The 72,089-nt window shown below is 37.3% G+C and overlaps 1 long non-coding RNA gene across 1 annotated transcript; it reads left to right on the plus strand.

Moving 5' to 3' along the window:
* Positions 1–5,573: 5,573 nt before the first annotated feature.
* On the plus strand, positions 5,574–19,877 carry LOC134484576 (uncharacterized). Its single transcript, XR_010062051.1, has 3 exons — positions 5,574–6,348; positions 9,771–9,967; positions 10,920–19,877. It is a non-coding gene; the product is annotated as an uncharacterized LOC134484576 (long non-coding RNA).
* Positions 19,878–72,089: the final 52,212 nt, after the last annotated feature.

Consider the following 72,089-nt stretch of genomic DNA (forward strand, 5'->3'; position numbering starts at 1 on the left):
ATATAAGACAAGATGTAGTATAGCCGGTTCTTTAGGAAGAATATTCCCCATTTTATCAGAATCCACTGGATAGATATGGAAAGCATTATAAGTATTTGCTCTTCCCCCAGCAAAAGTAATTTGTATCCTGATATTTATCTGCTTCCTCAAAGGAGGTTTCCCCCCGACTGGCCCTCTGTCATGGACTTAGGAGATGGCATATGAACCTTCTTCCCATTATAACCGGTCAGTAAATGCTAGAGCCTATTACTGAGAGCCAGAGGGGAAAGTTGGTACTGGAGGTTTGGCTGCGGGGTTAGGTAGAGAGGCAGAAGAGGGTAAGAGGGAAAGGCAGAGGACTGAAGAAAAAGAGGAGGAAGTAATGATGGAAAGAATCCATATGTCCTTGAGAAAGCACATGTAGCAACGTGTTTTCTGGTTGGGGAATACATTATGATAGCGTTAGATCTGCCCAATACACATGTATAGATTGTAATTATAATAACCAGATTGTGTGTTTTCTTATGGGTTCATTGGGTTCAGAAATTCCAACAAGCTTTCCTCAACAGTATTTCTGGATTAAATTTTCTGTTAATAGAGATCTCCCCTTGTAGGGTCTCTAACCATTGCTCCATAGTCCAGTAGACAAAGTTGTTCCTTCTTCGGTCATGTCTCTTGTAATTTCTATGGAATTCTGTGTCTTCAGTGACCCAGGCCCAGTGTTCCCTTTTCTCGAGGTCTTCAATGATCTCACTCAGAGGTTTCAGGTTTCTCAACTCGTTCCATCTAGTTGACTGCAGCTTCACAATGTCCTTATTTTTCACAGCTGCATAGTATACCATTTCAAATATTTCCTGATAATAGTGAACCGTAGCAAGCAGCTAAAATTTCCCAAGAAAACATTAAACATTCAGTATCTAAATCTAGATCTCCTCATCCAATGATGCTTGGGCTGATTGAATGGTGTGGCATGAGCAGTTTGTTCTTACAGACGCCAAATCCATTTCCTTCTCCAGTAGTGGCTGCCATCCTCTGTTAGAGATTTTTACCCTGGTTATTTTCGGTGACTTATGTGATTTAGAAATTGTGATACCATCTGCATGTTAGAAAGCTAGAGATGTTTCAGGTTGACCCTGCCTCCACAGCCAATGAGGTAACATGTGCTCATTGGGCAACCATGTCACACCCAAATAGCAAGATGTCGTCTTTGACTCCACACATGACTGCAAGATTGCGTCTTGTCGTGCATGCACTTTGGCAACCATGTCACACCTGACAGTGAGATAGCAACTTTGTATCTTCACCCAAAAGTAAGATGGCCTCTTTGAATCTCTTAATCCTACCTGTCCATGAGCATGGGAGGTCTTTTTGTCTTCTGCTACCTTCCTCAGTTTCTCTCTTCAGAGACTTGGAGTTCACACCAGACATGTTTCTGATGTGCTAGGTTAGAGTTATTTTATATTTCATATATATATATATATATATATATATATATATATATGTATGTATATATGTATATATATATATACATATGCCCATTGTGAATGGCATTGCTTCCCTAATTTCTTCTCAGCCTCTCTGTTATTTGCATGACAGATTATTTTCATTTTATTTTTCATCCGTCCACTCGGCTGAAGGTGTTATTCATATGTAGGTCATTTCTGGTAAATCTTTGGGATCACATATGTTCACTATTATATGATGTGTGAATGGTGATACACTGAGTTCTGATTTTCCAATATCATCCCCTCGACTTCCTTTGGTTGTCTTATTGCTCTAGCTGGGAATTTAAGGATTTTTCTGAAAGGATGCTGCGAAATGAGCAGTCTGTTCTCATTCTCCAATTTAGTCGAATTGCCTTTTGTTTCCCCCCCATATTTGGTATTAACTGGTGGACTGCTTTATTTCATTTTATGTAATATTTTTGTATTTATTTTAGTATTTTATTGCATTATGTATGTGCCTGTCATCCCTGGTCTCCCTGAGACCAAAAATAGCGAAGGACGATTTATTCTGTCAAAGGCTTTTTCAGCATCTAAAGAGATAGTCTTGCATTTTTTTCTTTGTTTCTTCAATTCTGCTCCTTCACACCATTGTGTAATAGTGCATATTAAAAATTCATATTAAATATATTAATAATTAATATATTAATTTTGAAATATTAATGTAATATTTCATTTAATTTATTATATCACTATTTATTAATTTAATATTGTAACATAACATATCAATATTAATTATATTTACCATATTAATATAATTTAATGTATAATACAAAATGTTAATATTAATATAATACATTAATATTAGTTATATATTATAATATTAAGATATAACAATTTAATATGTTACTATATATATATATATATATATATATATATTGCATGATATGCAACTACCAAAAAGTAAAATCAAAGAAGAGCTCCCACGTTAATGGAAAGTGCTGAGGGCAGAATTTTTTTTTCAGTTCAGTTTGTTAATATGGTGGATTTCTTTGATAAGTTTTCATCGATTGATCTACTCCTGCATCCTCAGGAGCAAGCCTACTAAATGTCGCTGGATGGCGGATTGAAATGTCCTTGGATTTTGTTTTCAAGCATTTTACCTAGTCTTTTTTCCACCAATGTTCGTCAGGGAATTCGTCTGAAATTCTTTCTTTGTTGAGTTGATTTGTGATTTTGGTGTCAGGGCGACAATGCTGTCATGGAATCAGTTTGGCTATTTTCCTTCTGTTTCTGTGTTTAGGTGTAGGTTGAGATATCTTTGAAAATCTGGTAGAAGTCTGTGCTCAATCAATCTGGCCCTGGGAATTTTACAGTGGGCAAACTTTTAATTACTGTTTAAAGGTTAAATTACTCTTTAAGTGTTGTAGAGCTATTCACATAGTTTATCTGACCTCAGTTTACCTGTGGTCAGTGTTATCCTTCGATACAATCATCCATTTAATTCAGAGATTCTAATTTTGCAGACAGCAGGTTTTTGACACCTAATGATTCTGTGACTTTCATCAGTGTCCATCTATGCGGCTCCCTATTCATTTCTGATTTTGTTATTTGGATGCTGTCTTACCTCCTATTACATTATTTGTTTAGGGCTTTGTATGTCTGCTTGATTTTCCCAAGGAACTAGCTCTACTTTTTGTTAATTTTTGTATTCACTTTGTTTCTGATGGATCACTCTCACCCCGAGTTTGATCATTTCTTTCTGTCCCCTACTTTAATATGTATTTGCTTATTTTTATTTTAGAGATTTAGGGTATGCTGGGAAGTTGCTAGTGTGCGGTCACTCTGATTTCTTTATGAAAGCTCCCTGTGCTGCATATGCATGTTCCCCTTAACACTGCTTTCCTTACGTCCCTTAAGTTTGGGGAAGCTGTGCCTTCATTTTCATTAAATTCTAGGAATGCTTTTTCTTTTTCTTGTCTTCTCTGAACTTGTGGTTCTTCAGTTTGGAGCTATTGAATTTCAATGAATATATATATATATATATATATATATATATTTTTTTTTTTTTTCCGGAGCTGGGGATCAAACCCAGGGCCTTGCACTTGCTAAGCAAGCGCTCTACCACTGAGCTAAATCCCCAACCCCTATATATTTTTTCTTATTGTTGAAGTCCAGTTTTAATCCCTGGCGATCTGAGAAGATCCAATGCTTAGCATAGTCTTTCTGTATCCGTTGTGGCTTGTTTATAGTGGGAGAACAAGGTCAGTTTAGGATAAGGTTCCATGAGGTACTGAAAAGAGAGTGTATACTTTTGTGTTCATGTGAACTATTCTGTAGATATCAGTGTGGTCAATTTAATTGAACCCCGTGTTAGGGACATCATTTATTTATTTATTTATTTTTTTAGTTTCTGTTTCAATGGTCTGCCCTTAGTGAGAGTGGGACATTGATGGACCCCACTATTAATGTTGAGCTTCGATGTGATATTTAAACTTCAGCAATATTTCTCTCACCAATATTGCTGATTTTGTCTTTGTCTTATAGACATCCAGAATTGAGATGCCATTTTGGTGGATATTTCCTCTGATGCATAATAAGTGTCCTTCCCAGTCTCTATTCATTACCTTTGGTAGAAAGTCTGATTTGCTGGATGTTAGAATGGTTACACCATCTTGTTTCTTGTGTCCATTTGCTTGGAAAAACTTTTCCAACCCCTTGGTCTGAGGTGTGTCTAGCTCGGTACCTGGATTGTGTTTCTTGGGAGCAACAGAAGGATGTTTCCTCTTTTTAAATCCATTGTGTTATCCTGTGTCCTTTTACTGTTGAGTAGAGGACATTAATGCTTAAAGGTATTAATGAGATGTTGCGGAAGCATGGTTTTTTTGCTTGCATGTTTTTTGGTTTTTGTGTTTTCGATTGGGATGTTTGAGAAGGTATGTGAGTATTACTTCTTTTCAGTGGGGTGCATGTTTTTTTGTTTGTACTTTTTGTTTTTGTTTTCTGGGGAGCTATTGGAGTATGCATGTAAATGTGAGATACTTTCTGTAGTTTATGCTGTGTAATTATTAATTTCTAGTGGGAGGCAGGGATGGTTCAATTTCTGAAAATCCATCAATATATTTCACTATAAAGTGAAACTGAAAGAGAAAAACCACATGATAATCTCATTATATGCTGAAAAAGCTTGCAAAAATATTCCAACCCCCATTCATGTTAAAAGCATGAGACCAATCAGGGATATGATTCCTATGCAGAAACATAATAGAGGCAATGGACAGCAGGCCGGTACCCAACATCAATCTAAAGGGAAAGAAACATAAAGCAATTCCATTAAATCAAGGGCAATGTAAGGCTGCCCACTATCCCTATTCTTTATAGTATTTGAAATTCTATCCAGGGTAAAAGCATAGTTCAAAATTGATTCTGACATGGAGTATGGCCAAGGCCTGTGAAGGAGGCTTTACAAACAGCTTTAGAACTCCTGGGGTATGGCCCACTCTTCAGCACAGTCTCCTTGGACCTTGGTGAGTCATGAACCCCACGAGAACTTCACACAGAGTGTCACTCAGTTATTGCAATCACTCTCTCTTAATCTAAGAAGAGCATGAAAATCCTCATGGAGCTTCCCACCACTCAGAGGGCAGAGCCATTGGCATTTGCAATAACCGTGGTCCAGGTCTTTTAGCAATTGCCCCTGGGGTAGATCAGTGCTTCTATCGTTGACCAAGGAAATGTAGAATTGTCACAACCCTTAAAAAGGACCACAACCCTTAAAAAGCATTTGGAAAAATAAAATTGATTGTGAAGCTGCCTAAGATCTTTTCCGTACTGACTCTGTTATAAAAAACAATGTATGGAACAATTGGTAGTTCAGAAAGGCTGGGATCTTTTAAGGTCAGGGATCAAGAAAAATGGCGGCACAGACTTATGGTGTGACTGTAACAAAGGCTGGAATGTTGATGACTGATTTCTGAACCAGTTTTACCCTCTGCTTCCTGATAGGATTTAATAATGATTCCCAATCACAGATGTGCACTCTGATAATTTGAAGCAGATGACATTTTTATACAGATGTTTATATTACTGTTTTTTTAAAGATTCTTATAAGAGTATTTTTGAAGATAAATAATACAATACTTAACCATTTCTCTGTAAAATCAAATTGCTTACTAATGAAGTTATGTTGGCTTTGGGAATAATTTGTTTTCTTTAGGTTACTATGTAATATTTGTTCTAATACTGTATTGGGTATCACTTTTTCAACACTATGCAAGAGAAGAAAACTAAAACATGATCACATTTTTTGTAATACAATATTCAATAAATTAATGGTCTATAGGGAAATACTGCCCATTGGGAAACAGAGAAAACCTAGAAAATTTAACTGTATGTCACTGGAATGAACCTGGGAATAAAAATGTTATGTAGAAGAATCTCCTATACTTTATGTTCCTAAGTGATTTCTACCCATGTCAAGTCCCTGACTAACTATCTTCATTCAGAGCATGTAACCACTAATGAGGCCAAGAGAAATCTATAGATTTAGAGAGATGTAGTATGTAATGGTTTCAACTGTTTCGCAAGAGACTCTTCTGGAAAAGGCACTCTTGAACCTGGTCAATGTAAGGAAATCTGTTCAGCAGGTAGGCCATAGCAAGTCTCAGTGACATCATCATTAGGCCCTCCATTAAAAATCTCTTGTATCCTGGAGAGCCCTAGTTTCTTCTGTGATGTCACAAGTGTTGTGACATCATCTGCCTCTTAGATATTCCATCAGTACCTCTAGAGTTTACTAATTGATCTGTAATTCAGAATAAACAGCCATTTGAGAGAGAAAAAAAAAAGAGGATGAAGAGATCAGAGATGGGGAGAAGGAACCTGGCCTTCTGTCTTGGTATAAAAAAGAAGAAATGTGTGGTCCATGGTAAAGTTACGTGAGACCTTTGTAGGGGTTGAGTGGGTTCTCTTAAGAGACAGCCTTGACCTGAGCCTTCCACATATGGGAATCAAGAGCTGGGAAACTCTCAGAAGCATCTGGACTTCCCTGAATATTATGGTTCCTTGAACTCAGAGAGTTTCTATCATTACTTTATTTCAAAAGTGTTGGGAAGGGCACAGTTTTCTTTCTGAGAGCTCATGGCTATTATTCTTTTTGACAAGAAGAAAAAGGACCTAAGGAAGAAGGGAAGAACAAGTATTTTGTCCCTAGCTCAAAGTAAACTCCTCCATGCTATTTATATCTATTGTTTAGTTTGTGTCTGACACTGATATCGGGAAAGAGAAGTGTTTCTAGTTGAGACTTCACCATCTCAGTCTTTCCAGTATTATTTCTCTGACTACCATTCCCTGAAAGTGACCCATTAGATTTCTGTGTCAATAGCTGTGTTTAGCTGTCAGTTTTCTTTTCTTTTATATCTTATTTTTTTTAATTTTTACAAATTTATTTGTCTTTTTAAATGTTTATTTCTCTATTTACAATTATAATATTATTCCCTTTAAGAGTTTCCTCCCATTAGATCCCTAACCGGTCCTTCTCAACTTCTTCTATAACCCCCCCTTACTGTCCCTTCAAATTCTCTTTAACTGTGAATCAAACCAGGAGAGTACCAAGGGCTTCTTCTTCCACTGTTGCCCAACAAGGCCATTCTCTGGAGTTGGAGACATAGGTCTGTTCACGTAGAGTCTTTCAATATTAGTCTCGTACCAGAAAACTTTGTTTCATTAGCATTGTTGTTCTTATGGGGTTGAAGGTTCCTTCAGCTCATGTTAGCCTTTCTCAAATTCTACCAAAATGAGGTCCATTTTCAGTTCATTGGTTTGCCACTAGCATTCACTTCTTTATTTGACATGCTGTAGTTGTGTCTCTCAAAACATATCTAAATCCGTTTTCTGGCAGAATGCACTTCTTAGCTTCATAAATCTTATCTATTACTGGTGACTGATATACACACACATACACACGCACACACACACACACACACGCACACACACACACTTTTGGTGCCTCCTCCAGCTATTTGGTTAGGTGGAATGTTAACATGGATTCTGCACAACTAGGTCAAGAATGTACCATTTACAAATGACAATGTTATATAGACTCTTTCCTGTACTTGAAGTTGAGGTTTCACTGTTCCTCTAGCTTTCTTCACCCTGCCATCTTCCTGTTTCTTATATTGGCCTTAAGAAAGAATCATGGTAAAATATAGTCCATGTGGTCCTTTGCTTTATTGATGTCTGGTAATATTAGGATCAAATAAGGATTTGGGAGTTGATCATTTGACGTAGGTACACAACATTTCCACTGTTTAGTCACTCTATAGTTGGGCCAAGTTTGTTATCGAATTCATTGCAAAAAAAATGGAATTGTAAAAATGAAATTTTTGAGTACACATGCAGGAATATATATGTCTCCTGTCAATTAATGTACAATCAGAAAATGTAAAACAATATTCACTTGATTAAAGTTCTGTGGGGAAAATACTGGCATATGGAAAACTGACGAAACCTAGGGAATTGAACTATATGTCAAAAGATTGGACCTGGGGAAATAATTAATCTCCAGAAGAATCTCCTTCACTCCTTGTTCCTAGATCTTTTCTACCCATGCCAAGCCCCTAACAAACTATCTCTATTCAGAGCATGTACCCACTAATGAAGCAGAGAGACGTCTCTAGTTTTAGAGAGATGAATATGTAAAGGTTTCTACTGTGTCACAGGAGACACTTTTGGAAATGGCACCTCCAAATCTGGTCAATGTAAGGAAATCATTTAGCAGGTAGGCTATGGCAATTCTCAGTGACATCATCATTAAGCCCTCCATGTAAAATCTCTTGTATCCTGGAGAGCCCTAACTTCTTCTGTGATGTCACAAGTGTTGTGCTGACAGCAACAGACTCTTGGATATTCCTTCAGTACCTCCAGGGTTTCATAATTGGCCTTCAATTCAGAATAAAGAACCAATTGGGAGTGTATTTGTATAAAAAAAAATACTTGGCCCAGAGGAAAGCTCAGTGAGCCCTGTTTATGGGTTGACTTGGTTTGCTGAAGAGATAGCCTTTATCTGAATCTTATCATAAGGGAACCAGGAACGAGGGCTTCCCAGAAGCGTCTGGACATCCCTTCTTGTTATGTTTCCTTGATGTCAGAGAGTTTATATCATTCATTTCTTTATTCCAAAATCCAGGTGTTGGAAAGGGCCCAGTTGTTCTGTGAGAGCTCATGGCTTTTATAATTTTTCCCAGAAGAGAAAGGTCCTAAGGAAGAAGGGAAAGACAAGTATTGTGTCCTCAGCTCAGAGTACAGTCCTCCTTGCTTTGGATTCCTATAGTGAAGTTTGGGTCTGACACTGATAACTGGGAGAGAGAAGTGCTTCTATTTGAGATTTCTTCATCTCAGTCTTTCCACTAGTATTACTCTGACTACCATTCCCTGACAGTTACCATTTAGATTTCTGAGTCAATAGGTATGATTAGCTGGCAGTTAACTTTTCTTTTTTTCTGTCATATTTTTTTTATTTTTTAAGCAATTTTTATTACTTTTCCTAATTGGATATTTTTATATTTACATTTCAAATGTTATTTTTATCCCAGTTTCCTGTCCATGAGATCCCTAAACAGTCCCACTAACCTTCTTCTATAACCCCCCTTACTGTACCTTGACATTTCCTTGAATTGGGAGGCAAACCTAGGGAGGAGCAAGGGCTTCTCCTTCCATTGGGGCTCAACAAGACCATACTCTGATACCTATGCAGTTGGAGCCATAGTCTGTCTATGCCCAGTCTTTGAATATTGGTTTAGTACCAGAAATCTCTACTTAGTTGAATTGTTGTTCTTATGGGTTTGAAAGTCCATTCAGTTGTAATCCTTTCTTATCATCTTAAAACAAGAGGTCCATTTTCAGTTCTCTGGTTTGCCACTAACATTCACTTCTGTATTTGACATGCTCTAGCTGGTTCTCTCATGAATGATCTATATCCAGTTCCTGGCAGTATGATCTTCTTAGCTTCAATCATCCTATCTAGTTTTGGTGCCTGGTATATCTATATATCTATATCTATCTATATCTATCTATCTCTATCTCTATCTCTATCTCTATATCTTTATCTATATCTATATCATCTATATCTATACCTAAAATATATATCTATATCATCTATAACTATATCTATATCATCTATATCTATAACTATATCTATACCTATTTCTATATCTATCTATACCTATATCTATATCTATCTATCTATCATATATATATACTTTATATATACTTTTAAACTTATATATACTTTTGGTGGCTCCTACAACTACGATTTTTGATGGAATATTTACATGGATTGTGCCTAACTAGGTCAAGAATATATGATCCACAAATGACAATGCCAAATAGACTCCCTCCTGTTCTCATAACCTACTGAAGTTGAGGTTTCACTGGACCTCAAGCCATTCCTCTTGCTGCCCATCACCCAGAAACTAATGTTTGGCCTGAAGGAAGAATCATGGTAAAACATCCAAAATCATCAAGTCTTTCCCTGGACAAACAGGAAGGTTGGTATTAGAGAAAAGATATATAATAGAACTACAGAACCAAATTCTATAGTCCATGCTGTCCTTTGCTTAACTGATGTCTGGTAATTTATAGATAAAATAAGGATTGGGGAGTTGATCATTTGAAGTAGGTACACTATATTTCCACTCTTATATTCACTCTATAAGTGGGCCCCATTAGTTGACAAATTCATTGCAAAATGGAATTGGAAAAATGAAATTTTTGAATACACATGCAGGAACATAAATGATGCCCCCGGTCCATGAATTTCCAGTCACAAAATGTAGCACAATATTCATTCAATTAAAGGTATGTAGGGAAAATAGTGGCAACTAGGAAACAGATTAAATCTAGGGAATTGAAATTTATGTCAGAAGGTTGGAAAGTGGAGTAAATTAAATCTCGAGTAGAATCTCCTTCCTTCCTTGTTCCTAGATCTTTTCTACCCATGACAAATCCCTGAATAACTTTCTTCATTCAGAGCATGTGATCACTAATGAAGAAGAGAGAAGTCTCCAGCTTTAGAGAGATGTAGCATGTAAAGATTTCTACTGTGTCACAGGAAACACTCCTGGAGAGGGCACCTCCAAATCTGGTCAATGTAAGGAAAGCTGTTCAGCAGGTAGGCCATGGCACTTCTCAGTGACATCATCATTAGACCCTCCATGAAAAATCTCTTGCTTCCTGGAGAACACTAGCTTCCTCTGTGACATCACAAGGTTTATCTTGACAGCAACTACCTCTCAGATATTCCTTCTATATATCTATGGTTTACTATTTGGCCTCTAATTCGAAGTAAAGAGGCATTTGGAAGGGAGAACAGATAGGATGAAGAGATCAGAGATGGGGAGAAGGAAGCTGGCCTTCTGTCTTGATATAAAATAAAAGAAGAAATATGTGGTTCTAGGGAAAATACCCTGGGAAGATGACTATAGTTATTTTGTTCTCTAGGTGCACCGAGCTCTTGGAGAAGTTGCTGAACATCCTAAAGACTTTTGGGCAGATGGTAAAGTTTCTAGATACCCCTTTTTAGATTTCAATTGTCCTGGGGATTGTATGGCTGGTGGTCAATGTATTCCAGGAAGAGTATTAGAGCCAGATTGATTTTTAGATGCATGGGCTAATGGCATAAGGTCCAAATGATTTTTTTTTGATGTGGACATTCCGTCAGACCTTTGGAAATATAAAAGGGTTTTGTATTTTTGAAGTCTAATTTGCACAATAACAAATCACTTTGAGCATCTTTGGAAGACATGAGATGTCCAGCATTCCCTTGAAAGGATTGGTAACTTTCCACATTTCCTTCGTCATTTTTTGAAAATTCCACGGCCCTTTGGACAGATGGAGAATGTGTGGGACTCACCTGAGGAGTAGTTGTAGCTTTTGGTGTCTCTTTTGCAGAAGAAGATAGCACAAGATTTCTTTTGGCAGAAGGGGGAAGGTTGAAACTGTCTTCCTTAGAGGAGAAATTTTTCAAGACTCCATCAGAAGGAACAAACCTTAAACCACTGTTTCTAGAAACTGGATGCCTGTGGTCCATTTTGGAAGAGGGAGAATATCGAGTATTTCTGTCCAGAGTGGACATGTGAAAGAAATCTATTTGGGTAGATGGGGATAGTTGTAAAGCATGCTGTTCAGATGCAGTAGATCCTAAGACATCCTTCTCAGATGAGGAAGGTCTTAATGTACCTTGTACATGTTTAGAAATCCTGACTGACATCAAAATGGGGTGTAGGTATTAGAGCTACCTCTGAAGATGAGACCTCTCCTACAGCATCATGGGCATATGTGAGAGGGCTGAGAGCCTCATGAGCAGATAAGGATGTTTCTACATATTGTTGACTAATTGAGGAAGTTCCAAGAAATATTTCTTTTGCTAGAGAAGAGGAAACAGACTTTCGTATAGAAGAGTCAGTTTCCCTAGCCTGCTTGACAGGCAAAACAGGTTCCAAGGCCCCTTCAGAAGGTAAGGAAAAGTGCAGAGCCATTGAAGTATTTTACAAATGTTCTGGGTCCGCTTGTGGGTATAAAGAAGGACAGGCAACCCTTTCTGCATATTTGGAAGAGTGTGTAGCATCTTCTGTAGTTGGGGAAGATGGCTAATCTTGAGGAGATAAGGAAGTTCTATAGACTCCTGTGAAGTTTGCGGAGGTCATATGCATTCTTTTGCACTAATGGAATCCAAGGAATCCCTTTCCTCAGATTTCGGGGATGCTACAGACACTGGTGTTTGCATATCATGTTCCCCTACTCCTGGTTCACATATGATTCGACCCATAACCTTCTCTACAGATGGAATATGTCCTAGAACATCTTTTGCACATGTGTCCAATCCACAAGCCAATCCTAAAGATGTGGCTGTGGGTAGAACTCTTTTGTAGATGTTTCTTGTCTCACAGAATCTTTATGAGATAGAGTACTACTCAGAGAATACTGCTCAGTTTTGGAAATTCTAGCATCTCTGATTTATATGTGGAAAATTTTGGAACCTCTCCGTTCAGGACAAAATGACCTAGAGTCCCCTGAGGATGTAGGAGATGTTTTATCTTCTCTGCACATTGTATAAATATGGAGCCTGCATGGCTCATTGACTGTGTGTTGTGATAAACCTGGCTCTTTTGAGCCTAATGACAAGTCACGTGGGTCCTTTTCAGTGGTAGAAGATATTTGAATAATTCTCTGTTGTATAGGGACATTTGCAGTACAAGGGGAAATGGTGAGGGTGCTAGAACATATTTTTTTATGTTCGGAAGGCGTAAGAGTTCCTTGGGTGGACTCAGAATTTTCTAACACATCTTACATGTGTTTGGAATTCTCAAGAGCCCCTTCTGAAACTGGCAGTGGTCCTTGAACTAATGGTGTAAATGCAGAAAATTTTGTCTCTGCTTGGGCTGGTATGTGTGTTATGAGGTTCACTTGGGGATTTTGTCCCCCTTGGACCATAAGTGATTATTTAAGCCCATTCTTAATAGTATAGGACATTGAAGGTCCTCTTGGTTTAATAGGGTACTTCTGAAATTCCCTTTGTCAGCAGAATCAGGTTTCAAACTCATTTTACCCGAATCAGATTGCATAAGGCACTTTGGTGGAGATGGGAGGCATCTTTGTCTGTCTTTGTGAGTGGACATGGCTCTGATCCCTGCTTTGGCAGCTGGCCAAGGTAGTAAAGTCTCATGGGGAGACAGGGCAGGATTTAATCCATTTGTGGAATATGAGAAAACACATAGATAACCTTTAAGACAAGAACTTTTGCAGCCCTCTTTGTCTGATGGGATTTGTTGTACTCCCCTTGAACAGAAGGGTCTTTTCCAATACACTTTGGAGGAGAATTGGAAAGACTGGAGACCTGTAGGATAGGGAATTAACATTTGAATCTCCTTTGGAAACTCTGTGGGACAGAAAACTGATCACCCAGAAGAGTGGGCAATACTGAGACCACAGGGAAGGAGAGATTGCCACTTCTGATCACCGGTGCACACATTCCTAGCCCAAGAGGAAACTGCAGAGTGCCTCTGGACACATGAATATAGGAGTAGTCAAGCTTCAGGAGCCCTGCAGTACAAACTGCTCCTGGATCTGAACTGGTCCTAACATTATTCTACACCCTAATCTCATGTGGGTTGAGGAAGTCTTAGATTGTCAGAGGGGCAGAAACCCCTGAGAACTCTGCTCACAGTCCTGACTCAAGAAAAAAACACCTAGCTCCATCTGGGCCTCCTGTTAATAGGGACCTAGGGGCAGTAGGGGCAGAACAATTTTGGTTACAGCCTTCATGGAAATCTGCAAGTCAGCCCAACGAGTGACTTCAGGCCTGAGACAAGAGGTGAATCAAACTTTTCTGCTTGAAGTGAGCTGAGTGGTGGTCTCAGGACACACAAAGGCAGAACTGCCCTGGGACCAGTCAGTTCCAGTTTCTTGCAGGCTCCTGAACTTCTGTGGTCCTGGCCCAGAGCTCCCTGATTCTAGTTGCTGTGGGAGAGAGAGCTGATCACCCAGGAGTGTGGGCAATACCAAGCGTACAAGGAACAGAGACTGCCACTTCTGCCCACCATTGCCCACACCTCTAGCCCAAGACAAAACTGCCTAGTGCTTCTGGACACAGGAATATAGGAGGAGTAAATCTAAAGGAGCACCATGTTCCAGACTGTGCCTGGATCTGAACTGAACTGGTCAAACAGCTCCTTGTACCAAAATCCTGAGTGTGGGGGAACTAGACCTTCAGAGAAGCAGACACTCCTGGGAAACCAGAGAGGACTACACTCTGCCAAGATTCCTGACTCAAGAGGAAAACATTTTGTGCCATCAGTGTCCCCACCCTACAGTGGGACCTAGGAGAAGTATGGGAATTTCCTTCTCGTTCCCGCCCACAGGGAAAGATGAAAGGGAGTGGACAGGAGCAACTACATGCCTGAGAACAGAATACTTTGTTCCCATAACTGGGTAAAACAAAACAGGAAAACAGGTCTACAGCAATCCTGACACACAAGCCTACTGGGCGGTCAACCACCGACAGAAAGACCAAGAGAAGCTAGCTACAGAGACAACCTGATGGCTAGTCAGGAACACAAGCAACAGAAATCAAGACTACTTAGGCACAACAGAACCCAATTCTCCCATCAAAACAAACAGTGTATATCTAAACAAAAGCAAGATCTAGATTTAAATTCACATTTTATCATGACGGGGGAGTGTGTTAAGAAGGTCATAAATAACTCCTTTAAGAATACAAAGGACAATAGAAAATACAGAAGTAAACAAGTAGAATCCCTGAAAGAGTGAACTCAAAAGTACCTTAAAGAACTACTGGAAAAACTGCAAAACAGGAGAAGGAAATATACAAAACCACCCTGGATTAAAAATAGAAATAGACACAATAAAGAAAGCACAAGGAAGACAACTCTGAAAATGGAAAACCTAGGAAAGAGACCAGGAGTCACATGTGCGAGAATCGCCAACAGGATAAAAGAGATTGAAGACATAATCTAAGGAGCACAAGATTCCATAGAAATCATTGACACAACTGTCAAAGATAATTTAAATGGAAAAGCAGCTAGCCCAAAACATAAAGGATATGCGGGGCACAATGTGTAGATCAAACCTAAGCTTAACAGGTTTTAGAAGAGAGTGAAGACTGTCAACATCAAGGGACAGTAATATGTTCAACAAAATTATAGAAAGAAACTTCCCTAATCTAAAGAAAGAGATGCCCATAAACATACACAAAGCCGACAGAACTCCAAATAGATTGGACCAGAAAAGGAAATCGTCCCATCACATAATACTCAAAACACCAAAATCGAAAAACAAATAAAAATATTAAGAGCAGTAATGGAAGAGGTCAAGTAACATATAAAGACAGACCTATCAGAATTAAAACAGAATTCTCAGCAGATACTACGAAAGCCAGAAGATCCTGGACAGATGTCATACAGACACTAAGAGAACAAAAACACCATCCCAGGATACTGTATCCAGCAAAACTCCTAATTAACATAGATGGAGAAACCAAAATATTCCATGACAAAACCAAATTACAGAATATCTTTCTACATATCCAGTCCTGCAAAGGACCCTAACTGGCAAGCCCCAAAACAAGGAGGCAAGTAACATCATAGACAAAGCAAGAAATTAATCTTTTCACAACAAATCGAAGAGAAGCACACAATCATTTTCTAACCTGCAATTATGAAAATAACAGAAAGCGACCATCACTATTCTTTAATATCTCTCATCATCAATGGACTCAATTACCCACTAAAAATACACAGATTGACACACTGGATATGTATTGAGGACACAGCATGTTGCACTACAGGAAACACACTTCAGAGACAAAGACAGACACTACATCAGAGGAAAAGACTGGAAAAATCTTTCCAAAGAAATGGTCTGAAGAAGCAAGCTGGAGTATCCATTCTAATATCATACAAAATCAACTTTCAACCGAAAGTCCTTCAAAAGCATAACGAAGGACACTTCATATTTATCAAAGGAAAAATCCACCGAGATGTACTCGAAATCATAAATATCTATGCTGCAAATACAAGGGCACTTATATACAAAGAAGAAACCTTACTAAAGTCAAAGAACATATGGCACCGCAAATAATAAGAGTATGAGATTTCAACACCCCATTCTCACCACTGGACAGATCACGGAAAGAGAAATTAAACAGATACATAGAGAGACTAACAGAAGGTATAAACCAAATGGACTTAACAGATATTTAGAGAACATTCTATCCAAAACAAAAGGAAATACATTATTCTCACCACCTCATGGCCCTTTCTCCAACACTGATCATATAATCAGTCAAAAAGCAGGCCTCAAAGGATACAGAAATATAGCAATAATTCCATGCACTCTACCAGACTTCCATGGGCTAAGGCTGTTCTTCAAAAACAATCAGGAAAGAACACCAACATATACATGGAAGTTGAATAATGCACTACTCAATGATAACGTGGTCAAGGAAACATTAAAAGAAGAAATTAAAGACTTCTTCTAATTCAATGAAAATGAAGGTACAATACACCCAAACTCTTGGGACACAATGAAAGCTGTTCTAAGAGGAAAACCCATAGCTCTGAGTGCCTACAGAAAGAAACAGGAGAGAGGATACATCAGCAGCTTGACAGCACACCTAAAACCTCTAGATTAAAAAGGAGCAAATACACCCAGGATGAGTAGAAGTCAGGAAATAATCAAACACAGAGCTGATATCAACCAAGTAGAAAAAAAGGGACTATACAAAGAATCAACAGAACCAATACCTGGCTCTCTGAGAAAATCAACAGTATATATTAACCCACAGCCAGACTAAACAGAGGATACAGAGAGTGTCCAAAATAACAAAATCAAATATTAAAAAGGGAGACTTAACAGCAGTATAAGAGGAAATTTAAAAAAAAATCAATCTACTACAAAAGCCTATGTTCAACAAAACTTGAAAATCTGGAGAAAAAGAACAATTTCCTAGACAAATACTAGGTACCAAAGCTAAATCAGGAAAAGATAAACCATTTGAACAACTCATAACTCCCAAAGGAATACAAGCAATCATCAAAACTCTCCCAACCAAAAAGAGTCCAGGATCAGATAGGTTTAATGCAAAAATCCATCCAAAATTCACTGAAATTTTCATAACAATACTGTCCAAAGTATTCCATAAAATTGAAAAGATGTAGTACTACCGAATTGCTTTCATGAAGCCACAATTGCTGTAATAACTAAAACACAGAAAGACCCAACAAAGAAAGAGAACTTCAGACTAATTTCTCTTACCAATATCGACACAAAAATACTCAAAGAAATTCTTGCAAACCTAATCCGACATCACATTAAACAATAATACACTATGATTAAGAAGGATTCATTCCAGACTTGCAGGGATGTTTTAATACAGAAAACCAACAATCTAATCCATTGCATAAAGAAACTCAAATATGAAAATCTTTCATTAGATGCTGAGAAAGATTTTGACAAAATTCAACATCCCTTGATGATAAAAGTCCTGGAAAGGACAGATATTTAAGGCCCATACCTAAATATATACAGCAAATACATAGCTAACATTAAACTAAGTGGAGAGAAATTTAAAGCAATCACACTGAAATCAGGGACTAGACAAGGCTGCCCACTCTCTCACAACTTATTCAATACAGTTCTAGACGTCTTAGCCAGAGCAAGCAGACACTAAAGTAGGTCAAAGGGATAAAGTTTGGAAAGGAAGAAGTCAAAATAGCACTCTTTGCAGATGATATGATAGTATACTTAGTGACCTCAAAAGTTCCACAAGAGAATTACTAAGCCTGATAAACAATTTCAGCAAAGGGCCTGGGGATAAAAATAACTCTGTACAAAAGCTAAACAAGCGGAGAAAGAAACTAGGGATATGACACCCTTCAAAATAGCCTCAAATAATATAAAATATCTCAGGGTGACTTTATCCAAGCAAGTAAAAGATATAAGCACATGAGCAGAACATCATGTCTCCGAAGAAAGTGAAAAAGATTTAAGAAAATGGAAAGATCTCCAATGCTCATGGACTGGCAGGATTAATATAGTAAAAATGGCAATTATACCAAAAGCAACCTACAGATTCATTCCAATCCCCATCAAAATTTCAGTCCAATTCTTCATGGAGTTAGACAGAACAATTCATAAATTCTTCTGGAAAAAAAACCCAGGATAGCTAAAACTGTCCTCAACAATAAAAGGACTTCCCTGGGAATCACTATCCCTGAACTCAAGGAGTATTACAGAGCAATAGTGATAAAAACCATATGGCTTTAAGTCAGAGTCAGGCATATAAACCAGTGGAATAGAATTGAAGACCCAGAAATGAACCCATGGTCACTTAACTTTTGAGAATGGAGCCAAATCCATCCAATGGAAAAAAAGATAGCATTTTCTGCAAATGGTGTTGGTTCAACTGGAGGTCAGCATGTAGAAGAAGGCAAATTGATCCATACTTACTGCCCTGTAGAAACCTTTAGTCCAATTAGATCAAGGACCTCCACATCAAACCAGATACACTCAAACTAAGGGAAGAAAATTGGGTAAGTATCTCAAACACATGGGCACTGGAGAAAATTTCCTGAATAAAACAAAAATGGCTCATGCTCTAAGATCAAGAATTGACAAATGTGATCACATAAAATTGCAAAGCTTCTGTACGGCATAGGACATTGTTGTTAGGACAAAATGGCAACCAACAGATTGGAAAAAGATCTTTACTAATCCTATAACAGATAGAGAGTGTATATCCAAAATATTCAAAGAACACATGAAGTTAGCCGGCAGGGATACAAAGAACCCTATTGAAAAATGGGGTTCAGAGCAAAACAAAGAATTCACATCTGAAGAATATCGATTGGCAGGGAAATACCTAAAGAAATGTTCAACATCTTTAGTCATAAGGTAAATGCAAATCAAAACAACCCTGATATTTCACCTCGCACCAGTCAGAATGGCTTAGATCAAAAACTCAGCTGATAGCAAATCCTGGCGAGGATGTGGAAAAAAAGGAACACCCCCCATTTTTGGTGGGATTGGAGACTGGAACAACAATTCTGGAAATCAGTCTGGAGGTCCCTCAGAAAATTGGACATTGATTTATCTGAAGACCCAACTACACCTCTCTTTGGCATATATCCAAAGATGCCCCAACATGTATCAAAGACACGTGCTCCACTATGTTCATAGCAGCCTTATTTATAATAGGAGAAGCTGGAAAGAACCTAGATGCTTATCAACAGAAGAATGGATACAGAAAATATGGCACATGTTCACAATGGAGTGTCATTAAGAGATACCAACTAAATAACGATGGAGAAACTTTACTGGCTCTTTATCTGATGTATGGATCATATCTATAAGACACAAAATACCTTATTCATCAGAAATAAAGTAATGCAATTAAATATGCAATATGGTTGATTAAATGCTTAAAATAATGGCACAGTAATTATCAAAAATTATATGAAAATTACTAAACCCACAAATCGTTGATGAAGTACAAATACAAATGACAGTGTTTGAATAGTGTTGCTGGAACAAAGGACCCTGGTATATGTTTGTTGGATCTAAAATTCAATATAGCTACTAAAGAAATTAATATAAAACTGAAAACTGAAATTATTTGTGATTCAATAGTAACACTGAAGGAATATGTACCTTGAGGAATATGTCTATTCCAGGTATAACTCCATGACTGTATTTACCTTCTCACTGTTCAAAATATCCATGTTACAAAATTGGAAAAATAATTTATATAGGCACCAGACCTTTTTTTTTAACCATCAAAAGAGCAAAATTATATCATTGGCATGGATATTGATGAAACTAGATATCATTGTGCCAGTTGAAAATCCAGAAATATGAAGACTATTATATAAATTTTATGAAAATGGCCAACTGCTGTTTGTTTGACTTGAAGCCTCTACTATAGAAGGAAAGTCAGATGTCATGTTGTAAACACGGTCACATTTTCCCCATGGCTCACATGGCCATAGAGAGGATCCTACTATTCCTGTTTTGCTAAATGGCCATGTTGTTAAACTGCCTTCCAATACTAACTGTTTTTATCCATACATTACTACTTTTATGATCTGTGGTCAGAGAAATGTATAGGTGTACTGTGCAGTAATTACTGTTGATCTGTGTAACTTATATAAGTGCTAAGACCATGAGAAGAAGAAAGCTGAGCATAAGGATGGGGAAACAGCAGAAAAGGAGAAGGCCAAATTGGGGAGTGAGAGGATCCAACCGTGACATCTAGAGATGAAACAGTTGTCGGACCAATGGACTCACTGCATCTACAGTCGTATGCACAAGTCCTGTACACAGTTAAGACAATGAATTAGGGAAGATCCCAACAGGCAGTAATCAGTGAACCAATAGATTATAAAGAAAATAAAACAGGAAAATATAAAGAACATGAAGCTGGAAATGGAATGAATCCAGAGAGAGTAGAACCAAGTTAAGGATCGGTGTGATCAAGGTACATTGTATTCGTGTGTGAAGAATAAATAAAATTCTAAAATAAGGAAAAAGTTCTGAAAATATATTAAGGATTTTTATATCCTATGGAAGTCATTTTTTCCCAAAAATAGAATGGAGAATCCTAACTTTTTGTAAGTTGCAGAAAATTCAGTGAAAATATGTAGTTACATTAGGTCAGTGCATGCTGTCTGCATTATGGAAATATCAAACTGAGACTCATTAATCTGTACAGTTAACTTATATCACTTCTTCAAATAAAATAAAATAAAACACTGTGTAATGATCCACCAAAACCAAACTGCACAATAGAGATTGAAATGCAAACCTAAAAATGCCCAGTTCTTAACCTCAACAATTTTACTCTTTGAAACTCCAAATACTTATGAATATAAAAGTTCTAACCTGATAATCAGCATATCTTATGGTGTCTCTGTGACTTATATAGTAAGACTTTTAGAGTTGCACATTGCCATCAATTATGTCATTCACTTTTAAAATCCTAGGACAACAAGATCTAAAATTCATGGGCTTTGGTCCTGACAGCCAGGGAGTGCACTCTGTACATGATCACTTTATATTAATTAGCTAAACTCTGAAAGGCAATTTGCTGCCTCACATAATTAAATTGATTCATTGCTATGGTTATGGTAAGGGTTTCATGTGAGTATATATATATATATATATATATATATATATATATATATATATATATATATTTCTCAGGACAAATTTGCTTTCTCTTGTAATGGATAGTGGGCTATTGATGAGCTTAAACCTCTTCCTTCCCAACATAGCACTTACAATAGATTATTTTTCACTCTCGATCCTAGACACAATAAAGATAGGAAAAACACTGAATATATTATGGGCTTTGTTCTCTGTCCCAAAAGATCGTTTTTGACTTCTTCATCATATTCACCACCGCAACCAACACCACCACCAACACCACCACCCCCTCCACCACCATCATCAACATCAACATCATCATCTTCATCTAATTTACATGAAATTGAATTTGGAATCTTGTTACACCAAAGGATGAAATGAGAAGTATTTTGCTTGAAGAAGAGATGTTGATTAACACTAACTCCTGTACAGTCATTTTAATGTTATAAAGACATTATCAAGGTTTCTTCAGATGATTGATTGAAATGCTAGCATGCTGTACATCAGGGTTTGAAATTCCTGTTGAGAGAGAATGATCTTTTACAGCAAGGCCTTCATTATCAAACTTTAATTTAACCCATCTACCAACGAAGTGAAATTGTCCCAGAAATAAAATAGTGCCTCTCCAGAAACAGCTTTTATCCACTGATACACATCTACTTCTATTTCTTAATTGTCATGCTGATGTGGGCTTAGGATACAATATATTCTGAATTATTAATGGTATTTTAGTATTATTTGGGTTAATTGTGAAAATTTCAAAGGATCATACCTCTTCCTTGATTGTATCCCATACATTTAATTTGATCTTGAAGAGTTGCATGAAAACTGAAGTATCGAAAATGTATATCTTCCCATTGAAAATTTCTAACATCCATCATGTGAAACTCCCACTGGACTTCCGTGGATTAATATCTCTGAAAGCATTTAAAGAATTTCCTATTGCAATATTGCAACTCTACAGAAGCTTCACTCCCATAGTTGCAGTTCCAGATTGGCTGTAAACAAATAATTTTCCTTGCCTTGGAAAGGGTTTAAAATATTTTTATTAACTTTTAATATAAAATTTGTTAAGCCTTTGAGAAAAGTGGGCAGACAGGCACTAGAAAGTATGTTTTTTAAAATTCTTTTCTTAAAATTTGACTTTTTCATGCAATGTATTTGAATTATGATTTCCCTTTCCTCTATTCCCTCCTTCTTCTATTCCTCTCCAGTCATCTGTATCTACATTCTTCTGACTCTCACTAGAAAACAAACAGTCATCTAAGGGATAAAAATAAAATGAAAGTTCATGAATTTGAATAGAACAAAACAACAGATAGAAAAGAGCCAATGCAGGCTACAAGAATCTGATACAGACACAGAGACACAGACTTCCATTCACACAATCAGGTATTTCATGGAAACAGAAAACCAAGAAAAAATATATACACAAAGCATACAGAGTAAAAATTAATAGATAAATAAATAAATAAATAAATAACAAAAGGAAAAAGACATTCCGAATAAAAACTCCTGTCATATTATGAGACAAGGATCCCCCAAAGATGTTGTTCAGTTCCCTTATTTCTTTATACGAATTCTACCCTTAAAATTAGTGTGGTTACCCAGTGAGATTCCCTTGGAGAAAACTAAGTTTTCATTTTCAAATGATTATCCACCGGAGATAACTTCCAGTGTAGAGATAAGGTGATATGCAGGGCTTGGCCTCTTTCAAGGGCTAATTAATAGGTAAGGAAATCTGTGAGGTGCTGTCTTCTGAGCTTGATACAGTTGTGGCACTCAGGAACTCAGAATACTTACATCTATCTGAACAGACCCTATATAATATTGACCCTGCCTATTCAAAGGAACTAAGCGAAGTGTTGGAGAATAGAAAATGATGTAGCCACTGGTGTCTTATAAGTTGTTAAGAGTATAGATTCATGGTCTTTTTCACAAAAGTGACTCAGGTTAAATCCAGGATGTCATGAAGGAAAAATAAAAGATATGCATGTGCTGAGGGGATTTGGTCTAAAGAGGATATGTTGGTTGGGGAAGATAAGATATTGGGAGTGTAGTGGGCTTCCATACATGTGTTGTGCATGTATGGAATTGTCAAAGAATAACTTGCTTTCTTAAAACTTCCAAATGTAACCACTAAGATCGGTTTGGCAGATATTCTTTCAAATCAGATCTATTTGTTTTTAAAATTGGATCTCATTGTGTAGCTCAAAATGACCTAGAACTCCCAGTGTTCTGTCTACTGCCTCCCATGCTCTTGTATCAGGTTTACTCTACATTGACAAAATTATAGAATATATGTTAATCTTCTGTTTATAAAGTTTAATTACATAATGCAATATTCTCTCATTTGTTTTTCATTTAACAATATATCTTGAATACATGTGCATGAGGAATTTCTTCATGGAATATCATGCATTTAATAAATGGTAGATTACTCATTTGTTTAAATAATAACCTAATTGTGGCATTCAGATTATTTTCATTTTCATTAAGTAAAGTTCGCTACAGAAAATCAGCATGGACACTGACTTTGGCACTGTACTCAGTGGTGATTATTTACAATATATTTTGTTTAAATTACAAAACACATTGTTGGAATGATCTCAATGCTGTAAAGTAATGAAATACTTGTATAAATACTGCCAAATTTCCATCTCTGAAGACTATAATAAATACATAATGCTATCAATTTTTTGCGAAAGAACCCATAGTGTACCATTCAAAATTAAATGATACATATATTTTAAAACGGTAACAGTCTCTGATTTCTGTCAGTTGTTGGATTAGGGGAAGGATTGACGAAGTTGAAGTGGGGGGCAACCTCTATAGGAAGACCAGCAGTCTCAACTATTCTGGACTGTTGATATCTCCCAGACACTGAGCCAACAACCAGGCAGCATACACTATCTGCTCTGATGCCCTGACACATGTATAGCTGACGACTGCCTGGTCTGACCTAATCCTTGAGGGTTTTGAGGCCCCAGGGATTATGTGGCCTGTCAGAATCTGGGGAACATCGTCTTGGAGTCAGGGAAGGAAGAGGTGGAATGGGATGAGTAACTGTGTGAGGGGACAAGGAGATTGTACAATGGAAGGAATGTATTTAAATAAAATAATTTATAAAATAGTTTTACTCATAAATTCAAATGTTAGATTTTTTTAACATCCACATTGCAATTCAATAGTGAAGTTTAACATTTTATCCTTACTGAACTGTGTAAGCTTTAATCCTTAATTTACTCTTCATACTATTTGCGAATTGTCTTCTTTCTTATTATATTGTAGCAATTGTGTTTGCATATGTAGAATGTTTACTATTCATAATATGTGCAGAAAATACATTCATGAATCTTTTTTATTTGAGTGATCTGTTATGTGTGAATGCGTATGAATAGATTTGTGCACATGGACACAGGCACCTGGGGAGACCAGGAGATGTCAGATCCCCTGGAGCTGCTTTTACAGCTGGTTGCAAGTGGCTTCGTGGATGTTGGAAAATGAATGTGTTTGCTCTTATGAGTATAAGTGCTCTTAACCACTAAGCTAATATTACAATACTTATTCCATAATAAAATCAACCTATTTATCATTTTCTCATGTATTTCTGGTGTCTTTGTATTTGAGGCATCTTGGCACATTCTAGGTGCTGAGACTACACTCAGCCATCATTTTTTCCAGTTTTCTTTCCTTTATCATCGTAAGATGTGTTTGATTAAATATGTTAATATTATACTGTAGATCTTTCAAATTTTTCTTATAGAACCTTGGATAAGTGTCTGTTTCTGTCCTCTGCACAATCGATCTCATGTGTTTTTGCTTTCATATAGAATGAAGTAAAAGCCTGTTAGTTTTCCTTTGAATAGTTAGTGTACTAAGAAAAAGTGTTTAATTTCCTATTTTAAGACCAATACAATATATTATTTATTTAAAATGTTCCTATAGTTTTGTTTTTTTTCTTTTTCTTATTATTATTGTTCTCATTAGTCTCATTATTAATATTCTGTGTAGCCTTTTATGTGTGCAGGTGTTGTGGTGAATATTGAAGTCTTCAAAACATATATGTGTAGGTATCAAATTTAGGTTCTTGGTTTTTCAAGGCATGAAATTTTATCTGCTGGGACACCTCACTGGAACACACTATAAAACTTTAAGGTGACATATAGCTCCAGGCTGCTTTTATGTAAACAATATTTTCATCATTTTGCTTTTAATAAATATTTATGGTTATTCTAATATATTTTATTTTCCATTTATACTTGGTAACCCAAGTATGCTTATTTTAATATTTAATTAATAATTTAATCATGATTATAATGCACTTGAAACCTAGCTAATATGATATAATCTTATATACAATTGAATAAATGCAATTATTTACCTAAAGCATGAAGCTTGGTACGTAATTTTGTTCATTATTCCTTTGTATTTGCATAAAGCAGAGAATATTTCATAGTTATAATCCTGATGCCAATTTTAGAAAGTATGACAGCTACCAACTACATGTGACTTTCAATCACTTAAAAGGTGTTTGGATTATACTATTAAATTATATTTCCCCAACATCAAGTAAATATTTATTTTGCTTCAATTAAAAAACGCTCTATAGCAGGAAAAAGTTTAATTTCCTTTTGTTAGTTTAAGACTAAATTTAACTTTTACGTTCTCCTGAGTATCAGAAAGTAACTATTAAAGAGAAAGATGTGCCAGGCACAGGTCTAATTTCTAGTATAGCATGTAATTACAATCACCAGTCTTGTCAGTTTCAAGTGATTGTTCACATCATGCCTGTAAAACACAATGATCAACATGACAGGATAAACATAAGGGCAGTGCAGTGGCAGAAATAGCTTGCTGATAGCCAACAGCTCTCTAATTTTGCTTAAGTCCTGTTCAATGAACATGGATGGTACTGGTAATTTAGCCACATAAATAAGGCTATTGCAGCTGTGACTATGGGGGAGTATATACAGTCCCTTACTTACTTAAGCCAGTATCATACCTAACATCAATCAAAGTCATGTGTCCTTATATACAGAATTAATTACAGTCTCTGCAACAAAGATCACAGTAAAAATCCCAGCCTTTCAAAATGCAGGATAGAAATTTCAGGTGCAGTCTCAATGCATCTATCTATAAAACGTCACTTGATTCAAGGCTGAGGGACATTACAGAAGAGGGGAAAGAAGATTGTAAGAGACTAAAGTATACTATGAGATGGTGTTCCAAAGTAACACCAGAAATTACACTTATAGCATCTCACTAACATGACTGCCTAAACAACAGCTGAGGAAGAGAGGGAATGGGGAAGAATGGAAGTTTATTTTTCTTTCTCTTTCAATTCCTTCTTCTTCTTCTTCTTCTTGTTCTTCTTGTTCTTCTTCTTCGTCTTCTTCTTCTTCTTCTTCTTCTTCTTCTTCTTCTTCTTCTTCTTCTTCTTCTTCTTGTTCTTCTTCTTCTTCCTCTTCCTCTTCCTCTTCCTCTTCCTCTTCTTCTTCTTCCTCTTCTTCTTCCTCTTATTCTTCCTCCTCTCTCTCTCTCTCTCTCTCTCTCTCTCTCTCTCTCTCTCTCTCTCTCACTCTTTCTCTCTCTCACTGTTGGATATTTCCTGTTTACATTTCGAATGTTATTCCCTTTTCCAGGTTTCCAGTCCACAAGCCCCTTAGCCCTTCCCCCTACCCTTCTATAAAGGAGTTCACCTCTCCACTCACAGCCTCCCTACACCTCCCCACATTCTCCTACACTGGGGGTACAACATTGTCCGAAAAAAAATTGTTTCTCATTCCATTGTTTCTCAACAAGACCATCCTTTGCCACATGCAGTTGGAACCATGGGTCAGGCCATGTATAGTCTTGCTGTTGGAAATTTCGTCTCTGGAAGCTCTGTTTGGTTGAGATTGTTATTATTAACTTCAGTTCTTTCAATCCTTTCCCTAATTCCTCCAACTGGGGTCTGATTTGGTTCAGTGGTTTGCTGTTGCCATTTGCCTCTGTATTTGACATATTCTGGCTGTGTCTCTCAGGAGAGATAAATATCCAGTTATCGTCAGCCTGCACTTCTTAGCTTCATACATCTTATCTAGTTTTGGTGACTGTATATGTATGGGCTACATGTGAGCCATGCTCTGAACGGCAGGTCCTTCAATCTCAGTTCTAAACTTTGCCTCCTTATCCCCTCCCATGGGTATTTTGTTTCCCCTTTTAAAGAAGGAGTGAAGCATCTGCATTTTAATCATCCTTCTTGAGTTTCATGTGGTCTGTGTATTGCACGATGGGTAATTCAAGCTTTTTGGATAATATCTACTTACCAATGAATGCATACCAAGTATGTTTTTCTTTGATAGAATAACCTCATGTAGGATGATATTTTCTAGTTTATTCTATTTGCCTATAAATTTCATGAAGTCATTGTTTTGATAGCTGAGTAATATTCTACTGTGTAGATGTACCACATTTTCTGTATCCATTCCTTTCTTGAAGGGCATCTGGGTTCTTTCCAGCTTCTGACTATTTTAAATAAGGCTGCTATGAACATATTCGACTATATTGCACTGTTGTATGTTGGAACATCTTTTGGTTATATGGCCAAGAGACGTATTACTGGGTACTCAGGTAATGGAATGTCCATTTTTCTGAGGAAACTTCAGATGATTTTCAAAAGGGTTGTACCAGTCTGTAATCCCACCAACAATGGAGGAGTGTTCCTCTTTCTCCACATCCTTGCCAGCATCTGCTGTCACCTCAGATTTATATCTTACCCATTCTGACTGCTGTGAGGTGGAATCTCAGATTTGTTTTGATTGAATTTCCCTGATGACTAAGAATGTTGAAAATTTATTTAGGTGTTTTTTGACCAGTTGAAAACCTTCAGCTGAGAATGTCTTGTAACTCACTCTACCCCATTTTAATAGGGTATTTTTGCTTTCTAGAGTCTAACTTCATAAGTTCTTTGTATATTTTGGATATTATCCACTGTCAGATATAGGATTGGCAAAAATCTTTTCCAATCCGTTGGTTGCAGTTTTATCCTAATGACAGTGTCTTTTGCCTTACAGAAGCTTTGCTGTTTTATGATCTCCTATTTGTCAATTCTTGATATTAAAGCATAAGTCACTAGTGTTTTACTCAGGAAATGTTCTCCAATGCCCATGTGTCCAAGATTCTTCCCCACCTTTTCTTCCATTAGTTTGAGTGTATCTGGTTTTATGTGTAAGTCCTTGATTAACTTGTACTTAAGCTTTGTACTTGGTCATAAAATTGGGATTATTTTCATTCTTCTACATGCTGACTTCCAGTTGAACCAGCACTATTTCTGGAAAATACTATGTTTCTTCATTTGGATGGTTTTATCTCCTTTGCCAAATATCAAACGATAGGGTGTGTGGGTTCATTACTTGGTCTTCAATTCTATTCCACTGGTCTATCCATCTGTCTCTTTACCAATACCATGCAGTTTTTTTTTATCACTATTGCTCTGTAATACTGCTTGAGTTCAGGGGTGATGATTCCCCCAGAAGTTCTTTTTTTGTTGAGGATAGTTTTAGCTACATGGCTTTTTTCTTATTCGGAATGAATTTGCAAATTTCTCTTTCTAGCTTTATTAAAGAAGTGAGTAGGAATTTTGATGGAGATTACATTGAATCTGTACATTGCTTTTGGCAAAATAGTCATCTTTACTAAATTAATCCTGTCAATACATGAGCAAGGAATCTCTTTCTATGTTCTGAGATCTTCCTCATTTCCTTCCTTCAGATACTTGAACTTATTGTCATAGAGATCATTCATTTGCTTGTTTCAACTAACACCAAGTTATTTTATATTATTTGGGACTATTGTGGAGTGTGTGATTTCATTATTTTTCTCAGCGTATTTATCCATTGAGGAGTGGAAGGATACTGGTATGTTTGAGGTAATTTTATACCCTGACACTTTGCTGTAGTTATTTATCAGGTTGAGAAATTCTCTGGTGGAACTTTTGGGGTCACTTAAGTATATACAATCATATCATCTGCAAATAGTGATATTTTGATATCTTCTCTTCCAATTTGTATCTGGTTGAACCCCTTATGCTGTCTGATTTCTCTGACTATGGCATGGAGTCTTGTTTAGAATGAGTAGGGGAGAGTTGGGCAGCCTTGTCTAGTTCCTGGTTTTAGTGTGAATGCTTCAAATTTCTTTCCATTTAGTTTGATGTTAGCAACAGGTATGCTGTATATTTCTTACACTATGTTTTTTTTTTTTGGTTCTTTTTTTCAGAGCTGGGGAAAGAACCTCGGGCCTTGCACTTCCTAGGTAAGCGCTCTACCACTGAGCTAAATCCCCAGCCCCACACTATGTTTTGATATGAGCCTTCATTTCTTGATTTTTCCAGGATTTTTATCCACAAGGATTGTTGAATTTTGTCAAATGCTTTCACACCATCTAATGAAATGTTCATGTGCTCTTTAATTTTGAGTTTGTTTACATGATGGATTACATTCATGGATTTTACTATATTAAACCATGCTTCCATCCCTGGGTTCAAGTCTACTTGATCATGATGGATGATTTTTTTGATGTGTTCTTAGATTCGGTTTGCAAGAATGTTATACGTATTTTTCATCAATATTCATAAGGGATATTGGTCTGAAGTTCTCTTTCTGTGCTGAGTCTTTGTGTGGGTTAAGTATAAGAGTAATTGTGGATTCATGTAAGGAATGTGGTAGTTCTCTGTCTGTTTCAATTTTGTGGAAGAGTTTGGATAATATTTGTATGAGGTCTTCTAAGAAGGTCTGATAAAATTCTGCACTGAACCATCTCTACTTGGGCTCTGTTTGGTTGGGAGACTTTCAATATCTGCTTCTATTTCTTTAGGAGTTATGGGGTTCTTTAGATAGTTTATTTGTTCCTGTTTTAACTTTGCTACCTGGTATCTGTCTTCGAAATTGTCCATTCCTCCAGATTTTGTAGTTTTGTTGAATATAGGCTTTTATAGTAGAATCTGATGTTTTTTTTTTTTTACTTTCTTCAGATTCCCTTGTTATGTCTCCCTTTTCTTTTCTGATTTTGTGAATTTCGATACAGTCTCTTTTACCTCTGGTTGGTTTAGCTAAGGGTTTATCTATCTTATTGTTTTTGTCAAAGAAACAGCTCCAGGTTTTGTTGATTCTTTGTATGGTGCTTTTCATTTCTGCTTCATTGATTTCAGCTCTGAGTTTTATTTCCTGCTTTCTACCCCCCTTGGGTTTATTTAGTTCTTTTTGTTCTAGAGCTTTTACATGTGCTATCAAGCTCCTGATATATGCTCTTTCCTGTTTCTTTTCGCAAGAACTCAGATCTATAAGTTTTTATTTTTAGCTCTGCTTTCATTGTGTCACATATGTTTGGGAATGTTGTGTCTTCATTTTCATTAAGTTCTAAGAAGTCTTTAATTTCTATCCTTATTTCTTCCTTGACCAGTTTGTCATGGAGTAAAGCATTTTTCAACTTCCATGTATACGTGAGCATTCTGACATTATTGTTATTGTTGAAGAAAAGTCTTAGTGTGTGGTGATCTTATAGAATGCATGGGATTATTTCTATCTTCCTGTATCAGTTGAGGTCTGCTGAGGGACCGATTGTGTGGTCAATTTTGAAGAAGGTTCCCTGACGTTATGAGAAGAATGTATATCCTTATATTTTAGGATGGAATGTTCTATAATTATCTGTTAAATCCATTTGGTTCATAACTTCTATTATGTTCTCTACATCTCTGTTTAATTTCTGTTTCCAAGATCTCTCCAGTGATGAGGATGGGGTGTTGAAATATCCTACTATTATCATGTCAGGTGCAATGTGTGCTTTTAGCTTTAGTAAGTTTTCTTTTATGAAACCTCAGGATTTCTCGTGAGTCATTTTTATTGCACAAATCCAAATGTAAATACAACATTCTAGTTCTTGAGTTAATATTCTGGAAATTTACCTGGGAGATGAAAGGCCTCACTCTCTAACTAGAGAGCTAACTATACAAATACAGAAATTACTAATGAAAAGTAAGTTGCTTTAAAAATATTTCATATTAAAAATATAGTCATTCTCTGTGTTCGCTGTGGGAAGGCTGTTTATTTGTTTTTGTTTTTTGTTTCTTTTATTTTAATATGGACAAATATTTACACTACATTAAAATAAGTGTGAAATGCATAACAATAGAATCCTATGCATTCCAGCATTTTTTTTTTCTACAAGAACAGAGTCCACTGAATGGTCAAGTATGTTCAACAGCACTCTCGCTTCATAACTGTCAGAGCTTTAAGTCTACCCTATGTTCTCTACACTTAGATTTTTATAACTTTTGTATGAATGGGTCAGATCAATCTAATAGATCTAATAAAGTATTATACCTGACTATGTCCCCTGCCCCCACAAGAAAATCGTGTATTGTTTTTCTTTTTTTGTTGTTTTTGTTGTTTTTGTTGTTTTGGAGAGCTGTGTTTTTTCATTAACCCAAATAGAAAATTAATCTAGTGATCAATTATTGAACAGAAACGAAAATTATGTATTGTGGTGAGAAATTCCCCAAAATAGCGTGTACCCAAATGTAAATCTAAAATGTTTGTGGCTAGACATGCACACAAGCTAATGACCCATGTAGCTGACAAGCATTCCACACCTGATCAACTTAAGTGATTTGGGAAATTAACTTATTCATACAGAAGTAAACTCATGGGGAATGCTTTTTTTCTTAGCCGTGTTTATAAGTGATCAAATGGTGAAGCAGGATGTAAACAAATACTGTTATCCTTCATTGTTGCTTATGCTAACATTTTAATTCATGTACAACCTCTACGTGCTTTTTTCTATTGTGTTTTCTGTGTCTCTGTCTCTGCATGAATATATAGGCATACAAGTGTGTGTGTGAGTGTGTGTATGTGTGTGTGTGTGTGTGTGTGTGTGTCTTATATGGTATTTATAAACATAGATAACATGTTTATTTATCTAAAATTTGGAAATACTGAAGATCACATTTGATTTGTGGATTAACCATGTGCTGATCTACTCACATACCTCTGACATTTCATTATATCAAGTGAATAGAGAGAGAACCTAAGAGGCTGGTGATATCTCCTACTCTACACTTGTCAGGAAAAAGTGGTATATTTTTTCTCAAGAAAACCCAAACATCAGCAAAGACATATACACTCCACAAAACAGGAAAGGACATCTCATTTGAAGGGAAAAGTTATCAGAGTGTGAGAAAAATGAGTTTGCCACATTCCAATATTTGAGGGACATGAGACTGAACTTCAGAAGATATAATGGGAAGGGACAGGCAGAATCCCCAAGGAACCAAAGTACGCTTAGCACTGGAGTTCCTCATTACATGAGAGCTCAGATATTTGTAAGGATGGTAAACATAATGATAAGAACTTTGCAGTCCATACTCAGTCTCAATATAAGGCAACAATGTGAACAAGATGAAAAGTAGTCACCACCACAGTGCTAACAGCTACTTTAGCAGTGACATTGTGAGAAACAGAGTGTAACTATAGAGAGAAGAAAAGGTAGATATTTGAAAACAGACTAGGCTCTGCTGGAAATGAACAATTTTCCATGAAAGTAACCAAGCAATCACACCACAGGTGCCATATGCAAAAATGAGCAAAGAGGGATAAACTGTATAAATACTATGTGTACAGAAATACAGGTAGTTTGTTGGAATTCTATGATGTTGAGATTAAAGAATAGGAAGGAATTTCTATCAAGTCAGGCACCATATCCTGTTCTTAGAATACTCACATTCAAGAGACTGAGACAGAGAAATTAGGAATTTCAGGTTAGCCCGGACTACATATCAAGACAATACATCTTTTATTCTTTTTTTTCTTTATTTAAATCAAAAGTCTGGTTGATAGAATATCACGAAAAATATTAAGAAAATAGAAATTTAACGCCTATGCAGTGATACTCCTGCTAAAAAACATGTTCTATAAAGAGACGTTAATTATTAAGTTACAAATACCATCTGTCATATTGAAGGTTGTGGCACGAAGGGGTATGGTGTTGTTTGGTTGATCATTCTTCACTTCCATGTCTCACTTTACACATCTTTTTTTTTTTTATTTTTTTTTATCATTTCTTTTTTTTTTTTTTTTATTAACTTGAGTATTTCTTATATACATTTCGAGTGTTATTCCCTTTCCCGGTTTCCGGGCAAACATCCCCCTCCCCCCTCCCCTTCCTTATGGGTGTTCCCCTCCCAACCCTCCCCCCATTGCCGCCCTCCCCCCATAGACTAGTTCACTGTGGGTTCAGTCTTAGCAGGACCCAGGGCTTCCCCTTCCACTGGTGCTCTTACTAGGATATTCATTGCTACCTATGGGGTCAGAGTCCAGGGTCAGTCCATGTATAGTCTTTAGGTAGTGGCTTAGTCCCTGGAAGCTCTGGTTGCTTGGCATTGTTGTACTTTTGGGGTCTCGAGCCCCTTCAAGCTCTTCCAGTTCTTTCTCTGATTCCTTCAATAGGGGACCTATTCTCAGTTCAGTGGTTTGCTGCTGGCATTAGCCTCTATATCTGCTGTATTCTGGCTGTGTCTCTCAGGAGCGATCTACATCCGGCTCCTGTCGGTCTGCATTTCTTTGCTTCATCCATCTTGTCTAATTGGGTGGCTGTATATGTATGGGCCACATGTGGGGCAGGCTCTGAATGGGTGTTCCTTCAGTCTCTGTTTTAATCTTTGCCTCTCACTTCCCTGCCAAGGGTATTCTTTTTCCTCATTTAAAGAAGGAGTGAAGCATTCACATTTTGATCATCCGTCTTGAGTTTCGTTTGTTCTAGGGATCTAGGGTAATTCAAGCATTTGGGCTAATAGCCACTTATCAATGAGTGCATACCATGTATGTCTTTCTGTGATTGGGTTAGCTCACTCAGGATGATATTTTCCAGTTCCAACCATTTGCCTACGAATTTCATAAACTCGTTGTTTTTGATAGCTGAGTAATATTCCATTGTGTAGATGTACCACATTTTCTGTATCCTTTCCTCTGTTGAAGGGCATCTGGGTTCTTTCCAGCTTCTGGCTATTATAAATAAGGCTGCGATGAACATAGTGGAGCACGTGTCTCTTTTATATGTTGAGGCATCTTTTGGGTATATGCCCAAGAGAGGTATAGCTGGATCATCAGGCAGTTCAATGTCCAATTTTCTGAGGAACCTCCAGACTGATTTCCAGAATGGTTTTACCAGTCTGCAATCCCACCAACAATGGAGGAGTGTTCCTCTTTCTCCACATCCTCGCCAGCATCTGCTGTCACCTGAGTTTTTGATCTTAGCCAATCGCACTGGTGTGAGGTGAAATCTCAGGGTTGTTTTGATTTGCATTTCCCTTATGACTAAAGATGTTGAACATTTCTTTAGGTGTTTCTCAGCCATTCGGCATTCCTCAGCTGTGAATTCTTTGTTTAGCTCTGAACCCCATTTTTTAATAGGGTTATTTGTTTCCCTGCGGTCTAACTTCTTGAGTTCTTTGTATATTTTGGAAATAAGGCCTCTATCTGTTGTAGGATTGGTAAAGATCTTTTCCCAATCTGTTGGTTGCCGTTTTGTCCTAACCACAGTGTCCTTTGCCTTACAGAAGCTTTGCAGTTTTATGAGATCCCATTTGTCGATTCTTGATCTTAGAGCATAAGCCATTGGTGTTTTGTTCAGGAAATTTTTTCCAGTGCCCATGTGTTCCAGATGCTTCCCTAGTTTTTCTTCTATTAGTTTGAGTGTGTCTGGTTTGATGTGGAGGTCCTTGATCCACTTGGACTTAAGCTTTGTACAGGGTGATAAGGATGGATCGATCTGCATTCTTCTACATGTTGCCCTCCAGTTGAACCAGCACCATTTGCTGAAAATACTATCTTTTTTCCATTGGATGGTTTTGGCTCCTTTGTCAAAAATCAAGTGACCATAGGTGTGTGGGTTCATTTCTGGGTCTTCAATTCTATTCCATTGGTCTATCTGTCTGTCTCTGTACCAATACCATGCAGTTTTTATCACTATTGCTCTGTAATACTGCTTGAGTTCAGGGATAGTGATTCCCCCTGAAGTCCTTTTATTGTTGAGGATAGCTTTAGCTATCCTGGGTTTTTTGTTATTCCAGATGAATTTGCAAATTGTTCTGTCTAACTCTTTGAAGAATTGGATTGGTATTTTGATGGGGATTGCATTGAATCTGTAGATTGCTTTTGGTAAGATGGCCATTTTTACCATATTAATCCTGCCAATCCATGAGCATGGGAGATCTTTCCATCTTCTGAGGTCTTCTTCAATTTCTTTCCTCAGTGTCTTGAAGTTCTTATTGTACAGATCTTTTACTTGCTTGGTTAAAGTCACACCGAGGTACTTTATATTATTTGGGTCTATTATGAAGGGTGTCGTTTCCCTAATTTCTTTCTCGGCTTGTTTCTCTTTTGTATAGAGGAAGGCAACTGATTTATTTGAGTTAATTTTATACCCAGCCACTTTGCTGAAGTTGTTTATCAGCTTTAGTAGTTCTCTGGTGGAACTTTTGGGATCACTTAAATATACTATCATGTCATCTGCAAATAGTGATATTTTGACTTCTTCTTTTCCGATCTGTATCCCTTTGATCTCCTTTTGTTGTCTGATTGCTCTGGCTAGAACTTCAAGAACTATATTGAATAAGTAGGGAGAGAGTGGGCAGCCTTGTCTAGTCCCTGATTTTAGTGGGATTGCTTCAAGTTTCTCTCCATTTAGTTTAATGTTAGCAACTGGTTTGCTGTATATGGCTTTTACTATGTTTAGGTATGGGCCTTGAATTCCTATTCTTTCAGGACTTTTATCATGAAGGGGTGTTGAATTTTGTCAAATGCTTTCTCAGCATCTAATGAAATGATCATGTGGTTCTGTTCTTTCAGTTTGTTTATATAATGGATCGAGTTGATGGTTTTCCTTATATTAAACCATCCCTGCATGCCTGGGATGAAGCCTACTTGATCATGGTGGGTGATTGTTTTGATGTGCTCTTGAATTCGGTTTGCCAGAATTTTATTGAGTATTTTTGCGTCGATATTCATAAGGGAAATTGGTCTGAAGTTCTCTTTCTTTGTTGTGTCTTTGTGTGGTTTAGGTATAAGAGTAATTGTGGCTTCATAGAAGGAATTCGGTAGGGCTCCATCTGTTTCAATTTTGTGGAATAGTTTGGATAATATTGGTATGAGGTCTTCTATGAAGGTTTGATAGAATTCTGCACTAAACCTGTCTGGACCTGGGCTCTTTTTGGTTGGGAGACCTTTAATGACTGCTTCTATTTCCTTAGGATTTATGGGGTTGTTTAACTGGTTTATCTGTTCCTGATTTAACTTCGATACCTGGTATCTGTCTAGGAAATTGTCCATTTCCTGAAGATTTTCAAATTTTGTTGAATATAGGTTTTTATAGTAAGATCTGATGATTTTTTGAATTTCCTCCGAATCTGTAGTTATGTCTCCCTTTTCATTTCTGATTTTGTTAATTTGGACACACTCTCTGTGTCCTCTCGTTAGTCTGGCTAAGGGTTTATCTATCTTGTTGATTTTCTCAAAGAACCAACTTTTGGTTCTGTTGATTCTTTCTATGGTCCTTTTTGTTTCTACTTGGTTGATTTCAGCTCTGAGTTGATTACTTCCTGCCTTCTACTCCTCCTGGGTGTATTTGCTTCTTTTTTGTTCTAGAGCTTTTAGGTGTGCTGTCAAGCTGCTGACATATGCTCTTTCCTGTTTCTTTCTGCAGGCACTCAGCGCTATGAGTTTTCCTCTTAGCATAGCTTTCATTGTGTCCCATAAGTTTGGGTATGTTGTATCTTCATTTTCATTAAATTCTAAAAAGTTTTTAATTTCTTTCTTTATTTCTTCCTTGACCAGGTTATCATTGAGTAGAGCATTGTTCAATTTCCACGTATATGTGGGCATTCTTCCCTTATTATTACTGAAGACCAGTTTTAGGCCGTGGTGGTCCGATAGCACGCATGGGATTATTTCTATCTTTCTGTACCTGTTGAGGCCCGTTTTTTGACCAATTATATGGTCAATTTTGGAGAAAGTACCATGAGGAGCTGAGAAGAAGGTATATCCTTTTGCTATAGGATAGACTGTTCTATAAATATCCGTTTAGTCCATTTGGCTCATGACTTCTCTTAGTCTGTCGACATCACTGTTTAATTTCTGTTTCCATGATCTGTCCACTGATGAGAGTGGGGTGTTGAAATCTCCCACTATTATTGTGTGAGATGCAATGTGTGTTTTGAGCTTTAGTAAGGTTTCTTTTACGTATGTAGGTGCCCTTGTATTTGGGGCATAGATATTTAGGATTGAGAGTTCATCTTGGTGGATTTTTCCTTTGATGAATATGAAGGGTCCTTCCTTATCTTTTTTGATGACTTTTAGTTGGAAATTGATTTTATTTGATATTAGAATGGCTACTCCAGCTTGCTTCTTCTGACCATTTTCTTGGAAAGTTGTTTTCCAGCCTTTCACTCTGAGGTAGTGTCTGTCTTTGTCTCTGAGGTGTGTTTCCTGTAGGCAGCAGAATGCAGGGTCCTCGTTGCGTATCCAGTTTGTTAATCTATGTCTTTTTATTGGGGAGTTGAGGCCATTGATATTGAGAGATATTAAGGAATAGTGATTATTATTTCCCTTTATATTCATATTTGGATGTGAGGTTATGTTTGTGTGCTTTCATTCTCTTTGTTTTGTTGCCAAGACGATTAGTTTCTTGTTTCTTCTAGGGTATAGCTTGCCTCCTTATGTTGAGCTTTACCATTTTTTATCCTTTGTAGTGCTGGATTTGTAGAAAGATATTGTGTAAATTTGGTTTTGTCATGGAATATCTTGGTTTCTCCATCAATGTTAATTGAGAGTTTTGCTGGTTACAGTAACCTGGGCTGGCATTTGTGTTCTCTTTGGGTCTGTATGACATCAGTCCAGGATCTTCTGGCCTTCATAGTTTCTGGCGAGAAGTCTGGTGTGATTCTCATAGGTCTCACTTTATATGTTACTTGACATTTTTCCCTTACTGCTTTTAATATTCTTTCTTTATTTTGTGCGTTTGGTGTTTTGACAATTATGTGACGGGAGGTGTTTATTTTCTGGTCCAATCTATTTGGAGTTCTGTAGGCTTCTTGTATGTCTATGGGTATCTCTTTTTTTAGGTTAGGGAAGTTTTCTTCTATGATTTTGTTGAAGATATTTACTGGTCCTTTGAGCTGGGAGTCTTCACTCTCTTCTATACCTATTATCCTTAGGTTTGATCTTCTCATTGAGTCCTGTATTTCCTGTATGTTTTGGACCAGTAGCTTTTTCCGCTTTACATTATCTTTGACAGTTGAGTCAATGATTTCTATGGAATCTTCTCCTCCTGAGATTCTCTCTTCCATCTCTTGTATTCTGTTGGTGAAGCTTGTATCTACAGCTCCTTGTCTCTTCTTTTGGTTTTCTATATCCAGGGTTGTTTCCATGTGTTCTTTCTTGATTGCTTCTATTTCCATTTTTAATTCCTTCAACTGTTTGATTGTGTTTTCCGGGAATTCTTTCAGGGATTTTTGAGATTCCTCTCTGTAGGCTTCTACTTGTTTATTAATGTTTTCCTGTGTTTCCCTAAGTGTGTTCATGTCTTTCTTGAAGTCCTCCACCATCATGATCAAATATGATTTTGAAACTAGATCTTGCTTTTCTGGTGTGTTTGGATATGCCATGTTTGTTTTGGTGGGAGAATTGGGCTCCGATGATGGCATGTAGTCTTGGTTTCTGTTGCTTGGGTTTCTGTGCTTGCCTCTCGCCATCAGATTATCTCTAGTGTTACTTTGTTCTGCTATTTCTGACAGTGGCTAGACTGTCCTATAAGCCTGTGTGTCAGGAGTGCTGTAGACCTGTTTTCCTCTCTTTCAGTCAGTTACGGGGACAGTGTGTTCTGCTTTCGGGCGTGTAGTTTTTCCTCTCTACAGGTCTTCAGCTGTTCCTGTGGGCCTGTGTCTTGAGTTCACCAGGCAGCTTTCTTGCAGCAGTAAATTTGGTATTACCTGTGGTCCCGAGGCTCAGGTTCGCTCGTGGGGTGCTGCCCAGGGGCTCTCTGCAGCGGCAGCAACCAGAAAGACCTGTGCCGCCCCTTCCGGGAGCTTCAGTGCACCAGGGTTCCACATGGTCTTTGGCTTTTTCCTCTGGCGTCCGAGATGTGTATGCAGGGAGCAGTCTCTTCTGGTTTCCCAGGCTTGTCTGCCTCTCTGAAGGTTTAGCTCTCCCTCCCACGGGATTTGGGTGCAGAGAACTGTTTATCCGGTCTGTTTCTTTCAGGTTCCGGTGGTGTCTCAGGCAGGTGTCCTGCCGCTCCTGGGCTCTCATGATTAATCTTTCTACATAGCTTACCTAAATCCTCACCTACAATGATTCTAGGTGCAGAGTTGATGCATAATCCTCCATCTTAACAAATCAGGCAGCAGAAAAAAAAAAACAAAAAAAAAATAAGCACAGTAGCAATTTTCAAAGTTCACTTAGTACAGTGCTGTTACTATGGTAACCCAGGCAGACTACTTCTTTGAAAGAATCACATCAGAGTCTAAACAAGGTCACGTCGTGGTCTTTTACTCTTTTTTCCTCACAAATATTTCCTTTGCAACAGCCTCAATAGAACAGTATCTAGATAATTAGTAATTTTGACTAGATTCTATTGTCTCAGTAATTACTTTTAAAGACTTTGTTTTTTAGGACACTGTCCAATAAAGTAACCTAACTAGGGCTGGGGCGATGGCTCAACTGGTAGGACGTCTGCCTAGCAAACTGAAGCCCTGAGTTTGATATCCATCACCATATAAAACTGGTTATGTTGTTGTTGCACATTCCTCCAATCCCAGCACTTAAGAGGGAAATAGAAGGAAGGGAGTCGGAAGTTCAAAGTCATGCTTGCTACATAATGAATTTGAAGCTAGTAAGACCTATGTGTGGCCTAGCCCTGTCTTTTTTTAATTTTTATTTGAGACTTGCACATTTTGTTTTGTTTTGTTCTGTTCTGTTCTGTTTTTTGTTTTCTCCCTCGAGACAGGGCTTTTCTGCGTAACTCTGGCTATCCCGGAATTCTCTCTATAGACAAGGGTGGACTCAAATTCAAAGATCTACCTGCCTCTGTCGGGATTAAAGGGATGCACTGTTACCACCTGACATGAGACCCAATCTTAAAGAAAGAAAAAAGGGAAGGAAGGAAGGGAGGAAGGAAGGAAGGAAAGAAGGAAGGAAGGAAGGAAGGAAGGAAGGAAGAAAAGAAGGAAGGAAGGAAAGAAGGAAGGAAGGAAGGAAGGAAGGAAGGAAGGAAGGAAGGAAGAAAAGAAGGAAGAAAATGAAACCTGAACACGATTCAACGTCAAAATTTTGCAATGCCAAGTTCTTGACTTTTTGGTACAAAAATTATTTATGTATCCAATATGTAGCAATATTAAAATATATTTAAAACTTTAGGGATATGATAAACAAAATTAATAAATGGCCAAACCATTTTTCTCTCCAGGGCATTCATGCAGCATGTACACCTATAAAGTCTCTACCATGATTTCAGGACAATTCTTACAATGATTATGTGAAGTAAAAGATGTAGCAATGTTTAAGACAAACACAGCCATGACAAATGGGGTCAAGGGAAACAGGAGAAGGAAGCAGAATTACCTCTTACACTGCATGGTGGGGCTGAATGAGCCCCATGGCACAGTGACCACATGGCACATCACACTCAGACCCCTGGGAACGAGCCTGGTATCACAAAATAAAAATAAGGAGCCAGGCAGGGTTACTCACTTCTGTAATCCCAGAACTTGAGTGGTTATGGCAGGAGGATCAGACCTTCACGGTCATTCTCACCTGCATGTCCTCTGAATGTCAACTTTTATTTGTGGCCTAGCAAGCTGTGTGAGAGTTTTGTGCTAAGGGTTTTACTGATCACTGCTTACACAAAATAGTATAATAGAAGCCTTTCAAAAATATGTGGTTTTAAACCTCCATAAATTTACCACTTTAACCATTCCTTAGTATATACAGTTAAACAAACCTCTATAATTTTAAATCAGATATAAGGAAACTTCTCTTAGTACCTTGTAATGAAAGAATAATGTAATCTGATATTTTTTTTGTTTTTGAGAAAAGAATATATATATATATATATATATATATATATATATATACAGATAAGTCATCAATGCATCAAATATATCAATGTAAAACTGTACCAATTTAAACTATACTTGAATAGGAAATATATGTATTTACTAGTACAGGACTGCTTTATGTATAGGTAAATTATGTTGGCTCAAAGTTCTGTTCACATTCCCTAGCCCCCTGTGATACTGGGGACAAAGCATCCATTTCCTCATAGTCCAACTGTTCAAACACAGAGGTCAGAAAACAACCTGATGGAGGTAGTTCTTTTTCTCTACCATCGTGCTCAGGGACTGACCTCAGGCTGTCAAGTTTTGCTTCAGGTGCCTTTACTTGTGAAGCCATTTTTACTGGCTCATCCCAACCTTCTTTGTAATTCTTCTTACATCCTGCTAAGGACAGACCACAGAGTTCTATGAATTAGAGGTAAGCTATATATTACTTATTTTGGGACAGGATTTTATTATGCGGCCAGGTTGGCCTGAACTCACTCTGTAAATAAGACAGGCTTGGACTTGTAATCCTTTTGGGTTGTTAAAGGTCTTTATGTAAACATAAGTTCCTCAAGGCTGAGTCTCAATAACGAGCTTCGTGATTGAAGATGGTGTGAAGAACCTAACCAGACTACCTTAGACTTTCCCTTTGAAAGTCACTCACTGTTCACTCCTTTATCTGAATGGGCCTGTGACTATCCAAATCTGTCAAATGTGTTCTCTGTGTGTGGGAAGCTTGGCATCAGTGTCTTCCCAGGCATTCTCCACCCTATTTTTTTTGACAAGGTCTCTGATTGAATCTGCAGCTCAATGATACCATAATAGGAGTGGCAAGTAAGTCACAGTGTCTATCTCCCCAGAGCTCGAGTTATAGGTGTTTGCTGCCTTTCACAGCCTTTACATGGGTGTTGGGGACCAAATTCACTACAGCCCTAAAATGTATGCTCAGCAGGGCACCATCCTTTACTAATCTGAAAGCTAAACATGTTATCAGACTTCCTAGATTTATACAGAGTTCCACTTGTTTTGCTGTAGCCTGCTTATTGGCAGTGATCATCAATGTGATAAATGCACTTATTTATGTTTCTCTTTCTTTTGTATCAAATAAAATATTATGTGATCACCTCCAGTGGTTATAACCTGAGTCTGTGCTCCCAGGCTACTAGCACTTAGGTTTGCCTCAAGAATTAACTATTCCTTATTTCCTGAGGTAAGTGCTGTATTTTGTGTCAATAGTACCTTCCAGCAATTTTAACTTCCTAATAAATATATTACTAGTATAATCTACCCCAGCACTCATTTATATCTAAGACAGGAGGCAGATGTTTCTGATAATTTAGTAAAAGAAGCTATATCACATCTTTTTTTCCAAATCAACTGTCAAATCTATAAATCAAGGTGCATACTGGTATTGAGTACTGGCATTCCTTAGCAAGAACTAAAATTATGGAATTCCTGTGGATGTGTTTCCTTCACTGAGGTACTCAATTAAATTCTAACACTTAACAAGAATGGCTACATTTATCATTACTATTCTAGCACAGAACCTATGTCATACTGTGAAAGTTCAGGGACACCAATATCACGGAACTAACAGTGACCTCATCTGACATGGCATCAGATATATATTACAGCAACAGTAGTTTTGTACTTCTGAATATATCTCCCAATAGAGCCGCACAGAAAAGTTTACTGAGAACAATTTACGTGCGTATTTAAAAAGCTCTTTACTAATCTGCATTAGTCAAATCTCTTTGCACTTTGTAAGGTGTGGGCTGATGCTCTCTACTCAGCAGACAAAGAAGGAATACATTTTAGTGCAAGGATGGCAAATCACTGACAGTTCATGGGAAATGGTAAAAATTCAAACTGAGTGTCTGCATTTGGTTCTAAACTTAAAAGACTTTTTTTTTCTATTCCCAACAGAAGATCAGTAGCAAGTCATAGCAGGATTCCATGGAAATGAGAAACTGAAGCGATCAGAGAACTCAATTTGCAGTTAAATGGGCTGTAAACAATCCTTACATGTTCATCAAAGAAAATACTTAAATATTAAATACTTGGTTGGAAGAGGGATTCTTGTGCACCTAACCATTTCTTAACCTCACTAATAAACAAGGAAATTTCAACCTCCCCAACCCCACCAAGGAAAAACAACAAAAAATCTTCAAAAACAAACAGAAAAAAAAAACACTCTAAACCACTAAATTAAAACCCAAGGCACCCATAGATTAAAGCCACTGAGCAACAGACAGGATTGAAACAGCATCACAATTCTTACCAATTGACTGAAAATCTTGTGATAATAACTGTTAATTGAAATGAGATTAAAACTATATTCAAGGCTAAAGTGAGATGTCCGGGTTCTGAAGCCTCAGCACAACCAGCAGCAGGGACGGCAGAGTCCAGGGCAACAGAATGCAGTAGTAAGGGCTCAGATGGGAGACCTCAGCCTACCTTTGTGAGTGTTGTAAAGGGCTGGAAATGTCAGGGTGAAGAAAGTCGTAGAGTATTTGCCAGGCAGCATTTACTGGAAGAGGAAAGGCTCTTCTTGTGTCACGGTACCAGCACAGGCACTGGATGAAGCGAAGCCAAGCAGGAATGCACTGAACAGTGGCTCGCACTCTGTATGTATTTCTGTTGCAAAATTCTGGTTCTGTGAAGATTTCAAAGAAGAACGAAAACAATATCGCAATTCAAATAAATTAACTGTTCATACCATTTAGTCACACACTACAACTACCCATCAGCATATCCATAAAACCCTAACCCGTGCTTCACAGTCACTTTCTCCTATGCAGACACTACTTGCACAACCTCTTTAGTGGCTGAGAAAACGAGAGAAGCTGAGGTGACTACTGGGCAATTCTTTTTGTGATTTCTGAATATCCTAGAACGAACTCAAACAATTTTGTATTTTGTTCAAGTGTAATAAAACTATAGGAAAAGAGTCTATGAATAAAAGGAAGAAAAACACATGCTTTGTTCTATGACTTTAAACATAGGAAAATGTAGAAATATCCCGGGTACTGAGACAGCTTTGTAAGTGGCAAGATACTATAAACATACACCCAGAGCACACGCTCTATGGCCTCCTCATAATCATAGAACGCTTATGGCTCATTATTGCTTTAATTGCTGCTCTGCAGTAGTTTTTGTTTTGGGGACAGGATTTCATTTATGCACCCCAGGATGACTGGCCATCCTATGGGTTCAGCCTCCTCAGTGCTGGGATTGCAGGTGAGTGGTGGCCTGCCATACCCAATTTATCATTATCTTTTGTGAGTACATGCTAGGTCTCTCTACACTTAGATCTTTGTAATTAATGCAAACTTCCTAACTAAATTAACTTGGTGTCACCTAAGCATGGGTAAAGAGCCAGAAGAAGGTCAAGACTTCTGAACTGACCAGGATGTTCTTTCTCAGGCATTCGACCTGATTCTAAGCAATCAGTACTTGGACCACTGGCTCCTACAATGGCATCCTGAGCATTTCTATGAGGACTAGCTGCTGGCACTCTAGCAGTTGTGATACAGCTACCAACACATATGAACGTTGAGATATAACTGCAGAATTCTTTAAATGTAAGTTGTAAATGTTTTGGCAAGAGGTTGACTAAAATCCTAACACAACTTAAATGCCAAATAAATGATTTCAGATAAGGAGATTGCTAACAGGGTGCCAAGCACATTTAATTCTGTGTGTAATGCTATTGGATGAGTTTTCATCATGACATTCACTGTCGTTGTTATCATTCCCAACAGTCCTTTGTTTATGCTGGCATTCACTAGTGTGAATAAAAAATCATACTATATCTTGCGGATCATTTGGCAACAGGCCCTTATTCTCATCCCATTTAAGTTCAAATTGTAAAAGCAGATCATATATTCCAGGTCCAAGTGAATCACTGACAGGCTGTTCAGCTGATCGGCCATCCAGAAATTGGCAAAGCCTACCTTATGAAAGGCAGCAGTAAATACTCAAAAATGAGAAAAAGAAAGGAAAAAAATGAGAAAACATAGAATCAGTTCTCTACTGCAAGGCTGACCATTCAGAATGACTGCTGTTAAAAAGGAAACCAATAAATAACACACGTACACTAAGCCCAGACAACGAGGGTGTGTAACCCAGTAAAGTAGGAAGGAGTTGAATGCAAAATTGGAAGGTAAACAGTGGATGAGTGTGTGTTTGTTGTTGGGGAAAGCAGAAACCAAGTGGAGAGAGAATACGCTAGCCATAGTGGTTCGTTCCTGTAGGCCTTCACTTAAAAGGCTGAGGCAGCAGTGCAACAAGTTTGAGGCTAGCCTGTGCTATGGAGTAAGAAAAATAAGTGATGTAAGCACAAGAGGTAACCCGGTGTTGGACTACAAATCATTTGTTGGACAGGGTAAACTTGGCTGACTACAAAGCTCTTCTTTGCCTATAAAAGACAGGAAGGGACAGACAGTGGTGGCTCATGCCTTTAATTCCAAAAGAGGGAAGAAGAGGCAGGCAGATCTCTGAATTGTTATCCAGCCTGGTCTACAATATGAGTTCTAGGACAGCTGCACAGAAAAACCCTGTCTCACAAAATCAGAGAGAGAAAAACTGGCAGGGAGTGTGATCATCTGAGGCCTGTTGCATTCTCTAACCTAAATGACACTCTTAGAGCATTGGGTTTCAAGCCCAGGATCTTATGCATATGAGGCATGCACTCTACCACTTGACTGCACCCACAGACTATATAATATTGATTTCACTAATGTAATGGTAATGACTGTGTTGGCCTTAACATTTCCACAAAAATCACCTCTGACCACTATTCTGAAAATAATGATAAATGTGTTGTTAAGCAACTAACTCATGCAATATATTCTCTTAGAGTTTATAAATGGGTATAGCTCAATTCTGATAACAATTCTCTTAAGGGGAGTAGGTTGAGACAGGCTGCACTATGTACCCCAGGCTGGCCTCTAACTTGAAATTCTCCTGCCTTTACTCAGTAAGGCCAGGATCATAGTGTGTAACAGCACGGTCAACTTTCTCATAGTATTTCCTAAGCTAGTCCTTTGTTATTCACATTAACACAAATTCACCTTGACTGGTTTTCTTTAAACCTGTTATAATTATAAAAAAAAAATTCCTGTCATTGCAGAGGAGAACCAGATACTGTTTGTTGTGCAGTGGACCCAGTGGTACCTGCGTGGAGGAGAATGGATAGAGATAGCTTTTAACTTTATCCTCTTAGTCTCCCTTTACTTTATCATACAGAAGAAAATTTATAGATAATATTGCATTCCTCTGACACTATAGTAATTCTGAAAATGAGCTTAAATTCCTAGCTCTCTGGATGTATCCTTTTTTTATTTAGTAGACACATTCAACCAGGGAAACTATGGCAGGCCTGCCCTCAGATGTGGTTGGTTCTTTCTCTTTATTCTACAAACATTTCTCTTCAGAGAGATACATGACTATATAATATGAATCAATCTTGAATATCATCTATAACAGATAAGGTTTGAATTAGCTATGGAAACAATAATAACAAGTTTTGAGATACTGGTCTCTGGAGCCGATATATTTTGATTCTATGATCCTCAGCCTGTGCTGATAACCACTGAACACTCTCCAGGTCCCTTAAGTTCATGTCCATGCACACGCAATTTTACACAAAAAAATTGGTAAAACCTGATCTGTGCCCAGGCAGTCATTGCACATGCCTTTAGAGTCAGAGGCAGCAGATCTGGGTGAGTTCAAGATTAGCCTGTTCTGTAGATCCTGGTCTCAGACAAACAGGGCCACACTGAAATACGTGCCTTGAAAAATAACAACAGCAGCAGCAGCAGCAACAAAAATAAACAAAACATAACAAATTGATCGCTAATGATATAACTAAGGACTCTATTTTAAAACTTTAGTTAGCTTACTAGAAGAATGAGGTAATGTTACTATTGGAAAGTCTGGGACTTTGTGCTATCTAATTGGATTCCTAGTTGGGGCAAAAAAATGATAGGATAGAGGATAAAAGACTTCCTTAGTATAAATAGAATGCACTATATTTGACACAGTAACTTTACAGAAATATAGTACTTAAATTTCTAATTTTTTTTTGGGGGCGAAAAGAAGGTAGCATAAGTCAATTATAAAGATTCCGATACAACTATGAATATAAATGTTGAGCAATCTTTATTTTTAAGACCAAGTATTTTTCAGTAAAAATAAAGGAGAAAAAAAGGGAAATAAGATATTTATTTTAGGACAAAAGTTTACAAACATTTTCAATAAATAAAACTATGGTGAAAACATTAAGTTAATACTCTGACACACATTTTAGGGAATAATTTTATAAATGGAGTTTGAGTAAATAGTCAAACTGATTTTAAATGACCTATACCCTATAACACTTCTGTTTTAGTAATGATATTACAAAAGCAACAAATCACTGCTTCAAAGAAGGCGTTTACTAGTGTGTTAATCCTTTTTATACCTCACTCCAGCCTATTCAACCAATCAGTCTAAATTTATCATCACACAGTTCAGACCTAGATACACATCCATTCAACAGGGATCATTCTACTCATCAGTGAAAATAATTATGCATGAAATGATGGCTTCCTACTCAAAAAAAAAAAGGACTCACTGAGGCACTGCTCACAAAGTACGCATCTATGCCATCCTGCTATTGCAACATCATCACAGTAAGCTTTCTGAATCTTCCAAAACCGTCATTTAGAAATAAGTTTATAGAAATGCTAGATCGGTGGCTCTATAGTTATGTACTGCTGATTTTGTGTAGGAAGGAGCTTAGTTCCCATCACCCATGCTTGGTTCACCACTGTCTACAACTCAACCTTCAGGGATCAGACACAATCATTAGGCTTTCATGAATACCAACCACATATGTGGTAGCCATACACATACATATATGTAGGCACTCACATATATGATTTAGACAAAAATAAACACATCATAGGGATTTATAGTTATAGGAAATCTAAGAGAATACTGAGGTAAATGCAGTATAAAGTAGCCTTGGACTTCTGATCCTTCTACCTTCAAATTCTAAGTAAGGGAGTACACAATAACACTCTACCTGACTCTCTTTTCTTTAGAAAGAAAAAAAAAGTGCTATATTTTACCACACTGGTTAATTAATTATAATATATACAATCAATTCACTATCTGATTTCCATGTTATAAATGTTCAAGTATATCTGGTATCCAACAAATGCACTTACTCCTGAATCTGGGCACTATTCCCTTGTCCCAATGTGAATCCTGCCTCTAAGGCTATGCAATCCAACAGTCCAGTGAGGAATTTGAGGAAGTCAGTGCTAATGTACTATGCTCAAAATATTGTGCATGCCTTCTAGACTTACCAGAAGTTTAAACAACCAAAATCTGGATTTATAGTAGAAAGTTTTTTGGGGGGTTGATAAGAAAGAAGTGCATAAACCCATAAAGCGCAAGTGAATACACTTATATTGGGATGATACCAATTGGAGCAAAGAAGCACGGCAGAAGACTCAGGAACCATAATATCACCAGGAATTCAGCAATCTGTAAAGCAGAGGGAAGACAAAAGAGAGAAAGTTCCTCATTATCATTACACAGAATAGCCTTTAATAAACAAATATATAAAAAATGATGCACAGTTCAATAATCCACCAGTGGGAGGTTGACTTGAGCACTGATCAGGTTATTCATGAACACCCTTGCATTCAGTCACTCAGAGTGGAGTACATCTATGGAGTCCCAGTAAGTCAGACGCTCTGTGAGAGCGGAGAACACTCAGGAGACTCCCAGTGAGCTGGCCATTCTTTTAGTGAGGACATGTTCACAAGACTCTGTGCTGTACTACCTCAAAGGGATGATGATGAGACAAATTGTTTCTTCAATTAAGTTAAAAGGTGAGGAAATGATTTACTCCAGCTTGTCTCCAACCATTTGTGTTGATGCTCAGTAGAAAAAGGAATTCAATCAGAAGATAGCTACCACAGTAGATTCTTATCAAGGACCACACAGTTCTATCTATTTCAAGTTTATAAACAACTGAAAGAAATATATTGGTTAGTTATCTACCATGTTCCCTTTAAATATCTTTTCTCATAATTCTCTAAGTCACAGACCTAGGACAAAATATTTCTACAAAGACAATCTGTATATAGATAATCTTAATAGTCAACAAATATGCATCTAGGCATATTTCTTCTACCTCTTTATGCTGCAGAGTGCCATTAGATTAATTTCTATCAAACTTTTTTAATCATGTTATTCCATTGTTCTATATGGTTTTTTTTAATTTTCATTCTTTTTCTAAAGTATAAAACAGCAGGTTTAAATGGCATTGAACAGTAAGACCAGACTTGGTTTTTGTTTGAGACATGCAGTCATGACAATCCTGCAGCATGCTATGTAGACCAGACTGGCTTCAAACACAGGGATCATCTTTCCTCTGCCTTCTGTATCCTGGCATTAAATATGTGCCATGCCTAGTATAAGACTAGTTTAGTCAATGGGAGCTTTCTATATGATACAACCTCTTCTACTTTGCTGTCTCTGTCATTACACTAATTACACTTACTTCTACTGCACAGATTTGTTGTAAAATGAAAAGATACAAAACACAAGGCAAATGTCACATAATAATAGTTGACATCTATGGAATGTTTAAAACATTAAGAGTTTACTTTTTTCTTGGTACATTTACATGTAAAATAGTTTAAATCATTATAATAGCTTCATGAATTTAAATTATTATGCCTATGTTGATGGAGAAAACAAGAGCACAGAAAGGTTGAGGAATTTGCTCTGGATTATTGAGCTAAATGTAACATTTGGTTGGCCTGGCCTTGTACTTGAAGGTACCCATCTTCCTCTGCCTCCACACCTGGCTGCAACTTTTATAACTGTGCATGAAGCTGGTGCTCTCAAGTACTATGTTGCTTATATGCCCATTCACACCACTCGGGAACACTATTGATCTCCACTTCCTACAATTCTGATATTCAAACACTTTAGCTCTGCAAATTAAAGCTCTTAAAGACATCTACTCTCCAAATTACTTTTCCCAAACCTATGCTACACTACTCCCACTGACAGTCCTAATGCATCTTACCTTTTAAAAAGTGGGTTTTTTCCCAGCACCTACTGTGCTCTTTCATTTCATCTCAACCAAATTATACTTCCTTAATTTATATAATCATTTTTTTAAAAAATATTTAGTAACTTAAAAATAACAGGTCAGAAAAAGTGTTGCTTTGAAATCAAATATATAAATCAAATATCAAATCCTAGTAGGAGAAATTATTTGATTTAGAATTTCTGGTTCTCAGTTTCCTCTTGGTCAATAGAAATATCATCTGTTCTCATACTGGTCTAAAAGAAAAATGCTTAAAATGATAAGTTATTCGGAAAATGCAACTTAAAAACTAAGACAATACCTCACATCCACTTGGATGGACGTAAAAGCACCCTCATACATTACTGGTAGTAATGGAAAGCGGTATAACCTCTATAGAAGAAAATAAGATGCTTTCCTATAAAGTAAAACATGCCCCAAGCCTGCACACCTACTTGGGTTCCATTTCTCGCCCCAATAGGAGGGAAACAACTCACCTACATCACCCGTACAGTGTTTTCTGATCAATACATGTGAGCCATAGCAAGCACATGCCCATAGGTCCTAATATCATAATATAAACAATGAAAGTTTATTAATTAAGTTTAGAAGACCCAAAGAGTCTATGAATGGACGAATGGATAAACAAAAAGTGATATGTGGAACGTAGTACGGATTGATGCCACAACGTAAATGAATATTGAGAACACACTAAGTGAAAATGCCACAAGACTTCAATCACATGGACTATCTACTGGAGGTATATCCATAAAGACAGAAAAGTTCTGTAGTTGTCGACAGCTGGAGCAATAGAAATTTGTGACTGGGCTCCCTTCTAAGACAATAAAAGGTTTAGGTAGATTGTGCAACAATATTGACATCTTCTTGTAAAATAGTTAATTCTGAGGTCAAAAAACAGCTTAAGCAAGCATGACAAAGTGAGTTTGCACCATATAAAAACAGGCTTTGTCATAGATACTTATAATTTAGTGCTGTATCATGAAGCCAGTCATGCCGGAAAAGTTCACTAACCAGCAGCCTAGAAAAATAATCAGCCTCAAGTTCAGTGAGCAACCTGGCCTAAGGGAATAAAGCAGGGATAAGAAAGACATCTGTTATCCTCTTTTGGGCTTTTTCATGTACACATGCTGGGTATACCTGTATACAGGAATCTGACACACACACACACACACACACACACACACACACACACACAAAGAAGGAGTGTTCATCTTTTATACACTTCATTTCACTAAAAAAAGTAATTACAAAGGGGGAAAGTAATAAAATATTGAAGTTGACATTGAAATTACATCTTAAGATTAACTGTTTTAACTGTTTGCCACTCACGGATTTGCTCCAACATTCCAAAATTTCTAATTCTGTCTGGTAAACTTGACATAACGTAGAGTGACCTGGGAAGAGGTACCCCTATTGAGAATGTGTTGTGACTGTGTCTCTGGGAGACGGTCTTGACTGATGGCTGATGTGAGAGGGCCGCAAAAAAACTCAAGTAATTATGGAATAAGCTGAGTTCATGGAGTTTCTATCTAAGAATAAGAATGCCACCTCTGTGAATAATGGATCCATATAATAAAAGCTGCATACTGTTCTATTCTAAACTCTCACATAGTTTAAAATCTTAGTGAGAGGATACTAACATTCATTAGCATCTTTTGGGCTAAGTGATGTTTTATGTTGCTTGCTGTGTATAATTTTATTTTCACAGTAAAAAGTACATGATTTTACAGGAGCTAAATGAAGAAACAGAGTTAAATCAAGTGCTTCATCTAAGGACACAAATATTTAATTTTTGTAATCTGGTTCCAGAGCCTTCTGGACTTGTATGTAAAATATTTACAAATCAGAACATGTCTGTGAACTCAAAAAAAAAAAAAAAAAAAAAAACAATGCCCCAAACAGAAGTCTATTCTATATCGTTTCATTATAATCTTTGCTGCATTGAGTCCAGTTGGTGGATATGTTTTCTTTTGTTGTTTTGGGTCCTAAATCACTGTTGAAACTCATCACAGTACAGTGCCTGCGCTTTACATCCCTTTCCAGCCATGGTAAGTAAGAACTGTCTTCTAATACGAATTGTCAATCTTTTTGTGAGCTAAATGAAATAAGTGTATTTTTGGAGTTTGGCTTCTTTTGTTTATTTTTAAATGGTTAGTTTCATGTTCTATAAACCTCAGTTATAAACTTTCATCTGTGTCCCTGTATGTGGCTTCAGTTCATTCCTCTCTCTTCTGCACACCATCCCATTGGGAAAAAAACAAAACAAAACATCTATTACGTTGTTGATAGAACTTTGTATTGTTCCAGTTTGGGGACATAAACATAGTACAGTTACTAATGTTCTCGAGTGCTTATACGTAGGTGTATGCACTTATCTCTATTCCTAGAGAGGTTCATAGGTTACTGCCCACAAACATAGGTTACCTCCGTTTTGGTAAATAGTGCCTAGCAACACTCTGAAGTGCTATGCCTACCTTTCACTTCCAGTATTACTGCCAAGATGTGCCACTATACAGAGCAACACAACTCCTGTACACTCCAAATATATGGCTATGTGAGAGGCTTCGAGGCTGCTACTGTTGTAGGCACATTGGCACAAAAATATTTCTTTGTATTGTAGCCTCTTAGGTTGTACATTTATAAAAAACAATATAATTAAATTTTTTTAACATTTTACATATACTACCAATTATTCTCAAAAAGGATTTCAACAATCAATAGTCCTACCATTAATTTACAAGTGCTTATTTTATACACTTAAGTCTACTGCAATTGTTAAGTCATAAGTGAAATCGGGCATAATTTGATTATTTTAAATTGAGCAAAGGTTAATAGAAGAAAAACTGAAAAACAAAAATCTGTATAGAAAAAAATATTTTTATGAAATTAAAACTCTGGGATATGAGATTTTTTATTGAAAATTATTGAACACTAGGTCATGTTCCCTTGAGAGACCATAGCAATTTTTCACATAATTTTTATGTGAATGCAAAATGAAAAGAATCTTGCTTGTACTTGCTTTACCGCTGCTGTGTTTCTCTCTGACTCTCAACAGTGCTATCTTCTCAGTACCTGAGTGGAGTTAAATAAAGACAGACAGCTGGCCTTATCTGTTTACCCTACCCCTCACCAATACTCACAAAAATCAAACAAAAAAAGGTTCTGAGGTTAGAGTGTAATGCACAATGTTAGATATATAAACTGCATGCATTAAAAATAAACTCAGAGTAATACAGTCTATGTTTACTAAAAACTTAGCTTGTCAAATAAGTTAAAAAAATAAAAAAAAACCCAAAATCTCCCTTTCCTTTAATTCACATGAAAAGAAAGAAATCTCCTTTTTTCCTGACTTATTTAACTCTTAAGGATTGACTTCTCCTAGTTTTTCAGTACTGGGGACTGAACTCAGGAGTCCATTTGAGACAGGCAATCATTTTGCTACTGAACTACATAACCCTCTCCTTCCTCTGTACGCCCAAACCCTTTTTTTTTTGTCTAAAGACTTATTGCGGTCAAGGGCAGTTCCTATGTGTTCAAGTCACATAAAGGTGACTTGCGGGTTTACTGGGGAAATAGCATAGTGAGCAGAGAGCTTAAGGTGCAAGTGTGAGGATCTGAGTTTGAATGCAAGAAATCCACATAAAAAGCAAGATTTTATAACATGAACCTATAATCCTTGTGCTCCATCCACTGGATAGCAGGGTGAGATAGGAGAATATTAGACACCTATAGGACAGCTTGAATGGCATAGCCGAGGTAAACAATAGAGAAACCCAGCCTCAAAACAAAAGGGAACAATGCCTGCCTTGTTCCTCTGATATTCTAACTGTGCAGGGGTCACATTTACATTTATGGATAATACAAAAACTTCAGGTTCTAAGTTACTTATAGATGAACAAATAAAGATAAATTTATAATAATCCTGTATATTTAAGGTACTGAGTTCATTGAATAGATGAGGAAACTGCTGTAGAAAAGAAGAATTTTCCATTGGACCAAAACAACCCATAAATGGTGGACCTGGAACTGAAAGTCAGACCGATTTCTGCTCTTTCCATGGCAGCTTGGTAATCTGGTTGGTCGTGTGTACTGTAGACGTTTCATGTATCCTAGACACGTAAACTATAATTACCCTACATTCACAGAAACTGGTTAAAAATTATCATAAATCTCAGCAATATTAAATTGTATGATTTTTGTGCATAATACTTTTTAGCAACTAGTGGGAAGGAGGACCTTGAAGTTTTGGTTGTAATGGCTGACCTGTCTTTCTAGCTACAAAACTCTAATAATACAATGAAAACATACAGTCAATTGGAAAGTTCTTGCAATGCCTTGCAAATAGGTTTATAACTTTGTGATATAAAGTAGGCAATTCTGAGGAAAAAGCAACCAAGAAATAATAAAGTTCTGTACATCACTTAATTTCAATTGGTTTTCTCTTCAATCCATTCAGACTTCTCCAAATATTGTTAAACTTCTCTTATGCTGCATGTAGTATTCTAGTGATTAGAGACAAAAGTCCAGCAATAAAGGTGTTTGAGACCAAGTACAACTATTTCTTACATATTAGTGGCAAGTAGAGACAGGAGTATGTGATGCACTGTCATGCCACAAGCATCTGAAGAAAACTAATATGGCTAAAGGGATAGAAAAATAGAGAGGAGACCATATAATGTAGTGTGCTCACTGAATGCCTCACTGAGAATACAGCATTAAACAGAGATCTAAATGAAGGGAAAGAATAAGGCAAATTGACACCCTGGGAAAGAGCTCCCTAAGCAACAGATGTGTCCAAAGACTAATGGATTCAACTGAATGAGCATGGGGAGAAAGACAAGATAGGAAGTAACCCACAATTAAGGTGCAACATCATTGAACATACTGTTTACTATGGAGGGGGAGGGTTTGAAGAAAGGGGAACAGAAGGAAACCACATTGCACAGACTTGTGGTTAGAAAAAGCTCAGGGTAGATGCACACTGTTGTACGATAAACAAGAAACAACTCTTGAGACAAAGATAGTAATAATGGATGGAGTGAATAGTGATAAAATTCAAAGAATATGAAGACACAGTAAAAAGATTTCATGTTTGTGTAAGTGATAAACTACGAAGGATGTTTTTTGGAAACGAAGTGTTGGCCAAAGGTAAACTATCATGTGTGCTGTCCCCAGCGAGTAGTATTACTAATAGTAACGGTTAGCAACTGACTCTAACACTGTGACAAAAGTGATGTGCCTTCCTACAGACCTGAAGGGTTCAGGTTATCAAGAACTAAATTCTTTACAAATATGAGCCAAAAGGAATAAATCCATGAGCTCTCAGGAAAACAACTGTGCCCTTCCCAAAACCAGGCTTTTGGAGTATGGTTCTCTGACTACCAGGAACCATAACAAGCAGGGAAGTACAGATGCTTCTGAGAGGTTCCTGTTCCTGATTACCATATGTGGAAGGCTCTGACGAGGCTATCTCTTCAGCAATCCCACTCAACTCCTACCCAGGAATGACTGAGCTTTCCCATTGTCGACATATTTCTTCCTTTTCTTATACCAAGACAGAAAGCCACTTTCCTTCTCCCCATGTCTGATATCATCATGCTCTTTGTTCTCTTTCCCAAATGCCTGTTTACTCTGAATTGGAAGCAAATTAGTAAACCTTAGAGATACTGAAAGAATATCAATGAGGCAGTTGCAGACACAACAACACTTTTGACATCACAGCCGAAGCAATGGCTCTCCAGGATACAAGACATTTTTCAGGGAAGGTGTAATGATGATGTCACTGAGAACTGCCATAGCCTACCTGGGGAACAGCTTTCCCTTATATTAATCAGATTCGAGTGTGCCCTTTACAGGAGTGTTTCCAGTGACACAGTGAAAACCTATACATACTATAACTCTCTGAAGGTAGAGACTTCTTTTTGCTTCATTAGTGGTTACATGCTCTGAATGGAAAAACTTTGTCAGGGGCTTGGCATAGGTAGAAAAATTTTAGGAACATAAGGTGGAGGAGATTCTTCTGGATATTTCTATTTCCAGGTATATTCCTGTGAGATACAGTTCAAATTGTTAGGTTTTCTCTGTTTCCCAAAGACCAGGATTTTCTTTGCAGACTTTTAATTGAATGAAAATTGTATTACGTTTTCCTATTGTACATTCCTTGGTATAGGACTCTATATATTTTTTCCCGTATGTGAACTTAAATATTCCTCTTTTCAATTCAATTTTTTCCAATGATTTTGGTAACAAAGGGGGTCAATTTTAGAGTGAATATAACAGTGTAAATATTGTGTACTCTTTTCAAAAGATAAACTCCCAAATCCTTATTTTTTCCTAAAATTACCAAACATCAGTAACACAAAGGACAACATAGACTATAGAATACAGTATTGTAGTTCCATTAGATATCAGTTTCTAATATCTACCTTCCTGTGTTCCCTCGGCCAGTCTTGAGGGTTTTGGATGTTTTACCATGATTCTTTCTTTAGGCCAAACATAAGATTAAGGAGGATGGGAAGGGAGAGGAATGGGTGAGGTCCAGGTATACCTCAAATTTAATAGGTTCTTAAGAACAGGAGGGAGTCTATTTGGCATTGACATTTGTTGATTCTACATTCTTGAGCTAATTGTGCAGTATCCATGGTAATATTCCAACTAATGTCATAATTGTAGAAGCCACCAAATATATATCCAGTATATATCAGTATATATATATATATATATATATATATATATATATATATATATATATATATATATATAGTGTAACAAATCTAGATAAGATAGATGAACGTAATAAGTGCATTCTTCCAGGAACCAGATATAGATCCTTCCTGAGAGACGCAGCTAGAGCATGTCAAATACAAAAGTGAATGCCAGTGGCAAACCAGTGAACTGAAAGCGGAACTCTTGTTGGTAGATTTTGAGTAAGGATTACAAGGGCTGAAGGGGCTTTCAACTCAATAAGAACAAAGATGCCAACAAACCTGGTACTAAACCAATGTTCAAAGACTTATGTCTCCATCTGCATATGTAGCAGAGCAAGGACTTGTAGGGCACCAAAGGAAGGAGAAGCCCTTGGTCATCCATAGGTTTGACTCCTAGTGAATGGGAAAGTCAAGGGGTAATAAGTGTGGTTATAGAGGCATAGGAGGGGGACTGCTTAGGGATCTTATGGAAATGAAACTGAATAGAAACATAACATGTGAAATGAAAATATATAAATATTCAATTAGGGGTTGGAGATTTGCTCAGTGGTGGAGTACTTGCCTAGCAAGTGCAAAGCCCTGGGTTTGGTCCCCATCTCTGAAAAGAAAAAAAAAAAAGAAATATCCAACTAAAAAGGCAAAAAAATGTTAAAAAAAATTAAGAAATAATACAAAAGAGAACTGCCTGCTAATCAAACCCATTGACTCAGGAATCTAATGATTCACTGTCAGGGAATGGTAGTCAGAGTAATTCTAGTGGAAAGAGTAAGATGATCAAACATCGACTAGAAGTACTTCTTTCTCCTAGATATCAGTGCATGGAGGAGTTTACACTGAGCTGAGGATATAAAATTTGTCTTTCTCTTCTTCCTTAGGATGTTTTACTACGGGGCAACAAAAATAAATGTGATGAGCTCTCAGAAAAACAATGGACCCCTTCCCAACAACTGGCTTTTGGAATAAAGAAATGAATGATATAAACTCTCTGCCTTCCAGCAACCATAACAAGCAGGCAAGTCCAGATGCTTCTGAGAGGCATCTTGCTCCTGAATCCCATATGTGGAACACTCAGATCAAGTCTATCTGTTTAGTGAAACCACTCAATGGCTATTCAGGCCCCACTGAGTTTCTCATGAACCATATTTTTCTTCCTTTTTTTATACCAAGACAGAATTCAAGCTTCCTTCTCTCCATCTCTGACATTGTCATCCTCTGTGTTCTCCCTCCCAAATGGCTGTTTACTCTGAATTAGTGGCCAAATAGTAAACACTATTGGTACTGAAGGAACATCCAAGAGGCACATGCGGACACAACAACACTTTTGACATCACTGAAGAAACTAGGGCTCTCCAGGGTACAAGAGATTTTTCAGGGAGGGTCTAATGGTGATGCCACTGAGAACTGCAATGGCCTACCTTCTAAACAGCTTTATTTACATTGAAGAGATTTGAGGGTCCCCTTTACAGGATGTCTCCTGGGACACAGAGGAAACCTTTACATATTACATCTCTCTAAAGCTAGAGACTTCTCTTTGCTTCATTATTGGTTACATGTTCTGAATGGAGAAAGTTAGTCAGTGGCTTGACATGGGTAGAAAATATGTGTGGAGGAGATTCTTCTGGATAATAATTTTTTTCCCAGGTTGATTCCTGTGACATGCAGTTCAATTTTCTACGTTATCTCTCTTTCCAAAAGGCCAGTATTTTCCTTACAGATCTTTAATTGGGTGAATATATTACTACATTTTTTCACTGTACATTCCTTGCTATATATATATATATATTCCTGAATGTGTACTCAAAAATTCTGTTTTCTAATTCAATTTTTGCAATGACGTAGGAAACGAAGAGGCTCCAGCCATAGCGTGAATATACCAGTGTATATATTGTGTACTACTTGAAAAGATAAACTCCATAATCCTATTTTATCAAAAATTTACTAGACATCAGTAAAGAAAAGGAAAACATGGATTATAGAATGTGGATCTGTATCCATATTAGATATCAGTTCTCTAATATCTACCTCCTGTGTTCCCAAGGGCAGAATTGAGGCTTTTGGATATTTAACCATGATTCTTTCTTTAGGCCAAACATAAGATTCAGTAGGATGGGCATGCAGAGGAATCGGTGAGGTCCATTGAATCCTCTACATCATTACCTCATTGGTTTCATAATACCATGAGGGTTTATATTTGGCATTGTTCTTTGTCGATTCCAAATCTTTGATCTAGTTTCCCAGAATCCAAGTTAAAATTCCACCAAAGCTCATAGTTGTAGGAGACAGCAAAAGTATATATATATATATATATATATATATATATATATATATATATATATATATATTCAGCCACCAAATCTAGATAATGCAGAGAAGTGTCACTGAGAGTAACAAGATATAATTCTTTCCTGAGAGACACGGCTAGAGCTTGTCAAATGAAGAAGTGAATGGTAGTGGTAGACAAGTGAACTTTAAACCTACCCCTTTTGGTAGATTTTAAGAAAGGATTAAAAGAGCTGAAAGACTTTCAATACCATAAGAAAAATAATGCAAATGAAGCAGAGATTTCTGTTACTAAATCAATTGTCAAAGACTGTACATTGACATACCTATGTCTAAACTGTATACGTAGCAGAGGATTGCCTTGTTTGGCACCAATGGAAAGAGAAGCCCTTGGTCCAATCTAGCTTAGACTACTAGTTCAAGAGAATGTCAAGGGGCAGCAAATGGGGTTATAGAAAATGGGAAGGTTCTGGGTAGGGAACTTATGGCAGGAAACTGGGAAAGAAAATAACATTTGAAATAAATATATAATCAATAGTTTTAAAAGAGCAATGAAATTATCTAAAAAATAAAAAAATGAAAGAAGAAAAAGAGAAGAAAACTGCAAGCTAACACACCTATTGACTCAGAAATCTAAAGGGTCACTGTCAGGCAATGATAGTCAGAGTAATACTAGTGGAAAGACAGAGATGATGAAATATCAAGTAAAAGCACTTCTCTCTCCCAAATATCAGTGTCAGAGATAAACTGCACTATAGGAATCCAAATCAACGAGGAATTTTCTCTGAGCTGAGGACAAAATACTTGTCTTTCCTCCCTTCTTCCTCAGGACCTTTTTCTTCTGGGCAAAACAAATAAAAGCCATGAGCTATATGGAACAACGGTGCCCATCAAATAACCTGACTTTTGGGATAAAGCTGTTAATGATATAAACTCTCAGACTTCCAGGAACCATAAGAAAAAGGGAAGAACAGATGCTTTTGAGAGGCACCCTGCTCCTGATTCCCATATGTGGAAAGCTCAGATCAAGGCTATCTCTTCAAAACACACTCAACTAATACCCTGGACTCACTGAAATTTCCCATAGACGAAGAATTTTTTTTATACCAAGAGAGAAAGCCAACTTCCATCTCCCCATCTCTAATCTCTTCATCTTCCCTGTTCTCTCTCACAAATTGTTGTTTATTCTGAATTATTAGCCAAATAGTAAACCCTAGAGGTACTGAAGGAATATCTGTGAGTTGCTGTCATGCCAAAACTTGTGTCATCACCGAAGAACTTCGGACTCTTCAGGATAGAAGGGATTTTTCAGGGCAGGCCTAATGATGGTGTCTCTGAGAATTCCATGGCCTAACTGCTAAACAGCTTTCCTTACATTGACCAGATTTGAGGGTGCCTTTTTCAGGAGTGTATCATGTGACACAGTGGAAACCTTTATGTACTGCATCTCTGTAAAGCTAGAGACTTCTCTTTGTTCATTATTGGCTACATGCTATGAATGGAGGAAGTTATTCAGAGGCTTGGCAGAGGTAGAAATGATCTAGGTACATAAAGTGGAGGAGATTCTTAAGGATAATAATTTTATTCCCAGTTCCATTCCTGTGACATACCGTGCTATTTCCTAGGTTTTCTCTATTTCCCAAACGCCAGTATTTGCACCACACAACTTTAATTCACTGAATATTGTATTACATTTTCTTATTGTACATTCTATGATAGGGGATTTTTATATATTCCTGTATGTGTACTCAAAAATGGTATTTTCCAATTCAGTTTTATGCAATGATTTTGGCAACAAAGGGGGCCCAACTATAATGAATACAACAGTTTAAATATTGTGTACCTACTTCAAATTATAAACTCCCAAATTCTTATATTTTCCAAAAATTCCAGATATCAGTAAAACAAAGGACAGCATGGACTATAGACTGTGGTTCTGGAGTCCCATTAGATATCAGTAATGTAATATCAAAATTCCTGAGTTCCCAGAGACACACTTGAGGGTTTTGGATATATTTCCTTGATCCTTTCTTCAGGCCAAACATAACATTCATGAGGATGGGCAGGGAGAGGAATGGCTTGAGGTCTAGCTAAAACTCAACTTCAATAGTTTCATAAGAACAGGAGCGAGTCTATTTGGAATTGTCATTTGTGGATTCTACAATCTTGACCTAGTTTCCCAGAATCCATGTTAAAGTTCCACCTAACATCATACCTCTTGGAGCCAACAAAAGTATGTGTGTGTGTGTGTGTGTGTGTGTGTGTGTGTGTGTGTGTGTATGTGTGTGTGTGTGTATATACATATATATATATATATATATATATATATATATATATATATATATGTATATATATAAAATCAGACACCAAAACTAGATAAGATTAATGAAGCTAAGAATCGCACGCTGCCGGGAACCGGATATAGAATTTTCCAGAGAGACACTGCTAGACCATGTCAAATACAGAATTGAATCCTAGTGGCAAACCAGTGAACTGTAAACTGACGACACATTGGTAGATTTTGTGAAAGGATAACAAAAGATGAAGGGGCTTTCAACTCAATAAGAACTGTTTCAACAAACCAGAGCTTTCTGGTAATAAACAAATATTTGAAGTCTGTACATGGATAGACCAATGACTCCAAATGCATACGTAGCAGAGGATGGCCATGTTGGGCACCAATGGAAGGAGAAGCCCTTTGTCCAAACTAGGTTTGACTCCCCTTTCAAGGGAATGTCAAGGTGCAGTAAGGGAGGTTTTACAAGAAGGGTAGGGGGACAGGTAACGGGTCTTACAGACAGGAAACTGGGAAAGAAAAAATATGAAATGTAAATATAGAAATATTCATTTAAAAAAGAAATAGAATTTAGTAAAAAATAAAGAAAAATGAAAGAAATAAAAGATAGAAAAACTGCAGGCTAATGTCACCAATGGTCTCAGAAATCTAAAGGGTCACCTTCAGAGAATGGGAGTCAGAGTAATACTAGTGGAAAGGCTGATATCATGAAGTGTCAACTAGAAGCACGATATCAGTGTCAGACACAAACTGCATTACAGGAATGGAAAGCATGTGGGAGATTCCTCTGAACTGAGGACACAATACTTGTCTTTACCTCCTTCCTTAGGACCTTTTTCTTTTGGGCAAAAAGAATAAAGGCATGAGCTCTCAGGAAAACAACTGTATGATTCCCAACACCTGGCTTTTGGAATAAATAAATGAATGTTATAAACGCTCTCACTTCCAGGTATCATAACAACAGGGAAGTCCAGATTCTTCTCAGAGGCTCCGAGCTCCTGATTCCGAAACGTGGAAGACTAAGACCAAGGCTTCTCTTCAGCGAACACACTTAGCCCCTACCCAGGACTCTCTGAACGTTCCCAGTGATGGCATATTTCTTCTTCTTTTTCTTTATTTTTATTTTTTAATGAAAACAGAAGGCCATCTGCCTTTTCCCCATCTCTGGTCTCTTCAGCCTTTTTGTTCTCCCTCCTAAATGACTGTTTACATTGAATGAGAGTCTAATTAGTAAACCTAGATTTACAGAAGGAATAACCCTTAGGCCGTGCTGTGATGACAACACTTGTGACATCACAGAAGAAGCTAGTGCACTCCAGGGTACAAGAGATTTTTCAGGGAGGGCCAAATGGTGATGTCAATGAGAACTGCCTTAGCCTGCCTGCTGAACTATAATGGCCAGATTTGAGAGTGCCCCTTCAAGGAGGGTTTCCAGCGAAACAGAGGAAACCTTTATGTATTCATCTCTCTAAAACTAGAGACTTCTCTTAGCTTCATTAGTGTTTACATGCTTTGAATGGAGAAACTTAGTCAGAGGCTTGTCATGGGTAGAACATATCTAGGATCATGGAAGGGAGGAGATTCTTCTGAACAATAATTCTAATCCAAAGTCCATTCCTGTGACCTTCAGTTCAATTTCCTAGCTTTTCTCTGTTTCCCAAAGGCCAGGATTTTCCCTACAGCCCTATTATTGAGTGAACATTGTATTTCATTTTCTTACTGTACATTCCTTGAAAGGGCACAGTATATATATATATATATATATATATATATATATATATATATATATATATATATATATATATAGTGTGTGTGTGTGTGTGTGTGTGTGTGTGTCCTGAATGTGTAGTCAAAAATTCTGTTTTCCAATTCAATATTTTTGTAATGAATTTGAGAACAATGGAGGCCAAGGCAAAGAGTGAATATAACAGGGTAAATACTGTGTAATTACTTCAAACGATAAACTACCAAATCCTTTTTTTTTATCCAAAAATTACCAGATATCAGTAAAGCAAAGTACAACATGGACAAGAGAAAGAGATTCTGTAATACCTTTAGATGTCAGATAGCTAATATATACCTTCCTTTGTTCCCAGGGTCAGGCTTGAGGGTTTTGGATGTTTTACATGGTTCTTTCTTCAGATAAAACATAAGAGTCAGGAGATTGGGCAGGGAGAGCAATGGCTTGAGGTCAAGGAAAACCTCAACATTACTAGTTCAATAAGAATAGAAGGAAGTCAATTTGGTATTTTCATTTGTAAATTCTAAATAATTGATGTAGTTCCAAAGTATCCATGTTAAATTCCAACTAATCTCATGGCTTGTATGAGACACACACACACACACATACACACACACACACACACACACACACACACACACACACACACACACACACATATATATATATATATATATATATATATATATATATATATATATAATGACTGTTTAAGCTAAGAATTGCATGCCTCCAGGAGCAGGATATAGATCTTTCCTGAGAGACACAGCTAAAGCAGGTCCAATAGAGAAATAAAAGCTAGTGGCAAATCAGTGAACTGAGAACGGACCTCTTGCTAGTAGATTTTGAGAAACGATAACAAGAGCTGAAGGGGCATTAAAACCATAAGAACAACAATGCCAAGGAACCAGATATTTCAGGTACTAAACCAATATTCAAAGAATGTAATGGACAGACCTAAGGATCCAACTAAATATGTAGCAGAGGATGGCCTTTTTGGGCACCAAAGGAAGGAGAAGCCCTTTGGTTTCATCACTAGGTTTAGCTCCCAGTTTATGGGAATGTCAAGGGGCAGTAAGGGAGGTTTTAGAGGAATTGGATGGGGACTACTTAGAGATCTTATGGACAGGACACTGGAAAAGGTAATACAGAAGTATGGAATTAAAAGCAAAAAAAATATTCAAAATGAAAGAAATTAAAGAAAAGAAAACTGGCTGCTAATCACCCCTATTGACTCAAAAATATAAAGAGTCACTGTCAATGTATGGTAGACAGAGTAATACTAGTTGAAAGACTGACATCATGAATTCTCAACTAGAAGCACTTTTCTCCCCATATATGAGTGTCAGACACAAAATGCACACTGTAGGAATTTAAAGCTTGGAGGAGTTTACACTGAGCTGAGGATAGCATAATGACCTTTCCCTTCTTCCTTAGGATGCTTTTCTACTGGGAAAAAAGAATAAAAATGATGAGCTCTGAGGAAAACAGCACCCTTCCCAACATTTGGATTTTGGGATAAAGAAATTAGTGATATAAACTCTCTGATTCCAGGAACCATAACAAGCAGGGAAGTCCAGATAATTCTGAGAGAATCCCAGCTCCAGGTTTGCATATCCAAGGCTCAGATCCAGGCTATCTCTTCAGGTAACCCACACAGCCCCTACCCAGGACTCATGTATATTTCCCATGGACCAGGTATTGCTTCCTATTTTATATACCAAGACAGAAGTCCAGCTTCCTTTTCCCCATCTCTGATCTCTTCATCCTCTTTGTTCCCCTTCCCAAAGACTGTTTACTCTGAATTATAGGAAAATTAGTAAATCCTAGAGTTACTGAAGGAATATCAGAGAGGGAGATGCATACAGGACAACACTTGTGACATCACAGAATAAACTAGGGCTCTCCAGGATACAAGAGATTTTTTCAGGGATGGACAAATGATAATGTCACTGAGAACTGCCATGACTTACCTGCTAAAAAGCTATCTTATATTGACCAGATTTGGCGGTGCTCTTTCCAGGGTAGTCTCCTGTGACACTGTGGAAACCTTTCCTTACTACATCTCTCTAAAATTAGAGACCTCTTTGTGCTTCATTAGTGGTTGCCTGCTCTGAATTGAGAAAGTTAGTCAGGGGATTGCAATTGGTAGAAAAGATCTAGGAACATGGAGTGGAGGAGATTCATCTGGATAATAGATAATAATTTTATTCCCAGGTCCATTCCTGTGACATAAAGTTCAATTTTTTAGGTTTTCTCTGTTTCCCAATGGCCAGTATTTTCCATACAGACATTTAGTTGGCTGAATATTGTATTACATTTTCTTTTCTTTTTCTTTTTTTCTTTTTTTTTTTTTTTTGAGCCGGGGACTGAAACCAGGGCCTTGAGCTTGCTAGGCAAGCGGTTTACCACTGACCTAATTCCCCAACACTGTATTACACTTTCTTATTGTACATTCCTTGATAGGGGACTTTATGTATATTCCTGAAAGTATACTCAAAAATTCTGTTAACGAATTCAATTTTTTGCAATGGTTTTGTAAACAAAGGGGACCAACCTATAGAGTGAATATAACAGTGTATATATTGTATACCTACTTCAAATGATAAACTCAAAACTCCTTATTTTATCCAAAAATTACCAGACATCACTATAGCAAAGGACAACATGGAGTATAGAATGCTGTTTTGAAGTCCCATTAAGTTACAGTTCTGTAATATCTACCTTCCTGTTTCCCAGTGCTACACTTGCAGGTTTTGGATGTTTTACCATGATTCTTTCTTCAAGGAAAACAAAATTCAGGAGGATGGGCAGGGAGAGGAATGGCATGAGGTCCAGGGAAACCTCAACTTCAATAGGTTCATAAAAACAGGAGGAAGTCTATTTGGCATTTGTGAATTCTACATTTTTGACCTCCTTATGCAGAATCTATGTCTAACGTCATAGCTGAAGAAGCTGTAGATAGATTAGATATAGAGATAGAGATAGAGATAGAGTTAGAGATAGATAGATAGATAGATAGATAGATAAAGATACAGATACTGATACAGATACAGATACAGATATAGATATAGATTGATAAACATATCTGCCACCAAAACTAGAAAAGATTGTTGAAGCTAAGAAGTGCATGCTGCCAGGAACCGGATATATATATATATATATATATATATATATATATATATATATATATATTTCCTGACAAACACAGCTAGAGCATGGTAAATACAGAAGTGAATGTTAGTGGTAAACCAGTGACCTGAAAACGGACCTATTGTTGGTAGATTTTGAGAAAGGATTACAAGATCTAAAGGGTTTTTTAGCCCCATAAGAACAACAATGGCAATGAACCAGAGCATTCCAATTGTAAACCCATATTAAAAGATTGTACATTGAGAGACCTATGGTTGAAAATACACAGGTAGCAGAGGATGGCTTTTTGGGCACCAATGGATGCAGAAGCCCTTGATCCTCCCTAGGTCTGACAGCCATTTCAAGGGAATGTCAAGGGGCAGTAAGAGGAAGTATAGAATAATGGGTGGGGGACCGGTTAGGGACCTAACCTACAGGAAACTGGGATTGGAAACAATATTTGAAATGTAAATATAGAAATATCCCATTCAAAAAAAGCAATAAAATTTGCTATAAAATTTAAAAAATAATAAAAAAAATTAAAAGAAAAGAGAATTGCCAGCTAATCACATCTATTCACTCAGAAATCTAAAGGGTCACTCTCAGGAGAGTAATACTAGTGGAAAGACTGAGATGGTGAAGTCTCAAATAGAAGCTCTTCTCTCTCCCAGACATCAGTGTCAGACACAAACTGCACTATAGGCATCCAAAGCATGGAGGAGTATACAGTGAGCTAAGGACACAATATTTGACTTTCCCCTCTCCCTTAGGACATTTTTCTTCTGGGCAAAATGAAAAAAAAAATGATGAGCTCTCAGGAAAACAATTCTGCCCTTCCCAACACCTGGCTTTGGAATAAATAAAATAATGTTATAAACTCTCTGATTTCCGGGAACCATAAAAAGCAGGGAAGACCAGATGAGAAGCTCTCATCTCCTGTTTCTCAGATGTGGAAGGCTCAGATCAAGGATAACTCTTCAGTGAACTCAGTGAACACCTACCCATGAAACACTGAGCTTTCCCATGGATGACATATTTCAAGCATTGTTTATAACAAGACAATGGTCAGCTTCCTTCTCTCCATCTCTGATCTCTTCGTCCTTCTTGTTCTCACTCCCAAATGACTGTTTACTCTGAATTAGAGGACAAAGAGTAAACACTAAAGGTACTGAAAAAATATCTAAGAGGCAGTTGCTTTCAGCACAACACTTGTGATATCATGGCCGAAGCTAGGACTTTCCAGGATACAAGAGATTTTTCAGGTGGGGCCGAATGATGATGTCATTAAGAACTGCCATGGCATACCTGCTAAACATTCCTCCCAATGACCAGATTCAAAGGTGGCCTTTCCAGGAGTGTCTCCTGTGATACAGTGGAAACCTTTATGTACTCCATATCTCTAAAGCTAGTGACTTCTCTTTGCTTCATTAGTGGTTACATCCTGTAAATGGAGAAAGTTAGTCAGGGGCTTGGCATGGGTAAAACTGATTTAGGCATATGGACAGGAGGAGTTTCTTCTAGATATTATTTTTTCCCAGATTCATTCCTGTGACATACAGTTCATTTTTTTTTCTCTGTTCCCAAAGTCCAGTTTTTTCCCTACAGACCTTAATTGAATAAATATTGTGTTTCACTTTCTCATTGTACTGTCCTTGTTAGGGGACTTTATGAATATTTTTGAATGTGTACTCAAAAATTCTGCTTTCCAATTCCATTTTCTGCCATGATTTTGGCAACAAAGGGGCCCATCTATACAGTGAGTATAACAGTGTAAATATTGTGTACCTTCTTCAAATGAAAAACTCCCAAATCCTTATTTTATTCAAAAATTTTCAGACATCAGAAAAGCAAAGGACCACATGGTGTATAGAATTCGTTTCTCTAGTCCCTTTTGATATCAACACTACAGTATCTACCTTCCAGTGTTCCAGTGCCAGATGTGAGGGTTTTGGAAGCTTTATCGTGATTCCTTCTTAAGGCCAAACATGAGATGCAGGAGGATGGGCAGGGAAAAGAATGGCTTGAGGACCAGTGAAACCTCAACTTCAATAAGTTCATGAGAACAGCAGGAAGTCTATTTGGCATTGTCCTTTGTGGATTTTACATTCTTGACCTGGTTGCACAGAATCCATGTTAAAATTCCACCTTACGTCATAACTGTAGCAGCCATCAAGCATATATATATATATATATATATATATATATATATATATATATATATATATATGCCACCAAAACTAGATAATAATGATGAAGCTAAGAAGTGCATTCTCCCAATAAATAGATACAGAACTTTCCTTAGAGACACAGATAGATCATGTCAAATACAGAAGCGAGTGCTAATGGCAAACAAGTAAATGGACCTCTTGTTGGTAGATTTTGAGAAAGGATTACAAGAGATGAAGGGGCTTTCAAACGCATAAGAACAACAATGTCAATGAACCAGTGCTTTCTGGTAGTAAACCAATACTCAAAAATGGTTCATGGACAGAATTATGGCTCGAACAGCATATGAGACAGAGTATGTCGTTGTTGAGCATCAGTGGAAGAAGAAACCATTTGTTCTCCCTGGGTTTGACTCCCAGTTCAATGGAATGTAAAGGGGCAGTAAGGGGAGTAATAGAACAAGGGGACAAGACAGGATATGGATCTTATGGGCAGGAAATTGGGAAAAGAAATAACATTTGAAATAAGAATATAGAAATATCCAATTAATAATAAGGAATATAATTTGGTGAAAAATAAAAAAAGAAAGAAATTATATGAAAGAGCATGACCAGCTAATCATACCTATTGACTGAGAAATCTAAAAAGTCACTGACAAGGAAGGATAGTCAGAGTATACTAGTGAAAATACTGAGATGATGAAGACTCAACTAGAAGGACTTCTCTTTCCCAGATATCAGTGTCAAACACAAACTGCACTATAGATATCCAAAACATGGTGAAATTTTCTGTGAGAAAAGACACAATAATTGTCCTTCCCTTCTCCCTTATGTCAGTGTCAGACACAAACTGCAATAAAGGAATTCAAATTATGGAGGAGGTTAATCTGAGCTGAGGACATAATACTTGTCTTTCCTTTCTTACTTAGGACCTTTTTCTTCTGTGAAAAACAGAATAAGAGCAATGAGCTCTCAGGTAAACAATCATTCCTTTCCTAACACTTGGCTTTAGGGATAAAGAAATTAATGATATAAACTCTCTGATATCCAGGAACCATAACAAGCAGGGAAGTCCAGATGATTCTCAGAGGCTCCCTGCTCCATAGTCCCATATGTGGAAGGCTCAGGACAAGGCTATCTCTTCAGCCAACTCACTCAATCCCTACCCAGGACGCAGAGCTTTCCCATAGACTACACATTTCTTCCTTTTTTATTAGCAAGACAGAAGGCCACCTTCCTTCTCCTCATCTCTGATCAATTCATGCTCTTTGTTCTCCCCCCTCAAATATCTGTTTACTCTGAATTAGAGGCCAATTCGTTAACCCTTGAGGTACTAATGAAAAATCTGAGATTAAATTGCTGTAACAACAACACTTGTGACATCATAGAAGAAGCTAGGGCTCTGCAGGATACAGGAATTTTTTTAAGGAGGGCCTAATGATGATATCACTGAGAATTGCCATGGACTACCTGCTGAACTGCTTTACTAACATTGACTAGATTCAAGGGTGCACTTTACAGGAGTGTCTCCTGTGAATCAGTGGAAAACTTTACATACTATATCGCTCTAAAGTTAGGGAATTCTCTTGGCTTCATTATTGTTTACATGAGCTGAATGGAGAAAGATATTCAGGGGCTTGGCATGTGTAGATAAGATTTAGGAACCTAGAGTGGATTAGATTCTTCTAGATAATAATTTTATTCCCAGGTCGATTCCTATGGTCTTTTGTTCAATTTTCTCAGATATCTCTGTTTGCCAAACTCTAGGATTTTCCCTATAGTCTTTTAATAGAATGAATATTATATTATAATTTCTTATTTTACATTCCATGATAGGGGACTTTATAATATTCCTGAATGTGTACTCAAAAAATTTGTTTTCCAATTCCATTTTCTGCAATGATTTTGGCAACAAAGGAGGCCCAACTATAGAGTAAGTATATCAGTGTAAATACTGTGTACGTCCTTCAAATGATACACTCTCAAATCCTTATTTTATCCAAAAATTACCATACTTCAATAAAGGGAAGTACCACATGGACTATAGAATTCGGTTCTCTAGTCCCATTTGATATCACTTCTGCAATATCTACCTTCATGTGTTCCATTGCCATACTTGAGGGTCTCGGATATTTTACCATGAGTCCTTATTAAGGCCAAACATAAGATATAGGAGGCTGGGCAGGGAGAGGAATGACTTGAGGGCCAGTGAAGCCTCAATTTCAGTAGTTTCCAAAGAACAGGATGGAATCTATTTGGAGTTCCCATTTGTGGATTCTACAGTCTTGACCTAGATGTGCAGAATCAATGATAAAATTCCAGCTAAACTCATAGCTGTACGAGCCACCAAAAGTACATATGTATACATTAGAAACTAAAACTAGACAAAGTTGATGAGGTAAGAAGTGAATTCTTCCAGGAAACAGATATAGATATTTCCTGAGAAGAACAGCTATATTATGCCAAATACAGAAGTGAATGCTAGTGGCAAACTAGTGAACTAAAAATGGACTTCTTGTTTGTAGATGTGCAGGAAAGATTACAAGAGCTGAAGGGGCTTTAACACCATAAGAAGAACAATGCCAATGAACCAGAGCTTTTTGATACTAGACCAATATTAAAAGAATGTACATGGACACAGCTATGGCTCCAACTCCATATGTGGAAGAGGTTGGACTTGGTGAGCACCAATGGAAGGAGAAGTCTTTGGTTCATCTTGGTTTGACTCCAAGTTCAAGGTAATGTCAAGGAGTAATAAAGACGGTTATACAAGAAGGGGAGGGGGACCAGTTAGGGATCTTATGGCCAGGAAACTGGGAAAGGAAATAACATTTTAAATGTAAATATAAAAACATTCAGTTAAGAAAAGAAATGAAATTTGATAAAAAATGAAAGATATAAAAGAAAACTGCCAACTAATCATACCTATTGACTTGGAAATCTAAAATGATAGACAGAGTAATACTAGTGGAAAGACTGAGATGATGAAGTCTGAATTAGAGCACTTCTCTCTCCCAGATAGAACTGTCAACCACTGAACTGAGAAAAGGACCACCGTTGAAGGAATCAGAGAAAGAACTCAAATAGCTTGAAGGAGCTCGAGACCCCTTATGAACAACAATGCCAAGCAACCAGAGTTTCCAGGGACTAAGCCACTACCTAAGGACTATACATGGACTGACCTCATAGGTAGCAATGAATATTCTAGTAAGATAACCAGTGGAAGGGGAAGACTTTGGTTCTGCTATGACTGAACCCACAGTGAACGTGATTGTTGGGGGAAATGCGGCAATGGGGGGAGGATGGGGAGGGGAACACGCATAAAGAAGGGGAAGGGGAGGGATTAGGGTTATGTTTGCCCGGAAACCGGGAAAGGGAA

The sequence above is a fragment of the Rattus norvegicus genome, assembly GCF_036323735.1.
Source record: "Rattus norvegicus strain BN/NHsdMcwi chromosome Y unlocalized genomic scaffold, GRCr8 chrY_unlocalized_11, whole genome shotgun sequence".
NCBI lineage: Eukaryota > Metazoa > Chordata > Mammalia > Rodentia > Muridae > Rattus > Rattus norvegicus.